This window comes from Dromiciops gliroides, chromosome 6 (genome assembly GCF_019393635.1).
Source record: "Dromiciops gliroides isolate mDroGli1 chromosome 6, mDroGli1.pri, whole genome shotgun sequence".
Lineage (NCBI taxonomy): Eukaryota > Metazoa > Chordata > Mammalia > Microbiotheria > Microbiotheriidae > Dromiciops > Dromiciops gliroides.
The window spans coordinates 1,332,400-1,402,775 of NC_057866.1; the positions used below are offsets into that span (position 1 = coordinate 1,332,400).

General features: G+C 53.6%; 1 protein-coding gene across 1 annotated transcript; it reads left to right on the forward strand.

Annotated features, from left to right (window-relative positions):
• The first annotated feature begins 7,255 nt into the window (after nt 1-7,255).
• On the forward strand, nt 7,256-55,851 carry MUC2 (mucin 2, oligomeric mucus/gel-forming). Its single transcript, XM_043971448.1, has 50 exons — nt 7,256-7,331; nt 9,317-9,581; nt 11,757-11,871; nt 12,240-12,330; nt 12,443-12,552; nt 13,315-13,525; nt 16,571-16,696; nt 17,266-17,383; nt 17,524-17,662; nt 19,402-19,512; nt 20,202-20,271; nt 20,723-20,860; nt 20,967-21,131; nt 21,914-22,008; nt 23,381-23,507; nt 24,179-24,434; nt 24,857-24,909; nt 25,867-25,967; nt 26,763-26,914; nt 27,553-27,691; nt 27,913-28,023; nt 28,256-28,435; nt 29,447-29,686; nt 30,889-31,045; nt 31,330-31,461; nt 31,865-32,018; nt 33,404-33,450; nt 34,102-34,293; nt 34,607-34,631; nt 35,196-35,910; nt 36,196-41,698; nt 42,080-42,343; nt 42,600-42,832; nt 43,817-43,991; nt 44,386-44,633; nt 45,935-46,118; nt 46,677-46,899; nt 48,079-48,257; nt 48,758-48,827; nt 49,176-49,276; nt 49,375-49,406; nt 50,175-50,352; nt 51,092-51,196; nt 51,840-51,880; nt 52,241-52,363; nt 53,001-53,096; nt 53,295-53,423; nt 53,981-54,020; nt 55,070-55,196; nt 55,560-55,851. Exons 1-50 carry the CDS (start codon nt 7,256-7,258, stop codon nt 55,789-55,791), a joined length of 12,894 nt encoding a protein of 4,297 aa, XP_043827383.1. The 3' UTR covers nt 55,792-55,851.
• The last annotated feature ends 14,525 nt before the right edge of the window (nt 55,852-70,376 follow it).

Sequence of the window (70,376 nt, forward strand, 5' to 3'; positions counted from 1 at the left end):
TTGTGCCACCTAACTGCCTCCAAAGGGCTGCTAGTGATCTCTCAGAGGATGAGCTCCCAAACCTTAGAAGACGCTCCGAAGGATGTGCTGTGAAGGAACCTCCTTCCCAGGAGGTGTTGAGTACTAACCAATATGAACCAGCCCATGTCCTTAGGGACTATGCATTCTACTTAGGGAAGCAGCAGGTACACAGACAATTAGATCCCAGGGACAATCGGAGTAAGCATAAAGTCACTTGAGGGGATGGGGAGAGCAGGAAGGGGGATTGGGCTTGGCCGGACAGGCCTTGTGTAGGAAGTAGCCCTTGAGCTGGGTCTTTGTTGTTGTTGTTGTTTTGCAGGGCAATGAGGGTTAAGTGACTTGCCCAGGGTCACACAGCTAGCTGGTATGTATCAAGTGTCTGAAAACTGGATTTGAACTCAGGTCCTCCTGAATCCAGGGCTGGTGCTTTATTCACTGTGCCACCTAGCTGCCCCCTTTGAGCTGTGTCTTGAAGAAAGCCAGAGATTCCAGGGAGCAGAGGTGAGGAGGGAGGGCATGCTGGCAGTGGATAGCCAGTGCAAAGACACAGAGACCAGAGACAGAGGAATAGGAAGGATGCAGGTTGGATTGAAATGCAGAGTGACCGAGGTACCAGTTGTCAAAGTAGGTGGGAGCCAACCTGTGCAGAGCTCAAAAGAGCCGCCCAAAAAATCTGTTTTCCTTCATGGTAATCGGCAATAGAGAGACACTAGAGCGGGGCAGGGGAGGGCTGATGGTGGCTGGGAGGGGAGGCTGACTCAGAGATGGCCAAGCTGGGAGCCAGGAAGAATGATGGCCTCCCACCTCTGCCCCACCAGGACAGAGCTAGGGAAAGTCTAAAGGCAGAAAGGGCTTTGGTGGGAGCAGATAATGAATAGTTTTAGGCTGGTGGTGTTTGGGATGCTCATAGGACTGACAGGTGGAGATGACCAGCTCATGGCTGAGTAGGTAGATAGGGGAGTCATCAGGCCAGAGATGATGCATGAAGCCATGGAAGCTTGTGAGGTCACTGAGGGGTGGAGAGGGAAGGAGGGAAGGAGGGAGGGAGGGAGGGAGGGAGAGAGAGAGAGAGAGAGAGAGAGAGAGAGAGAGAGAGAGAGAGAGAGAGAGAGAGGGAGGAGTGAAGAGAGAAGAGAGCCCTGGACTATGTGTGGGGGGGGTCCCTAGGTAAAAGACGCAGGACTTGGAAGATCAGCCAGCAAAGGAATTTGAGGATCAGGCAGCTGGGAGTAGCCCCATCAGAGGAGTATCAAGACCCTCTGACTTGGGGGTCCTCCTCCATGGAAGTCTGATGGAGGAGAGGTGATACAGAAGAAAAAACTGCTCCACCAAATGCTTGTTGACTGACTGGCTGAGTGGGCTGCAGGGATCGAGTCCAGAAGGACAAGGAATCATGAAAGGCCATGGGACTTAACCACTAGGAGACTCCTTGGGGAGAGCACTTCCAACTGGGGTCAAAAGTTGGCAGCTGAGAAGTGAATGGTGTGTATGTGAGAAATGGTGTGTATGTGAGAGACAGCGAGTGTACACAACTTTACCCCAGAAATCTGGCAGCAAAGGGGAGGAGAGATAAGGAATAATAGCTTGAAGGATGTTAGGGTCAAGTGAATGTTTTTTTAAAGCCTGTGATAGAGATATATTTGTGGGCAGTGGGGAAGAAGCCAGGAGAAAGATTCTGCATTTGGAGTCCTGATGATGCCAACATTTATTAACTGGGTGACCCTGGGTAAGTCACTTCCCCCCTTGTTTGTAAAATCACAATACCAAAGGGTACACTAGGTACCTCATAGGGTCATAGTAAGGAAAGTGCTCTTGAAACCTTAATGTGCCTGTGCAAGGTGATCTGATGTTGGGAGCACCGTCATAAGGAAGAGGATTAGCCTTGTTTTGTTGAGCCCTGCAGAACAGAGCTGGAAGTAATTGGGGGTGGGGTGGGGGGACAGAGGGAGCCACAGAAAGTCAAATTTTAGCATGACATAAGGAAAACCCTACCAGATGAATTGGGATGGGAAGCCCTACCTGCCTTCCACTCCAAGGTCTGCAGCCAAGGTACTGTTTGCCCATTTTCCAGCTCAGACTAGGATCAATCGAATTCTGTACACATTCATTTAAGCACCTACTGTATACTGTGTTCCAACAGGAAGCAGGCCCAGGCCGTCAAAGGGCTTAAGAGTGGAGGTGTACAACAGACATCCATATACGACTCTACAAGACAATTGGAAGGAGAAGAGAGCACGAATACCTGGGAGCTGGAGGTAGGGGAAGAGCCTGAAGAGTCTTGCTTAGAAGGGAGCAACTGAACTGTGCTTGAAGTAATAACTGGATTCTAAGAAGTGGAGGACATTCCAAGTCTGGGTGACAGTCTGGACAAAGACACAGAGACCAGACATGGAACGCTAAGTTTACGTAGGGGATTTGGTTGCATGTCTGCAACAAGGCTGTTTCTAAGACTGTGAAGGAATTTAAATGTCAAGCTGAACAGTAAGGTACTGGGGCACTAGGGAGTTGCAGAAGATTCTTGAGGGGAGGAAGTGACTTGGCATGATCTATGCTCTAATAAGCTTATTTTTGGATCTATGTGGACGATGGATTGGAGAGAGGTAAGACTGGAAGCTGGGAAGTCTCCAGGCCTGTATTTGAATCTCTCCCACTGGGCCACCCCATGATGGCATTAACATCAGATCTGCCTTGCATGCAGGTGGCCTCCAGATGGACAGGTCAGGAGGCCCCTTCTCTTCACAGCCCCTCTCAGAGATTGGGAAGCGTTTCTCTACATTGGCATATTTGGAGCCAGTGCCCAGCCACAGGCTACACAGGGCTGGGAGATCAGAGCACAGAGTAGGGAGGGGCTTGGACAGCTGGTGAAAAGAGGACAGAGCCCTCTCTCCATGAGGCTGGCGCTCTGGGCTGCTGGGGCACTTATCTGACCATTTCCTGATGAGTCAAGGCTCTAGTAGTTATCAGTAGAGGTTTCCAGGCAGTTCTTTCTGCTGATCGTTTGTGATTCCTCTTTCGTCCCCTCCCTCCTGAAATGACTGTCCACAGATACCGTGTCTTCTGAGCAGACACAGCTGGGAGATTCCTCCAGATAAGGAGGAAGCTCATGCCTAGGCCTAGGTCAGTCTGTGATTAGCCTTTCCAGGAGAGCTCAACACCCTTACATCTCCATGCTTTCAAAGCCCTATACACAGATGAGCTCACTTGTGAACCATTGCAACCCTCTGAGGTATTTATCACTCCCATATTGCAGATTAGAAAACTGAGGCTCAGGCACATGAAGTGACTTGCTCAGGGTCACACAGTAAGTATCAGAAGCAGGATTCAAACTCAGTACTCTATCCACTGTGACTTTCTGTCACATTAGGCAAAGGACTTTTTCTGACAAAGGGAAGTATCCCAGAAATCTGACTTTGTTTTGTCCCAGAAGGTCCCTCAGCTTGGAGTTGGCAATGAGGCTGTGGGAGGGTGGGTGAGGACTTGAGAGGCCATCTGTCCTTGGAAGGTGGGAGGTCTGGAGGAGGACTGTATTCCAACTGCTTCTCATGCTGGGGAGCTGAGGAGCTAGCTTCCTTCCCTGGGAGCTTCTTAGATTGAGTGTCTTCTGCTCTGCTCACACTTGCTATTATTTGAAGCAGCTGGGGGTGCCACAGTGCACAGAGAGCTGAGTCTGGAGTTAGGAAGACCTGAATGAAATTCTGCATCAGGTACTTACTAGCACTGTGGCCCTGGGCAAGTCACTTAACTTCTGTCTACCTCAATTTCCTCATCTGTAAAACAGATATTAATAGCATTTAACTCCCACAGTTGTTAGGATCACATGAAATATTTATAAAATGCTTAGCACAAGACCTATCACATAGTAGGCACTTAAGAAATCCTTCCTTCCTTCCTTCCTTCCTTCCTTCCTTCCTTCCTTCCTTCCTTCCTTCCTTCCTTCCTTCCTTCCTTCCTTCCTTCCTTCCTTCCTTCCTTCCTTCCTTCCTTCCTTCCTTCCTTCCTTCTCTGTACCACAGTTTCCCCCTCTGTAAAAAGAGGGTTGGACTGGGCAGTATCTAGGACCTCTTCCAGACCCATATCCATGATTCTTTGATGCAGCCCTCCTATTCAGAAGCACCGTCATTTTGAGCTCACCTGGGTGATGTGGACAGCACCCATACAAAGGCTAACACTTTCAGGGCTGAGGAGGAAATTGGGATGTAAATTCCAGGCAGTAATATGAGGAGGGCTCCTGCCCTATTGTGTCTTTTCCCCCTCCTTCCCCCCTTCGGAGGCACCATGGGAAACCTGAGGATGCCACCTCCTTGGGCTCTCCCAGGGCCCCTAAAGGGCTGGGATTTTCCACAGGTGAAGGGTCACCAGCTACACGAACTTCCCTGTCCTTGTCCTGGGTCCCTGATTCCTCGACTTGATCCTGCCTGGGAACGTTCCTTCCAGGTGGCCCCCTCTGCCCTTCTTATCAGCCAAATAAGTAGATCCACATGGAGTTCTCAGCCTCATCATGGAGAGAGGTTAATACTGTGTCCACAAAGGGCAAAGCCTCACCCAAGGGGAATGACCTAACCAAAGTCTCATGGGGAGTATGTGGTGAAAGTGGGAGCCAAACCCAGGTCCTTTTAAAGCAAATGCTGCATCCTTCCTCCCACTTCAGGTCACGAGGCTGCATTGTCTCTTCTGGGCTCCTGGGGTTCCCCTTGGTAGATGAAGCCTTTACTGTCCTAACTGGTGTTTGCTACATAGAATTTCCCCTGGAGAGAAAGTTGTGTCCCAGGAAGGTCCGTCTCGTGGTCTCACTTATCCTCCGACACTTGGGGACCTCCTTGAGGTGAGCAGCTTCTCCCAAAGTACAGATAGACACCCTTCTGGAGCTTCTCATGCTCTGTGCCTCTTCCTGGGGCACTGCCATCCTCTCAACTCTGTCCTCCGCCCCCGGGATTCCCTCCTTCCTTTCTCGGAGAAGGCCACCCAGGCAGCCCAGGGTAGGAGCATCACAAGGCCCTCAGCTGGCCTCCTTTCCTGGTTATGAGGAGCTCTATGGGGACTTTTTATGTTGACTTTTATTGGACACAGCAACTTGTGAACCGCAACCTCTGCCTGTGCAGGGAAATCAGAAGGGTCCAGGCTCCTCCTCCCCATTTGCCCAGAAGAGATGCTGAATCCCAATGCTCGGGAAAGTTGAGCATAGAGGTCAGAAGCCAGCTGTGGGCTTCTTACAGCATGGCTCTGCTTTGGGGGCACCCACTCTGACCTTGACAGGGAGGAAATGCCATCTGGCCTCCTTGGCCACCTGCCTCCAGGTGAGGCCTGTGGCAGCCATGATGGAGGAGGATAACACTGAGAGCCAAGAGAAGGGAAGATGAGGGGCCCCAGAAGACCCAGCAGAGAACACTTCTCGGCTGAGGCATCAGCAACTTCAATGGAACCATTTCTATAGTCATCACTGTTCTCTGTTATTTCATCCTCCCAACATCCCTGGGAAGAAGACTGGGGGGGGGGGACAGGGAAGGAAACTGAGGCCCAGAAAGGGGAGCTTGCTTGTCCAAAGCCTTGTGGCTGGTCAGCAGGAGATCTAGTGCTTTTGGTTCCCTAGTCAGTCTAGGACTGTTCAAGCCTCCACTGTTCTGAGGATCCTGAGCAAGTCACTTGGCTTCTGTGGCCTCAGTTTCCTTCACTGTAAAATGGGGTGAAGCCAGTGGCAGACTAGGTCTCTCTATGGGCTTTCCAGTTCTATAATCTGTGAGTTAGAGGGGCAGTGCAGCCCAGTGGAAGGAGACTGGGGTTGAAGGCTCTCCTTGATGTTGATCATCTGTGTGACCCGGGCCAAAGTCACGTGACTCCTCAGGGCTCCGGGCAGTTCTCTGAGATGACGGACCTGAGGGAAGGCACCAGGCTGCTTGAATTCCCTGGGAATGCTGAAGAACTCACAGGATCAGTCTTTGAACTTGCCCCCAAAGGCAAAGGGGCACAGCCCAGGGAAAGAGCTGCTGGAGGAGCTGAACACAGGGTGGGGCCAGCAAGGCTCAGACCCCAGGATAGGGGGCCACAGCCTGGCTCCCTGTGGACAGCTGGGGACAGGTCCTGGTTGGGGGACATCCAGCTCTTTGCAAGCTCACTCCAAGAAGCTCCTTGTCTGCAGGGCTGAGGGGCAGTCTGGGGGAAGCCTGGCCAGGGGCTCACATTGTTGGGGGGCACCCGGACCAGATCCGGATGCACTGCTTTCTAAAGGAGAGCCAGGATTACAGGCCCCTGGAAGGAAAGTCCTTGAGGTGCATGGGAATTCTGTGGCCCAGTGGGCGGCTGCAGCCCTAAGCTGGGTTCCCTGCCCATTTCAGACAAGTTTTGATTACATGTAATTCTGGAGGGGATTAGGGCAGCCAGAGAGGATTGAAGGCCCTCTGCATGCCAACACAGAAACCTGTGGGTCTGCAGGAGGGCCCTGCCCGCTTCCTCTTCACCCACATCGCCCGGGCACACCCAGAGCTGGTGGCCCAGAGAAGGTCCGAGAGGATTGTCAGTCAGACTGATGAGAGGGGTGGGCAAACACCAGGGTCCTCCCCAGGGAGAAAAGGAGGCAGCAGAGGGTTCAAAAGGCCCCCAGAGTCTGGGGCCAGGAGGGTCCTGGGCATATCACAGTTTGGACCATTGATTAGGGGAAGCCTAGGCCAGAGTCTGCCCCTTTGGGGTCTCAAGCAGCAGAACTGACCTAGGAACTGACGAGGGATGGCGTGTGGAAAAGGTTCCTCAGGCTTGCAGTTAGAGGAACATTTGAGGGGGGTCAAAGGGAGATGCTTCTGCTTAGCCCACTGTGGTCCAGGCAGGGCCAAGGTTCCTGAACTCCAGGGGCCCTGCCAATGTCATTGTGGCACCAGCTGTGTGCCCGCTAGTTGCTGGGAGGAAAGGGGCAGCTTCTCCTTGGGTGTGTGCTGGAATTGGAGCAATTGGGCCCGGGGCACCCTGCAGAATTACTTGGTTTACCCAGAGAGCTATAAAAGATGATTGCCTGATAACTGAATCAATATTTCCCCACCACTGCCCAAGGCAGCCAAGCTGGGCACCTGAGCCTGGGAGCCCCCACCGATGTTTGCTCATTAATCTGGCAAATGTTACACCCATTCCTGACCCCTCCTCTTCCCCTTCCCCTCCCTCTGAGGGCAACACCTGGCCGCCCAGCAGCCTGCATATAAAGCCACGGCCCCATCACAGTCATTCTCCAGCCAGCCCATCCAGCTGAGCCAACATGGGGTTGAGCCCAGCCAGCCTCCTGGTGGTCTGGCTGGCTCTCACCTCGGTAGGGACGGCGGACCTTCAGAAAGGTAAGACATGCAGAGCTACTGGATGGTCCCGTGGCTCTAAGTGGATAGCCCCCTTCCCTCAAGGGTCTCAGGCCCATTACTCACCTTCTTGTGACCTGTCAGCTTCTTCATTAGAAATGGGCAGCTGGACATGGGCAGCAGCTCTGCTTGGGCTGACCAACAGTCCCTGGCTCTGGGACTCTTGGAGTCCTGGGCAACTGGTCCTCTTGGCAGCCAAGTCATGAGGGTTCCTCAGCCTGGGAAGATGAAGGCTAGGGCAAGAACAGCAGAGACATTAAAATCATGTGGAGACCAAGTGTGTGTGTGGCTTCCTTTCTGGGCTTGTTGAGTAGACCTCAGGGGATCCCCATCTGAGGCTCCAAAGAGGCACCCCAGAACCACAGGACTGACAAAAGAAAGTACTGCTTATGTGGTGGGGAGAGAGCAGACAGGAGGTTTCCCCTCCACCACGAGGGGGAAGCCACAGGTTCAGTAAAAGCTCTGAGAAAACTCCAAATGACAGGACCATGGGGAGCTCCTCCGGAGGTGAGCAGACTTATCCTTTCCCTCTTTTTCAGTTGTCCCACCTGTTGAAGGAGGGGGTTGGACCAGGTCTCCATTAAGGCACTCCTTGACTGTAAATCCTAGCGTCCCAAGACCCCAGTCAGTATGGGGATGGGATGGGGTTGTCCAAACCTCCCAGAGTTCAACCCATGGTGGTGTACTTGTGCCCAGCACCCAGTGACTGACAGCGGCTAGTGCAGAGTCCTGGCCTGGACCCTGGAGAGGCTGAGAGACATTCCCTTCCTGGGACTTTGGGAATAAGATGCAGTGCCCATCAAGAAGAGAAAGTAGCCTCTTCTGAGGTGGTGAAGGTGCCCTGGTGCCATTCTTGCCTTGTCCTGCCCGATCTGAGGCACTGTTGTCTCTCCCCTGGCCCTGGCATGCCTGACCAAGAATCAAGACCCATATGTGGCTCTGGGCTGGGTTGAGGACCCCACAAACGTGACTGGGGCCTGGCTCCTGGTGAACCTGCCTCTAAGTCCTGGTCCTTCACTGACCTCAGGAAAATCCCTTTTCTGTGAGCTCCCATCTTCACTGTAAAATGAAGGAATTTGGTGGGCCAGACCAGACAATCTTGAAATTCTCTTAGAGCTCTAACTGCTGACTCAGGCCCCTCATGGCCTTTTCCAGTCCAGTGAGAAAGGAAGTGGAATGGAGTGGGGGCAGCCTGAGGGGAGAGGAGAGACCACTAACGACAGGAGTGGTGGGGACCCTGCAGGAGTGGGCTGGGTGGCTGGCAGTTAGCAAGGCAGTGAATCTGGCAGGAGGGCTGTTCAAGGCTTCACCCAACTGGCTGGGGGCAGCACCAGTCCATGGACTCTTGCTTCTTTCCAAGGAAGTGTGACACTGGGGTGGTTGAGGGGGGGGGGGCTGACAGATGCTGGAAGCCCAGCAGAAGTCTCTTGTATCTGGAGCCAGGCTGGGTGGTGGATGCATTTTCATCCTCATTTAGAAGGCATTTGCCAGAACAGGGGCCCCCAGCAAAGACCCCAATGCAAGGCAGTTCTGAGGGCCTCAAATCGCTATTGGCTTTGCAGCCTGATAGAAGGGGATCCTCCCCACTGGCTGGGGAAGGGAGGGAGCAGGAACTGGAGGGACCTTAGGTCCCTAATTGGAATGCTCCCTTCCTGGTACTCTGGGAAGCCATGAAAGATGCCCTGTGCCTGCCGATGCTGCAGCCTGACAGATGGAGGGGAATCCTGGCTGCCAGGTTCAGGAGCAAAGGAGGGACCTCAGACTATTTCTTGGAATCCCCCTCTTGACTTTGAGGAGCCCCTGTATTCATCATAGGCCCCTTGGTGGGTTCATCAGGCTTTGGCCTTCAGGGTTCCTATGGATGCACCTGCGGGAGGCCAGAGACTGCCCCAAACCCCAGGCCATCTGAGGGACACACCAGCCCCGCAAACTGTGATTTCAAGCTTCTCTCTGTGTTCCTGCCACAGGCAGGAGTCTCAACCATGGCCATGATGTCTGCAGCACCTGGGGCAACAATCATTACAAGACGTTTGATGGGGATGTCTACCAGTTCCCTGGCCTCTGCGACTATAACTTTGCTTCGGACTGCCGGGACATGTACAAGGAGTTTGCTGTCCACATCCAGCGTGGCCTGAGCCAGGCTGGCCATCCCCAGATCACCTACATCCTGGTCGCAATCAAGGATGTCACTGTCTACCTCACCCACCAGCTTGTGGTGGTGAATGGGGCCATGTGAGTCATGGGAGGGAGAGGGTGGAAAAGCGAGTGCGGCTGCCCTCTTGGCATGCCCACTTCCTGTTGCCCCACCCAATATCCTAGCAAAGAGGTCTCCACCAGCCACATGCATCACAGAAATAGCACCAACAGCTGGTGCCCATGAGCAGGAAGACCTGTGCCTAGCCCTGGGGCTCATGGACATAGGCTTGAGTTCCTGGTTAGGAGATACTGGAGGGCATCTCATCCAAGCCTCTCCCTTTACAGAGGAGGAATCTGAGGCCCAGAGAAGGGAGGGACTTGTCCAAGGTCTCCCAGCTAATCCATGGCAGCATCTCCAACTCCCAAATCAGGGCCATTAAAACAGAATCTCTAGAAAGAATGGGGAGGAGACTTGACCAAGGTCACACAGCACCAGTGGGTAGCTGATCTGTGTGTGTGTGTGTGTGTGTGTGTGTGAGAGAGAGAGAGAGAGAGAGAGAGAGAGAGAGAGAGAGAGAGAGAGAGAGAGAGAGACTGTTCTCATCAATTCCCTTCTCCAAGTCTAGGGTAAGGGTATCAGCTCAAACACAAAGCTGAATCCAATCAATGTTGCTGGAAATTACTGCTGTTCCACAGCGTGGGGCAGGGTTGGGGGGTGCCCGAGTGATGAGGAAGAGGGACAGGGGTTAAGCTGAGTCTTGCCACTCCATTTTTGCTCTGTGGCCTGTACTGCTTACAGACAAGGCTATTTTCAAAGGACAAAGTTCTGTGTGTAATTCCCACCCAGAGGTTAAAGTTACTGAGGAAGTGTCTTGTTTAAAGGGACAAAGGAACCAAGGACAGCTCCCCGCCTTCTCCTGGGCTAGGGATTGTTCCTATTCCATTGTTCCTAAAACAAAGACTTGAATGTGGACCCGTTGGGCTGGTTGGCTGGAGTAGGAGGAGTGTCTCAGATTTCATTGCTTGCCTTTCCTTGCATCCCATCGAGGGCGCCTGGCCCCTGGTGGGGTCATGGGCACCCATTGTCATGCCCTGAAAGCTGTCAACCCCAGCTCGCCATGCCCCCTTTAAATCTCCAGCCAAGGGGCATTGCTCCTGAGTTGGGGAGCAGAGTGGGGACTAGATGAATCTATAAGGTCTGTGTTGGAAAGATTCAGCTGTGTAGCCTTGGGCAAGTCACTTCCCTTGTGTCAGCGTCTTCTTCCTCATCTGTGAAATAGAGATAATCACACATGCACCATCTGTCTCCAGGACTGTGGTGAAGAAAATGTGTTGTCAGCCTTAAAATGCTCTAGCAACACCAGCAACTTCTGGTCTGATGATTGACATGTGGCTTATGGAAAGCCAGCGAGACTTAGGAGGTCATCTCTGCCCCACCAGCACAAGGCCTGCAGCTCAGGCAACTGCCACTGGGCAGGGCGAGTCTGGCTGCAGTGTCATAGATCCCAGCTTCTTAAACTGTGGATGGAGACCCCGTATGGGGTCATGTAACTGAATGTGGGGTCACATCACAACAGCAAAAGGTTCTGTACACCTCCTTTTGTACATATATACCTGGGGTAGCATGCCATTTTCTAGGGTGAAAAGGGGTCATGAATAGAAAAAGTTTAAGCAGCCCTGTCACAGACCTTTGTTCTCCAAAGACCTTGGGGTATCCTGGCTGAGTTTCCCCAAGTCCTGGGCTTGGTGCTGGAGTGGGGAGAAGAGAAAACAAGAGACAGACAGAGAAACAGAGAGAGCCCGAGATGGTTGGGGAGCAGGGAACAACAGGCAGAAGGCTGGGAGCAGACTGATGCTTTCCAAGGGAGTGGGGAGGAGGCTGTGGTGTTCTTGTGGCCCAGATGTGTGAGATCAGTAGAGACCCGCTGGGGAGGACAGAGAAGCCCTCCTGGCAGGGCGATCGGAGAGCAGCATCTTGCCCACGGTGGTAACTGATCACCCAAACTACATGACTGCCCCCCCCCCTGCTGCTTTCATGCTGATGAGTCTCCAAACTGAAGCTTTGGTGGCAGAGAGCACAGGCCCCTGGCTTTAGGGCCCTAGGCTGCCTCCAGGTGCCCCAACCCCTTATCCTCTCTGCCCCACCTCTCCACATCTCCTTGCAGGCACCAGGGGCCTTGGCCAATTGCTGGGCTCCAGGAGTCTCTGGGAGTTCCTTGGTGAGGCTCAGCCCAGATGCAATGTGGTGCCTTCTTGTCTACTTTCTTGTAGAGTCCGTGTCCCTTACTACAACTCTGGGCTCCTCATTGAGAAGAATGATGTCTACACCAAGATTTATGCCCGAGGGGGCTTGGCTCTCATGTGGAACCTCCAGGACTCCCTCATGGTAAATTCACTCCCTCTGAGTGTGCAGAGGGTCCAATGGCCTCTGGTCTCTTCCACCCTCCCCCCCTCCGGCCCCCGTCTCCAGAGTGCCATGGGCAAGAAGAGGGAAAGGGGAAGCCTGCTCCAGGCTAGTGCCTAAGTACACTACAGGAGAGCAGGAGGGGGCCTGAAAGACTGAAGCTGAGGCCCGGAGAGGGGAAGGTCCCCTTGGGCTTGGGGATGGGGCAACACGTAGGAGTATGTGGGGGGCCCCTGGGAGCCCCTTGTGCCCCAGCCCTGTTGCAGTCAGATGTGCCTGTGGGGAGCTGGCTGTCCCTACTTCGTCGGCTGCCAGGCTCAATGCCTCTCCCTTCTTTTTCCTCTTCTCAGTTGGAGCTGGATGGCAAGTTCCGCAACCACACCTGTGGCCTGTGTGGGGACTACAATGGCAGGCAGACGTACTCTGAGTTCAGTGATGAGGGTAGGCAGCTCCCCTCCCCCACCCGGGGGGCTTGGCAGGGGCAGGAGAGGGAGGAAGGGTCTGTTCTGGAGCTATGGACCCAGATACATGCAGCTCTGTGCTCTCCTTCCAGGAATTACCTTCAGCCCCATTGAATTTGGGAACATGCAGAAGATTAACCAGCCCAATGCTGTGTGTGAGGACCCAGAAGAGAAGGAATACCCCCAATCCTGCTCTGAACATGTAAGTGATTCCTGACAGAAGAGCATGAGGGCTGGCCTGGGTGTGGGTGGTTGTGACTCCCAGAAGGATGATAAGGGAAAGCTATTGAAGGGACATACAGAAGTGTACTTGTGAACATTTAACAATGGGCTCTCCAAAAACAAACTATGGATGAAACACTTTTAATTTTAGTCCATCATTAACATTCTTTCCATCACTTCCTGAAATCTAGATGATTAACAGAACACCAAATTGAGTCCTATTTAGAACCTTTGTTAATTTCTGATCTGTAAATACTCACATTGAAAATTTAACAATTGGCTCTTGTGAGCTCATTGGCTATGGCTCCAGCACACCTCTGCATGTTCCCTTCCATCTTTCCCTCAACCTCCCTTCCTCCCTCTCTCCCTCCCTCCCTCCCTCCCTTCCTTCCTTCCTTCCTTCCTTCCTCCCTCCCTCCCACCTTCCCTACCTTTCTTCCTTCCTCCCTCTCTCCCACCTTCCCATCCTTCCTTCCTTCCTTCCTTCCTTCCTTCCTTCCTTCCTTCCTTCCTTCCTTCCTTCCTTCCTTCCTTCCTTCCTTCCTTCCTTCCTTCCTTCCTTCCTTCCTTCCTTCCTTCCTCATCCTCTCCAAAATTCCCAAGGAGGAACAGCTGAGAGCTTACACCCTGACGTGGTACAGGTCTGCTGATGGCTCTGCTAAGGTAGGAGCCAGAGAGAAGCCTGGGGTAGCTGGGGGCCAGTGTAGACTCATGGGCGTGGTCTTCACCCCTTTCTCACCAGCGAGCCCAGTGTGAGGATCTCCTGATGTCATCGGCCTTTGAGGACTGCCAGGCCATCGTGCCAGTGGAACTGTATATCCAGGCCTGCATGCAGGATCTGTGTCAGTGTGAAGACTCCTCCTTCTGTCTGTGCAGTACAGTCTCAGAGTTTTCCCGCCAGTGCTCACATGCTGGAGGCCGGCCCCACACTTGGAGGACTGATTCATTCTGCCGTAAGTGTCCATGGAGGGCCAGGGCTGGGGAGGAGAGAGAATGTGTGGCTAGGGTGGAAGAGGTGGGACAGCTATCCTTTCTCTGGCCAGTGTCTCCAGGTCTTGGAACTCACTCTTCCTGGCCCATAATTCCTCTTTGGGTCCTGAAGGGCCCACACCAAGATGATGGAAATATGGGGTAGTAAAGGGGATCTCTGGGGATGAAAGACCACTGTATGATATCCCAGTTATCCCGGGTCTGGTTCAGGCACCCAGGGCCCCCGGAGGTCTCCCCTTGCTCTCCCGGATCCTTCCTTGCTCCTGGTACTGCTGCCTCTCCCTAAATAGCAATTTTCTTCCTTCCCAGTGGAATAACGAGAACCACACTAGTGGCCTCCCTCTCCTTTGTCTCTGGAGGGCAGCTTACAGTGATGAGCTGGGTCTGCAGTGGGAGGGACCTGAAGCTGCGCTAGAGAGAAGCTGATATCTTTGGTGGAGGGAGAAGAGAGGGACTCATTCGATGGGAATTGTAGCCCTGACTTTGGTCTCTTTGGAGGGAACATTCCTTGGTTTTCCTTTGTTTGGGGCTGAGTAAATCTGCAGGATCATTTCCTTAAGCACTCAGGTTTTCCTGGAGTGGGCTTTGAATGAGTAAACTGTGGGGCATTTGGAGGGAATTCCCAGTGTGGTAGGGAGGGCTGGGGCAGAGGCTTAGTGCTGTCCATGGTCCTTCCTCCAAGACCCTTGAGGGTGGGCTTTCAATGGGCCAGCCTTGGGGGTGAGTTTCCAGGACTGCAGGAGGGTTTGACAAAAGCCTTAGAGGACCAGCAGGGAAGGTTTCTGGGGAAGAGGTGTGACCTGTGACCTGAGAGCATCTTTCCAAGTCTGGGAGTTAACAGCCTTGTATGGAGATGATCCCCCGAACTTTTTTTTGTAAGGATTTTTGTTTTTTTTCTTGTAATAAACATTTCTAATTATAGTTTTGAGTTCTAATTTTTATCCCTCCTTCCCACCCTCCTTTCCCCCCTCCCTGTGTGGTAAGCAATGAGATATGGATTATACATGTATGATTATGTCAAACATGACCCTATTAACCATTTTGTATAAGAAAACTTGGATAAGTGAAAAAATGAAAGCAAAAAATAGCATGCTTCAGTCTGTTCCATCAATACCAGTTCTTTCTTTGGAGGTGGATAGCATCTTTCATCAATAGTTCTTTGGGATTTTCTTGATCATTGTATTTTTGAGAATAGTTAAGTCTTTCACAGTTCTTCATCAAACAATATGTTGTCTTTGTGCATAATGTTCTCTTGGTTCTGCTCAATTTATTATACATCAGTTCAGACAAGTCTTTGCAGGACTTTCTGAAATCATCCTATTTGTCATTTCTGATAGCACAATGATATTCCATCACCATCCTATACCATAACTTGTTTAGCCATTCCCCAACTGATGGATGTTCCTTTGATTTCCAATTCTTAGCTACCACAAAAAGAGCTGCTATAAATATTTTGTACAAGTAGATATTTTTCTCTTTTTTGGGGATGTCTTTGGGATATAAACCTAGCAGTGGTATTGCTGGATCAAAGGGCATGAATAGTTTTATAGCCCTTTGGGCATAGTTCCAAATTGCTTTCCAGAATCGTTGGATCTTTTTACAATTCCACCCATAGTGGATTAGCATCCCAGATTTCCCAAATCCCCTCCAAAATCCAATATTTTCTGTTTTTGTTATGTTTGCCACTCTGTTGGTGTGAGGTGATACCTCAGGGTTGTTTTAATTTGCGTTTCTCTGGTCAGTAGTGATCTAGAGCATTTTTCATATGACTACAAATAGCTTTGATTTATTTGTCTGAAAACTGCCTGTTCATATCCTTTGACCATTTATCTGTTGGGGAATGACTTGTATTTTGATACATTTGACTCCGTTTTCTATATAATTGAGAAATGAGGCCTTTCTCAGAGTTTTTTTGTCAAAAATTCTTTACCACTTTTTTGTTTCCCTTGTGATCTTGGTTACATTAGTTTTGTTTGTGCAAAACTCTTTAATTTTATATAATCAAAATTATCTATTTTATATTTTGTTTTGCTCTCTATATTTCCTTTGGTCCTTCCTAAATCTTTCCTCTTCGCATAAATGTGACATAACCGATTCCATGCTCTCTTAATTTGCTTATGGTATCATCCTTTGTATGTAAATCATGTACCCATTATGACCTTATTTTAGTATACAGTATGAGATGTTGATCTATACCCAGTTTCTGCCATACTGTTTTCCAGTTTTTCCAGAAGTATTTGTCAAATAATGAGTTTTTGTTCCAAAAGCTTGGGTCTTTGGGTTTATCATATACTAGTATACTACTATATTACTATAGTCACTTACTATAGTGTGATTTGTGCCTATCCTATTCCACTGATCCACTTTTCTATTTCTTGGCCAGTACCAGATTGTTTTGATCATTACTGCTTTATAATACAGTTTGAGATCTGATACTGCTAGGCCACCTTCTTTTGTATTTTTTTTTCATTTATTTCCATGATATCCTTGAGTTTTTTTTTTCTAGATGAATTTTGCTATTACTTTTTTCTAGATCTATAAAATATTTTTGATAGTTTGGTATAGTACTAAGTAAATAAATTAACTTAGGTAGGGTTGTAATTTTTATTATATTGGTTCAGCCTACTCATGAGCAATTCATATTTTTCAATTGTTTAGATATGACTTTGTGTGAAAAGTGTTTTGTAGTTCTGGTCATATAGTTCCTGGGTTTGTCTTATGCCCCTTACTTTGGCCTCATCAGCAACACCCCACCTGGCTGAGCTGGCCATCTTGGGCCAGCCTGGAGTCTCAGAAGAGACATTGAATTCACAGGCCCCAACTTCTGCCTGAAGCTTGTGCCCCAGTTGTGGGAACCTATGCACCACGGCAGCTTCTTCTTTTGACAGTTCATTCCTGGCTCTTGTGCTTCCATGGTCAGCCTAGGGAGCCTGTCATATAGGCACAGGCCCCAAAATGTGTCCACTGAGTTTCCCAAAATCATTAGTGCTTGTCTCTGTGCATTCCAGCCAAGACCTGCCCTGGTAACATGGTCTACCTGGAAAGTGGCTCACCCTGCATGGACACCTGCTCCCACTTGGAGGTCAGCAACCTCTGCGAGGAACACTACATGGATGGCTGCTTCTGCCCTGAAGGTAAGCAGCCCCAAGGGGGTGTGGCTCCTGGTACCCAGCCTCAACTCCTGGCTGTTCCTGCCTGGAGGAGGCTGCCACCGGAAGAGCTGTTTGCTAGGAGTGTCCCTTCCAGGACCATCCATACAGCTCCAGAGAGGCAGAGCCCAAATCCAGAGAACTGGTGGGAGGGACACTAAACATCTCCTTCCTCTATCCTTGTGTGCCCACTTCCTATAAAGAGAGAAAACTGCCCAACCTGCAAACAGCAAGTACTTAGCCCCTTCCATCTTGGCACCTGACTTTCCCCATCATGGACAATCAGATAAAGGAGAGAGGTTCCTTTGGCCTTCCAGCCAGGAAGCATCAGCACCATTCCCTGAGTGGTTGGTGTGCATAAAGCCCTAGCCTGGGCACTAGGGATGATGGTGGAACAGTGTGGGACAAAGCTCTGTGATACTTGGCCCTCTCTCAGCAGCCCCCTGAGGCTCCCCTGAGCCCCCCAGGGCCAGGGCCCCCAGCAGAGGGACCTCAGCTGCTTCATGCCTGCTGGAGGCCTCAGGCTCAGCTCAGTCTTCTTCTCTCCTGCCCAGGCACCGTGTATGATGACATCACCAGCAAAGGCTGTATTCAGGTGAGCCAGTGCAGCTGTAAACTGCATGGACACCTCTATGCCCCTGGGAAGCAGATCACCGGTGACTGTGAGGAGTGGTGAGTACAATGTGGGGCTGCTCTTCTGAGGGCTTGCTCACTGGCCTCCAAGGGGAAGGTAGGGGAGCAGAGACAGAGGAGGCCCAAAGGGACAGGACCCATGGGCAGCTGACTCTCCCTTATGCTGTCTGTCTCCACAGTGTCTGCAATGCTGGCCGGTGGGTGTGCAAAGACCTGCCCTGTCCTGGCACATGTGCCTTGGAAGGTGGATCCCACATAACCACTTTTGATGGGAAGAAATACACCTTTCATGGAGACTGCTACTATGTTCTGGCCAAGGTACTGAGGGAGCCTTATGGGCTTGGGATGGTCTTGTGACAAGTGGTGGCTTAAAGGAGTACCCTCAGCACTGTGTTCTTGCTTGGGGGCTTTAGAAGTCCTTTAGCATATGGCTGCCCACTTCCCAGTCGAACAGACCCTTGGGTGCCCACTCTGGGAATACTGCAAACTCACAGCTCCAGGCCACCTCCTGGAGCCACGGGAGGGTCCAGGGAGGGGTCCTGAGACTTGGGGCTCTGGGGGCATAGCCACTGGCTTACTTCTTCAACTCCTATGGGTAGGAGTTTGGGCCACATTCATGCAGTCTAACAATGTGACCTGGGTCCATGCAAGCACTTTGCAAACCATACAGTGCTCTATAAGGGCTACCTGCCACTCTCATTTTTATCCTTTCATCCCTCCCTCCATCCCTCCATTTGTCCATCCCCCCATCCCTCCATCCTTCCATCCCTTCATCCCTCCATCCTTCCATCCCTCCATCCCTCCATCCTTCCATCCTTCAATCCCTCCATCCCTTTACCCCTCCATCCTTCCACCTGTCTTTTGATCCATCTGTCCATGCATGCATCCAGTGAAATGTTGATGAAGGACCCACTGAGTCCAAAGCCCTATCGGGCATGGAAGCATTGCAGAATTTAGAGAAGCCTGCTGTGCTCACCTTGTAGGCTCTTCTGCTTAAACACAACAGGAGACAGTTAGAGGGTGCCACAGTGCACAGAGTGCTGGAGTCAGGAAGATCTGAGTTCAAATCCAGTCTCAGACACTTACTAGTTTTATGACCTTGGGCAAGTCACTTAGCTTCTGTCTGCCTCAGCTTCTTCAACTGCAAAATGAGGATAATAATAGCATCAACCTCCCAGGGTTGTTGCAAGGATCCAATGAGATCCTATTTGTACCAAGTCCTTACACAGTGCTTGCTACATCGCAGGTGTGGTTTACATGCTTGTTACTTCTCCCCTTCTGTTGCCTACAAGAGAGCTGTTGGGAAGCAAGTGTGTCTTGGGCATAGGGTTTCCCTTCCCATCACCCCTCATCTCACATACCATGGACACATGGCCCATTTCAATACCCTCTGGCAACTCCTGTGTTGAGGGTCAAGGTGGCTTTGACTGACCCAGAAAGTTCTGGTGACCAAAAGTCTCAGAGAGAACAGCACTTCATTGACAGAACTATGACATTTTCCCTTTTGAGTCAGATGCCCCTTTGACTGGAAGGGCTTTTTAGAGGCCAGATGCCTTCACTGGCTCCCAATTATTCTCGTTACTTTCTGAGATTTGTGCATCTCCTGCCCACCATGCCTGGCCCCAGACTTCTTTACAACACTCCCTTCCACATACACTAGATTCCAGCTGAGCAGGAGGATAATTTGCCTCCCAAATATGCCTTGATTTGCCCCTCCTCTATACCTTTGCTCAAACCACTCCCCCTCCCTGTGATGTGCTCCTTCTCCCTTCTTTGCCTGGTGAATTCTTCCCCACCCTTTAAGGATTTTATCCTTGGCCCTGCACAGAGGATTGTGATCACTCCTCTTGGAGGCTCTGATCATGGGTCAGTGTGTTTGTGTCTTCTCCCTACATGACCAAGAGCTCCATTAGGGCAAGGACCGAGCCTTAGCCAACCTTTGGATCTCTAGGTGGGCCTGAAGGACTTCTTGGGGCAGCCATGGGGGTGCATTTGGGCCCATGCAGGGATTCTTGTGGGCCCAGCTTTAGACTCACCTCTACTCACCTCCACTGCAGAGTGAGAACAACAACTCCTATGCCCTCCTGGGAGAGCTAGCGCCTTGTGGTTCCACAGAGAAGCAGACCTGTTTGAAGACGGTTGTGTTGTTTACTGACAAGAAGAAGGATGTGAGTATCCCTCTGTGCCTGCAGGTGGCTCCATCCTGCCCACCTTCATGGCTTCTCCACAGTTAGCTCCCCGGGGCTGAGGTTCCCAAACCTTGCCCAGCCATTCAGTGATGAGTACAGGAGCTTTGTGGGGCCACAGGATATAGAGGGCAGGTACCTCCTCAGACTTCTCTTATCAGAGGCTGTGTGGCCTAAAAAACCTCTGGAGGTGTTTAATTAGGGTGACACTCACCCTGGAGGAGATAGGACCATCCAGGTGGCTGTCTAATCTAACATATATTCCTCCATCCCTCCATCCCTCCATCCTTCCATCCCTCCATCCCAAGGGGCTCTGCTGGGCTGATGTGGCAGGCTTTCACATGGCCAGGATCTTGCCTGAACTCAGTATCTAGGATCCCCATGTGCCAGACTGCCCGGGGCACTGCCTGGTGGTGAACTATGTCTACTCGGCGCTCTGAATGCCTTAGAACCAGAGGACTCAACTCAGTGGAGTTTCCCCAATGCAAGGCTGTCCTCTTTCCACCAATCACCTCCTCATATCCCTTTCCTCCTCCAAAGCAGATGGACCTGAAGCAGGCCTGAGACTGGCTACCTCTCCCACATTTCCCTGGGGCTGCCTATGACAATGGCACAGGGGGCAGGGTCCCAGGAACCTTAGGACTTTCTTGCCTTCTCTGTTCTTCCTGCAGATTGTGGCATTCAAGTCTGACGGCAGTGTGCTCTTGAACGAGTTGGAAGTCCACCTACCCCACGTCACTGGTGAGCTTGGCTACTGAAGGCAGGGGGAGAGTCTATGTTCCCCCTGCCAAGCAGAGCCCAGCAGCAGGGCAGGCAGGCAGGCAGGGCAGGGCAGGGGAGCCCCACATCGGGGAGGGAGGGAAGGACTTGTGGGACTCCCTGAGGACACGTCTCTGACATCCCAGCTTTAGTCTGGAGCTGTCCACCAGGCTGCTCCTGAAGCAGGTGTTCCCAGCTGCTGCTTGGGGGAGGGAGGAGCAACAGCAATTGTTGGGCTGGGTGAGGGAGGGTGAATTAGCCCCACTTTGCAGGCGGAGAAGCTGAGGCCAGGGGAGAGGGCGCAGCTTGCCCAAGGTCCCAGAGTCAGGACTCGGTTCGAGCTCCCACTCCGAGGTCGCTGCCTTCTTCTCTCCCCTGGTTCATGGCCTCTCAGAGAGTGACTCCTCTCTCCCTCTGTTGCTTTGACTTGCAGCGAGCTTCTCCATCTTCCAACCTTCCTCCTACCACCTGATCGTGCACACAGCCTATGGCCTCAAGCTGCAGATCCAGCTGGTTCCAGTCATGCAGCTGTTTATGACCATGGACCAGACTGTCCAGGGCAAAGTTCAAGGTGGGGGCTCACAGTGCACTCTCTGTAGTCTGCCCCAGACCTGGGCCTGGGGTCTTCCCTCCAGGATTGCCTGCTTCCCATTGGCTTCCTTTCCCTTCTGCTCCAGGTCTTTGTGGGAATTTCAATGGTATGGAAAGTGATGACTTCAAGACGGCAGGAGGCCTCATAGAGGCCACTGGCTCAGGCTTTGCTAACACGTGGAAGGCCCAATCCAGCTGCCATGACAAACTGGACTGGCTGGATGACCCTTGCTCTCTCAGCATTGAAAACGGTAAGTTCGGCTCCACCTTCTCAGCCCCATCTTCCCCTCTTCACATCCGGGGCCTTTCTCTCCAGCCAGCTGCCAGGCACATGGATGCCCACGTGGGTCAGCAGGCGATGGACACCAGGGGACTTTATCCAGGAGAGGCGGGTGGTGGCCTGCATGTGCATCCTGTCCAACGGCCTCCTTCGCACACAAGCTGAGAGGATGCTCTGCCAAGGGACAGCAGCTGGGTGGCTAGGACCCAGGCCAATCACAGCCCAGCATGCCTCCCTGGCTGCAGATACAGTGTGAACAGAAGAGCAGGATGGTCCCAGGTCCTCCTCCTTCTCTTGCAGTAGAGCGGACTGAAACAGTCTCTCCCCTGCTTTCTGCCCTTCCCCCATACACATGTACTCTCACCCACTCATACATGCTTTCATACTTACTTTCACATGTGCTTTCTGCCTCCCTCCCCCTTCCCTTTGTCTCTTCCCCCTCTCCCCGCTTCCTCCCTCTTTCTCTCTTTCTCCCTCCCCCATCTTGGAAGATGAGTGCGTAGTGACAGCAGGATGGGATTCCTTGAATTAAGCTGTCAGGGCTCTCCGAGGCCAGTTGGGAATGGAGATCCAGGGTGGGTTGGTCTCTCCACTTGCTATGTTCTAGTTTTTGTACTATCCTTGTGGCGTCAGTGTCTGAGCAGCCATGCTGGCCTGGCCACAGTACTCCTGGGCCGTCAGGGAAGGAGAGATGTCTCTCTGTGGTACTGAGGAACTGAACCACCCTTTCCCTCTACTCCTCTCTCTCCTCAGCCAATTATGCGGAGCACTGGTGCTCTCTGCTCAAGAAGACAGAGACTCCCTTTGCCAAGTGTCACTCAGTTGTGGATCCTGTGGAATATTACAAGGTGAGAGATTTGGGACTCAGTTCATGTCATTTCACTTCAGGCTGGGCCAGGCTAGTCTGACCCAATCTAGTACCAAACACATTTATTGATACTTATTATATGGAAGGCAGGCCTCACAGAGTGGGGCTGCAGTCAGGAGTGGGGAAGGACCATCCTGAAAAGTGGGAACAAACGTGGTCCTGGGCCCCATCACATCTCCATCCTTCAGAGTTTCACTAGTCCAAGGTGCCTGGCATAAGGGGATCATAGGTTACAGGAGCTGGAAGTGATGAGAGAACAATCCTTTATTAAGCAGGCTCTGTGCTGAGTGGTACCAAGTGTTATCTGGTTTGATTTTTTACCACTACCCTGGGAGGTAGGTGCTATTATAACCCCCATTTTATAGTTGAGGAAACTGAGGTAGACAGAAGTGAAGTGACTTGCCCAGGATCATATAGATAGTAAATATCTGAGGTCAGATTTGAACTCAGATCTCCCTGACTTCAGGTCTGGTCCTCTATCAACTACATCACTCAAGAAGCCACAGGTGTTAGTCATTTTCAAAGTAAATTTGAATTTTATTATATAGATGCCAAGTATTTTTCTTTCTTTTTACATATTATCAGAATAAATTTATAGCAATTAAATCACCCAGGGGAAAAATCAATGTTAAAAATTGTTTTTACATGTAATTGGGGAAAAAAACAAAATGTTATTTAAAAAAAAGAAACCAAGAAGCCACAGGTGCAGAAACAGGCTGAGAAGGGTTAAATGGTTCCGGGGCTCAGCGGAGGAGTGATCACGGAAGATGGAATCTGGGAAGCTTCATGGAAGAAGTGGCGTTTGAGATGGGTCATGAGAGAAGGGGCAGAGAAATGGGCGTGGCACAAAGGGAAGAGGGAGAGACATTTCAGACTGTGCAAAGACTATGGACAAAAGCTCCGCCCACAAGGGGCACTTACAGCCTCCTGAGGAGCCGAGCATCGTGCGAGGTGTCAGCATCACCCTCTGTTCAAGGAGGGGATCAGAAGTGTTGCTCTTGGGAGCTCCCTGGGGATTGCCTCTCTGTGGAGGAAGGCCAAGGCTGATGCTTGAGCTGACATTCGTGCTCTGTCCAAGGTGCTGGCCGGGGCAGGCAGTCTCAGAGAGGCGGGCCTGTTTCCCCCCCTCCCTTTCCCCCCCCCCCCCCAGCAGGGAAGACAACCTGCTTGTGTCTTGGTCTGCTCATTCTCTCCAGGGGGATCAGTAGCCTCAGGAAAACCGAGCCCAGCAGGGAGGGAAAAGGGGAGAAAGACTCTTGGGGGTCATCACAATTCTTCCCAGCCCAGGGCTCTTCTACCCTTCGTCTCCCAGGGAGTCCTTAACCCTTGCTTTTCTTGGGTTGTGATCCTAGAGGTGCAAATATGACACCTGCAACTGTCAGAACAACGAGGACTGCATGTGTGCTGCTCTTTCTTCCTACGTCAGAGCCTGCTCTGTCAAAGGGGTCATGCTGTGGGGCTGGCGGGAGCAAGTCTGCAGTAAGTGCTGAGCACCATCCACCATTGGCCAGACTGCTGGGGGAGGGGAGAGGACTCCTCAGGAATCCAGGCTCCTTCATGGCCACTGCCACTAGCCTGAGGCCCTGAGGACCGGGTGGAGGAGGGGAATGATCCACCGGAAAGCTCCGCAGGAAGCCCAATGCTGTTTGCTTATGTGCAGACCTTCACGGAGCCTTCGGGGATTTCTAAAGATGCCAGTGGGCTCAAGTGGGGTTAAGGCAGCTTTGCAGATATGATGTCTAAAGTAGCAGCCAACAGGCTGTTTCAGCACTGCTCTGGGGAAAGCGGTGAGGCAGCCAAGCGGAGGTACTTGTAGTGTGGACAGAAAGATGCCAATGAGGGTTAAGCTTCTGTCCTCAATCTGGGACCTGAGTGTTGGCTCGAGGCCCCCCAGCATGATGCTCTGACCATGAGGCTTGTGGAGAAGGGAGACAGAGCAGGCGGCCCCCGGAACAAGCAGGGAAGGGATAAGACTCTGCTCTCTGATTCTTGCCCCCTGTGGGGACGAGATGCAGAAAAGTCTGCAGGTCCCCTAACCAGGCCTCTTCCTGTGGCTCTGCCAGATTCAGAGATCAGAGCAATGTAGGCTACTGGCTGCTTGGCTCGGCTCAGTCTGGATTCCTCACTGTTTTTCAAATTTCCTCACCCAGACAAGGATGTTGAATCTTGTCCGAACTCCCAAATTTTCCTGTACAACCTGACCACATGCCAGCAGACCTGCCGCTCACTCTCAGAGGCTGACAAGCATTGTCTCCGGGGCTTTGCCCCTGTGGATGGCTGCGGCTGTCCTGACCACACCTACATGGATGAGAAAGGGCGCTGTGTGCCCCTCTCGAAATGTTCCTGCTACCACCGAGGCTTGTACCTGGAAGCCGGGGAAGTGGTCCTGAAGCAGGACGAGCGCTGGTGGGTGCCCTGCTGGGCTTGGCTCCGTCACCATGCACCGGGGTGGGAGGGGCTCTATGTGGAGGGAAGGCAAAGGAGGAGGGAGAAGGGCTCCCTCTTGGCTGCCATTTGGACAGAGGTTTGGCTGTTTGGGGGGAGGGGGAAGGGAGGAGCCCCTTATCTTTGCCCTAACATGTCTTGGTTCAGAGCTGGGAGGTGATGGGAGCAGGCAGAGGACGGGAACTCAAGCGGGGCCGGCCGGCTTCTTTCTGCCATTGCCTCTGGGGGCGGGGGTGGGCCTGAGTGGCCGTGCTGGGGACACTGGCCCCACTGGGGGAATGGCTGAAACAGCCACTGTCTCCTCCTCTCTGCCACTGGGTGGGGAGTGCGGAACGAGAGGCTGCTCCTCCTCTGGTCCACTCATGGCCCCCTTTTCTTCCCAGTGTCTGTCGGAATGGAAGGCTGCACTGCATCCAAGTGAAGCTGATTGGTCAGAGTATGTAGGCCCCTCAACTTAGGGAAGCGATTGATTGGCTTCCTCTGGCTTCTCATGCCCCTCATGCCCACATGCCCACATCCCCTCTTCTCTGGCTCTCCCTCTGCTCCTCTCTGGGACCCTGGGAGGTGGCCCTTCTCATGCCCACATGCCCACATCCCCTCTTCTCTGGCTCTCCCTCTGCTCCTCTCTGGGACCCTGGGAGGTGGCCCTTCTCATGCCCACATGCCCACATCCCCTCTTCTCTGGCTCTCCCTCTGCTCCTCTCTGGGACCCTGGGAGGTGGCCCTTCTCATGCCCACATGCCCACATCCCCTCTTCTCTGGCTCTCCCTCTGCTCCTCTCTGGGACCCTGGGAGGTGGCCCTTCTCATGCCCTCATGCCCACATGCCCACATCCCCTCTTCTCTGGCTCTCCCTCTGCTCCTCTCTGGGACCCTGGGAGGTGGCCCTTCTCATGCCCCTCATGCCCACATGCCCACATTCCCTCTTCTCTGGCTCTCCCTCTGCTCCTCTCTGGGACCCTGGGGGGGTGGTCCTTCTCATGCCCTCATGCCCACATGCCCACATCCCCTCTTCTCTGGCTCTCCCTCTGCTCCTCTCTGGGACCCTGGGAGGTGGCCCTTCTCATGCCCACATGCCCACATGCCCACATTCCCTCTTCTCTGGCTCTCCCTCTGCTCCTCTCTGGGACCCTGGGAGGTGGCCCTTCTCATGCCCACATGCCCACATCCCCTCTTCTCTGGCTCTCCCTCTGCTCCTCTCTGGGACCCTGGGGGGGGTCCTTCTCATGCCCACATGCCCACATTCCCTCTTCTCTGGCTCTCCCTCTGCTCCTCTCTGGGACCCTGGGAGGTGGCCCTTCTCATGTGTACATCCCCCACTTCCCTGTGTCCTCTGGCTCCCAAGGCCTAACCTGAAGGCCTGGCTCCATCTGATGAGTGTTCTCCCATGACAGGTTGTGTTGCCCCCAAGATCCATGTGGATTGTGACAATGTCACAGCCTTGGCCATCCAGAGGCCCCACCCCATCAGTTGCCAGAGCCTGGGGAGTGGCTACGTGAGTTGGGAGAGAACCCTCTGCTTGGCCCCCTGAACAGGCCAGGCCTGGGCTCCTCAGGGAGCCAGGCCTTCTCCTACTTGGCCCTCCTTGGGCCCAGTTCTTGTGTGTTCTTGCTGGTCTTGGTGGAGGCTCAAGATCCAGACCAGGGTGGAGGGAGGGAGCAACTTTTGTCAGTCTTGGACTCCCACTAGTCTCAGTTGGTTTTGGGAGGGGCAAGGCAATGAGGGTTAAGTGACTTGCCCAGGGTTACACAGCTAGTGAGTATCAGGTGTCTGAGACCAGATTTGAACTCAGGTCCTCCTGAATCCAGGGCCAGTGCTTTATCCACTGCATCCCCAGCTTCCCCTTTGTTGTTTTTTAAAAAACACATTTTTGTTTAAAGTTTTGAGCTCCAAATTCTATCCCTTTCTCCCTCCCTCCCCTCCCCCTCCCTGAACTAGCCTCAGTTTTGACATCTGGAACGTGGGGCTGATGGGGGTTACACGGGGTGTCCCACATGCCTCCTAACCCCATGGTCAAGTGCTCCTTAGTCTAGTCCATTTAGCTTCCTGCAGAGCCAGCTCTGATTGGCTAGTCCTCCTGAGAGGCCCCTCAGGCCACCTGCAGGCCTGAGGGCAGAGGGAGCTTAGTCCAGGAAAGGACCAGATGTGTGGTGATGCTCGTTAGGCCCAAAGCCTCTGCCTAGAAGCTGGTTGTTCTGTGGGGGTGCCCCTGTGGGAGTTGCCCTCTCCCGGTGACATGGTGGCCCCCCAAAGGGGGCTGTAACTCAGACCCCCTTTGCTTATCCCCTAGTATCAAACTGAATGTGTCGGTGGCTGCATGTGCCCCTCTGGGCTGATCGACGATGGCCAGGGTGGCTGTGTTGTGGAGGAAGAGTGCCCTTGTGTCCACAACAAGGAGCTCTATTCACCAGGACAGGAGATAACTGTGGACTGCAATACTTGGTGAGAAAGCTGGGTGATGCCCCCAGATCTCCCTGCCCTGACTGTGAGTCCCTGTGCAGGAGCACGTCTGAGCCAGGTCCCTCCCATCGGGAGGAGAGAGCAGCTCCCTGGCTGCTGTTTTCTGCTCTTTCGGCCTCTCCTGCCTCCCCTCCTCCCAGGCCAGGATCTAGCCTCATCTCCGCTGCCTTTCTCCAGGGAGCTCAGTGGACTGGTGGACAAGGCAGGGTCCCAGAAGTGGCTGTCCTGGCCAGGCACTTCTGGGCCAGGGTGTAAGGGCCTTTGCCCTCCTGGCTTCTGGTAGAGTGAGCCTGGCAAGCAGCCTGTGAGATGAGGGATGCTTCCATGCCTTGCTGTCCATGGGAAGGTCTCGGGAGCTGCCTACAGGCTTCCTGCAGAGGCCACAGAGCACAGGGTTTGAATCCTAGCTCGGTCAGTTGCCGACTGTGTGACTTTGGACGAGTCCTCAGTTTCCCCCTGCCTAAGACAGTCCTGACCTCAGAGGGCTGTTGTATCCATCTTGGTGCACCCTTGAAATGGGGGCCCTCGGGGCTGAAGCCAAAGGCTGCACTTCTCTCCAACTGGGAAGAGCCGGCGCCTCCCTCCGAGCCGACCCCTAAAGCCTTCTTCTCCCTTCTCAGCACGTGCCAGGGAGGAAGTTGGGTGTGCACCAAATCTGTGTGCCACGGCACGTGTGCTATCTACGGGAGTGGTCATTATATCACCTTCGATGGGAAGTACTATGACTTCGATGGACATTGCTCCTATGTGGCAGCCCAGGTGAGGCCAGCAGGCAGGACGAGTCCAAGCCAGGCCAACAAGTATCTCTTAAGGCCCATTCTGTGGTGGTGAAATACACGAGAGCTTGTCCCTTGCCCCCAAAGAGTACGGCCTTCTTCAGGCGTGCTGAGAGCCACAGAGCCTGGCAGTGCCCACGTCCCTCTGTCCAGCTGTGTCCCCCTCCTTGCCCTCCAGCACGTCCCAACTTCCTTCCTCTCCAGGACTACTGCGGCCAGGAAAACTCCCAGGGCTCTTTCAGCATCATTACAGAAAATGTACCCTGTGGAACTACGGGTGTGACCTGCTCCAAAGCCATTAAGATCTTCCTGGGAGTGAGTACTGCAGCGCCGTGGTTCAGACATGGGTGGCCACAGCAAAGGATGAAGACACGGGTCTTTGGGTTCAGTCCACTAGGGAGCGCGAGAGGGAAGGGGGAGCCTGCTGAGAGTCACTAATGAAGCCGTTCTCCTTTCGGCTCCGCCCACCAGAGGGCGCGCGAGGGAAGGGGGCGGGGCAGGCCTGCTGAGAGCCTCTAATGAAGCCGGTCCCTTTTGTGCGCTGCAGAGAACGGAGCTGAAGCTGGAGGAGAAGCACAGCTGGGTGATTCACCGGGACGTCGGGGAGCACGTGTCTTACACCACCCGGGAGGTGGGCCAGTACTTGGTTATTGAGGCCAGCAATGGCATCATCGTCATCTGGGACAAGAGGACCACCATCTTCATCAAGCTCGCCCCGACCTTCAAGGTGAGGGTCTCAGCGGAGCCTCCTTTGCGGCTGAGCCTCCCCGAGGGGGAGAGGCCCCCAGGCCCGGCCACAGAGTCCGACCTCCTCAGCTTATAGGTCCCAAGAGCCAGTTCAGAGGCAGAATTGGCACCCAGGTCTTTCTGCCTTCAAGTTCAGTGACCCGTCCATCCCGCGGTGCTTCTTTGGGAATTTAACTTTATCCTCTGTCACTGCTCGTTCTGGTCTTGCCTCGGGATTTAGAGCTGGAGGGACCTCTGCCCCCACTGGGTCCCCCCCCCCCCATTTACAGAGGAGAACACCAAGACCTGAAGAAGGAGGTGACTTGGCCAAGGTCACATAGGAAGTGAGCAGCCAGGCGCTCTGACTCCAAATGCAAGCACTCCTTTAACTTTGGCATGTCCTGGCAGAGGACTAACTCCGGAGACATGACCCACCTCATGGTGTGCGGTCAGGGGAGCCTTGCTGCTTGCACTACCAAGATGAAGGGAGAGTGCAGTGTTCTAGCAGGCAGTGGGGGGGGGCAGGGGTTGGGGAAGAAAGGGTCTGCCCCCTGAGAAGCAGCCTGATCCGTGTCTACAGCAGCCCCAGTTTGGGGCATTGGGCACTTTTTGTGACCCTGTCCTCTCTGCCATCATGGACTGAGCCTACCATCCAGCTTTCTTGATCCGGCTTGAAACATGTTGCAGGAGACCACGTTGGGCCCTTGGGAGGGAGGGGCCTGGAGGAGGAAAACCTACTAGAAGAGCAAGAGGCAATGGACGGCTGGGGTCTGGTCACATGACTGTCCAGACAATGAGATGGCTGAGCTGTGCAGGGTAGAGGCTGAATCTGTGAGAAGGGACAGAACTCGTCCCCTGCCCCCCCTCCACTTCCCTCCTAGCTTCTGATGCATGAGCACACACGTACACACACACACACACACACACACACACACACACACACACACGTGCATGCTCCTGAGGTGGGCTGAGGTGTCTCAGGTTACAAACAGACCCTGGATTTCCTCCTTAGGGGACCGTGTGTGGCCTGTGTGGCAACTTCGATGACCGCTCCAGCAACGACTTCACCACGAGGGATCATATGATCGTCACCAGTGCCCTGGACTTTGGGAACAGCTGGAAGGAGGCCCACACTTGCCCAGATGTGGACAAGACCTTTGAACCATGCACTGTGAACCCTCATCGCCAGTCCTGGGCAGAGAAACAGTGCAGTATCCTAAAGAGCCAAGTGTTCAGTGTCTGTCACAGCAAGGTTGGTGGGGCAGTCCTGGAGGGAAGACAGGCAGGATGGGAGGGCCAGGCTGCTGCCCCCTTTTAGGGGGTTACTGAAGGAAATTCATGAATGCAGATGGCCAAGGGAGAAATGGCTCGCCAGCTGCCCCCTAACCTCTATACCTTGGGTATGGCTTAGTCTCCCTGAGCCTGAGTTAGAGAGTCAGAGGGAGAGCTCAGTCAGGGCCCAGCCGTCATCACATAGTTACCACATGTCCTAGTGAGCAGGGGGCCTTCTGGGAGAGACTAAAGGCTCCTGGATTAGAAGGACTGTTCTCAAGAGCAGGTACCACGAGATTCCTGCGTCTCCTTCACTGCACACCACAAGCAGACCTTTAATGCTGAATTGATGAATGAGTGGCTGGATGGATAGGTGGTCACGCTGCTATGATCCTGGAGGCTGTGCTTGGGCCTGTCTGCAGAGAAGAGAAGATGTGTGTCTGAGAAATGTTCTTGCCAGCCCCTTTGGCAGTTATCCTGGCTGTGGAGACTTTGGGGTGATCTGGAGGCAGCTTCCCATTCTTTCAATTCAAGGAAAAACAACACAGTCCTTTCCTTTTTTAAAAAAAATTTTTTTTAAGTGAGGCAATTGGGGTTAAGTGACTTGCCCAGAGTCACACAGCTAGTAAGTGTTAAGTGTCTGAGGCCGGATTTGAACTCAGGTCCTCCTGACTCCAGGGCTGGTGCTCTATCCACTGCGCCACCTAGCTTCCCCCCACAGTTCTTTCCTTCAAGCTTACTATTTCGTGCATGTGTGTGTGTGTGTATGTGTGACAGCGACAGAGAAAGCAACAGAATGGGGTGGGGGAAGAAGCGAGAGAGAGAAGAGAGAGGAGAGAAGAGAGGGTGAGGGAAGGAAGGATGGAGAGAGAAGAGAGGAGAGGGGAGGGAAGGAGGGAGGGAGAGAGAGAAGAGAGGAGAGGGGAGGGAAGGAGGGAGGGAGAGAGAGAAGAGAGGAGAGGGGAGGGAAGGAGGGAGGGAGAGAGAGGAGAGGAGAGGGGAGGGAAGACGGAGGGAGAGAGGGGAGGGGAGTCTAACATGAGTAAGAATCTGAGTGAGTGGATTGGCTCAGAATTGGGGCTGGGGCAGTCACACCCTGGGACTTCTGAGCATCCAGTGAGGGCAGTCAGAATCCCCGGGTTTCTCAGCTCTGGAGGGCGCTTAGACATGTTTCACTGACAGGTGGACCCCACTCCTTTCTATGATGCCTGTGTCCATGACTCCTGCTCCTGTGACACAGGGGGTGACTGTGAATGCTTCTGCTCGGCTGTGGCCTCCTACGCCCAAGAGTGCACTAAGGAGGGGGCTTGTGTCTTTTGGAGGAGCCCTGATTTGTGCCGTAAGTGCCGGCTTCCGTGCACTGGGGACCCCTCCTCCCCGGGGCTTGGGGGTGGGGGTGGGGATGTGCTGCTTTGCCCATTGTGGGTGCAGAGTTTGGCTGGTCCCTTTGCTTTTGAATGTAAGTTCACCCCTAGAGGAAGGTGAGAGGGGGGCAGGGTATGCCTCGACTTCTTCCTGCTTTCCCTGGGGTCCATGGGAGGGCTGCTCCCTTTCCTACGACTCCCAATTCAGTCTGAGCAGCAGACCGGTGACCAGCTCCTCTCTCCCTCTGCTCCCTCCCAGCAATCTTCTGTGACTACTACAACCCCCCCAATGAGTGTGAATGGCACTATGAACCCTGTGGGAACCGCAGCTTTGAGACCTGCCGCACCATCAACAACATTCACTCCAACATCTCTGTGTCCTACCTGGAAGGTAGATCCCTCCCCTGCCCTCCCCTCCCCTGAGGACCTTGCTGGGGATGAGGCCTGGATTCTGGCACTGGAGGGCGCTGCCCACCCACACCCTTCTTAGCATCCGGGATGGTGGCTGTTGAGCCTGTGCTGGGAGGGTAGAAAGCCAAGGTGGAACCCTCCTCAGTAAGAGTGCAAAGCCTCTGTGGGTCGAGCAGAGAGAGCCCCTCCGCGTCCCCAGGGGCAGTGTCTAGCATCGGCAAGTCTCGAGAGGACACAGTGGCCAGAACTCACGTGCAGGGTGGTCTGCAGTCACTGCCTTTTCAGGAATGGGTGGATGAGGGGCTCCAGATGGTCCGATGAGGCCCTTGCCCTCCCTTCACTGAACTACAAACCTGGCTCCTTCTGCCCTCTGCCACCCGCAGGCTGCTATCCCCGGTGCCCGCCAGAGAGGCCCATCTTTGATGAAGACAAGAAGAAGTGTGTGCCGGCTGACGAGTGCGGCTGCTATGTGGGTGACGACCGATATGAAGTCGGTGAAGAGATCCCCAACTATAACAACAGTGTCTGCCAGTCTTGGTAAGGAAGCTTCCTGGCCCTGCTGGGCCCCTGCTCCCTCCTGGGAGGGCAGCCCACCTCCCCTGCCCCCACAATCATTCCCTCCCCACACGCCCCTCCTGGAACCGGAGAACGGGGCTGTTAGTCCACAGGGGCAGACGGACTGAGGACTGTCACTTCCTTGGCCCCTCTTTGCTAAACTCAATTCCCAGTGCAGAGCTTTGTGGGGGGGAGGGGGTGCTGGCAGCGAGGGAGAATCCATTAACCAAAGCTCAGGATGGGCAATAGAGATGGCCTGGAAGGAGGGGCCCATCCTGCCAGATAAGCTCTTGCCCACTCACAATGACTCCATCATTCCATCCCATCCCATTCTATTCCAATCAATATTTATTAATCACCTACTATGTGCCCACACTATGCTAAGCAGTGAGGATACAATTAATAAACAGAAAGGCCATCCCTGCCCTCCAAGAGTTTACAATCCATTGAAGGGAGGGGCACCACACACAAGGATGTCGGGGTGGGGTGGGGTTGGGGGGGGGTGTTGGGGAATGACATCAGGAGATCCAGTGTGGGAGACTAATTCTGTGGAGTTGAGACCAGGCAGAGCAACAGACACTAATTGGGGTGAGCTGACAGACCAGCTTCTTTCCTCTGTAAAGGAAGACATTGGGGAGAGTTTGCTCTGCCTCCCTCCGGTTCTCCACTCAGAAGGTAGCTGGGCTGAGAGGTGGTGTCAATCCAAGCTAGATTTAGCAGCTGGTGGTGTGTTTAGAGATGATGAGCTTAATGTGGGAGGGGCATCTTGTTCCATGCAGTTGAAACCAGCAGATGCTAAGTGGAGCTTGAGAGCAATGGGGAAGGACTGTGTGATTACAGTCTGAGACCAAGGGTTGATCACCCTTTAGAAGTGGTATGCCAAGATACAAACACCTCTTTTCGGTTCAGTCATTTCATTTTAGCTATTCAAAAAGAAGATCTCCTCTTCTTCTCTTACCAATTTAAGAGACACTTGTCAACACCTTCTGGAAGTGGGGTCTTAAGTTTATCAGTTATGAACACTTTAGCATGATTAAACTAATCAAGTTACCAGATTTGTGAAATGAGAGTTTTGGGAGTGTGGAGAGAAGGATAATGTTGGAACTTTGGGCATTTGAGGGAGGACAGGTCTGGGTAGAGAGCTGCGATGGGGGCTTTGGGTAGCCAGAGGAAAGAATGAGTATCTTGGGTGGGAATGGAAAGAGGATCCCAGGAGGTGGGTGAGGAGTGAGAAAGCCAGGGACAGTGGGTGGGAAACTCTCCCACTGTGCCCCAGAGGAATCCCAGCCTTTGGCATTAACCCCAGGCAGCTGGCAGACTGGAGTCCCTGACTCTGGGCTCTCTGAAACTTTTTGCTTTCTTTGCAGTGTTTGCACGTCATCTTCTGAGGTCTCTTGTGAGGAGGAGGAGATAGGTAATGAGTTTTATCATCTTTCCTTGTGGACCTTACTGACTGTAGGCTGAATGAATGAATGGGCTACCTGAGGAGGGACTCTACCTGGCCCCATAGCACTGGCACAAAATTGAGTAATTAAGCACAAAGCAATGAGAGAATGGGAGGTGCCCTGCTGAGAGTTATCTGGGTTTCTGAGCAGCCCCTGGAGCAGCCTCTAGGATCAGAGGTGCTCCATCTCTGTCAGCATCTTCCTCCCGAGTCGTCATAGGACCTGGGCTCAGTCCTGGCCTGGCCACTTAGACTACCTTGATGTGCATTGGGGAATCAAGGGGATTGACCCTGGAGGCACCCTCCTCTCCTTCAAGCCTCTGTTCCTATGAACAGGGCCTTTCTCCCAGCCTCAGGATTCTTCTTCACTTCAGTTGCTTCCTTGGGTATTCCTGTATAGTCCCATTCATGTCCTGAAGCATCAATCTATGTCGGGCTCTTCTTCTATTAATATGCAAACCAATACACAATGGGGAGGAGGAGGGAGAGAAGGAGGGACTGTGAGTGAGCACGAGAAGAACTTGATGTGAGGGCTTCTGGCTTTGCCAGTGCTTGACTGAAGGCCATCCTGTGGGTAGCATCCTTTGAGCTGGCTCCTTTTGTGCATTTTGTTTCTCTCAGGGACGATAATTAACCAGACTCAGAATGGCTCCTTCTGCTTTTGGGAGTTGTGTGGTCCCAATGGTACTGTGATCCCTCATTTCAACATCTGTGTGACGACCATACCTCCTCCCGTCTCGACAGTGTCAACCACCTCAGTGACCACCAGCTCTACCCCACCTACTCTCCCTACCACCACCACCACCAGCACAGGTAGAGTCCCCATCTCCTGCCACCTGACAGATGGGTCAGTGCCCTCACTGGACAGAGCCATGTTCAGTAGCTTCAAGTGGCAGAGAAGGGCCTGGGGCCAGCCTTGAAGGAGGTTGGGGGGGCAAGGTCAGGGTCTGGGCATCTCTTCGTCCCTAGCCTAGTGGCAGTGATTCCTCTAGTGCCAGGGTTCCAGGCCCCCTCCCATCAGAGAGGGGTTTCCATGGGAGCTGCTCCAGGGAGCTAAGAGCTCCGGGGGACTCAGAGCAGTGGGCCTCTCTCTGTGAGAGCTGAAGGGTCATGTGTTGGGTAGGAGTTTCAGCTCCCACTGACAAAGTCCCCTGGGTGGAGAGGGGATGACCTGGGCCCCCTGGGGAGCTCTGGCCCCTGTGTAATACTGTTTTATTTCTTTTCCTTTTTTATTTTTGGCTGCAGTTTCTACTTCATTAACTCCTTCAAGTAAGTCACATTTAAGATAGCTTTTGATGACATAACATACAAGGAAGGGGCAGGTAGCCAAGAATCCCCCCCCCCACTTTAGCCCCCATTGAGAACCAAACCTCTGTGCCCAGGACTTAGGGGCTACAGCTAACTCCTGTCTTAGAGCAGACCAGATGACACTGGAGCTGTGGGTTTGTCAGGACAGGCTCAGCTCCATGAAATAGAAGTTGGGTTTTAATGGAAGCCTTAAGTGGGAATTTTGGAATGGGCCTCAGTTTCCCTATTTGTCTGAGGAAAGGCTTTCCCTAGAGGAGGGTGATGTTACTAGATGTGGCAAAGGCCCCTGAAGTATATATGCTAAAGGCACCAGCTACCCTCTTTTGGGGGCCTCTTCCCTTCCCCCCCCCACACCCCCAGCCAGGTGCAAATACCAAATAATGACTTGGATTTTCTTTCCTAGAAGTTTGCTGTTTTTGGTCGGATTGGATTAATGAGGATCATCCCACTACTGGCAGTAATGGTGGTGACTGGGAAAGATTTGATGGGGTGTGTAGTGCACCTGAAAACATTGAGTGCAGATCAGCTGAGGAACCCCATCTCAGCTGGGACCAGCTTGGCCAGAAGGTGCAGTGTAACACCTCTTTTGGACTCATTTGCAAAAATGAAGACCAGTTTGGCAATGGGCCATTTGGCCTCTGTTATGACTATGAAATCCGGGTCAACTGTTGCCTGCCCATGGACCACTGCCCACAAACACCACCAAGCACCACGACAACCTTGGGCCCAACAAGCACTCCTACAACTGAGGCAACGCCTGGTACACCGACTCCTGCAGCCCCAAGCACTGTCCCAGTTATTTTACCAACCTCCAGCACCACCAGGACCCCCACCACTCCAACCACCACCGTGACTCCTACCACAACCACCGAGACCCCTACTACCACCACCAGCACCACCACTGAGACCCCTGCCCCTCCAACCACCACCGTGACTCCTACCACAACCACCGAGACCCCTACTACCACCACCAGCACCACCACTGAGACCCCCGCCCCTCCAACCACCACTGTGACTCCTACCACAACCACCACCAGCACCACCACTGAGACCCCTGCCCCTCCAACCACCACCCCCACCACCATCCAGACACCAACCCCTACAGAATGTCAACATGAGACTGTCTGTGACTGGACTGATTGGGTTGATTCAGGGAAGCCAGAATTTGGCAAACCAGGTGGTGGTGACTTTGAACTGGTTACAGACATTTGCAAGGAGGGCTGGGCAACCAACATCACATGCAGAGCCACAATGTATCCAGACCAGCCAATTGAAGTACTGGGACAACATATAGTGTGTCATCCCTCAGTGGGATTGGTATGTAAAAATGAAGACCAGAAGCCAGGAGCTATACCAATGCCTTACTGTCTCAACTATGAAGTCAAGGTTTATTGCTGTAGGAACCAGTCCATCTGTAACACAACAACCACAACTAGCACAACAACTACCACCAAGACCCCAACTCCAACACCCAGACCCACCACCATCATCATCACAGAGACTCGAACACCAACAACAAGACCTCCAGCCACAACGACTACCCTCCCAGGGACTCCAACTCCAACACCATACACAACTACCCGAGAGACTGGAACTCCACCACCACACACAACCACTCTAGGCACTCCAACACCTCCACTGACTACCACCTCCCCCCCAGTGACTCCCACACCCTCCACCATCACCACTACTACCACCACCACAGAGACTACAAGACCAGGGACCACAACCACAGAAACTCCAACATCTATACCCACTACCAGGACCACTGAGACCCCAACACCCACATCTATCACCACTCCCACCCCAGAGACACCAACACGATACACAACCACCCCAGAGACTCCACCAACCTACTCTTCCTCCACCACAACCACTACAACTGAGACCCCAACACCTACACCTACCATAACCACTTCTCCAGGGACTCCAACTCCAACACCATATACAACTACCCCAGAGACTGGAACTCTACCACCACAAACAACCAGCCCAGTCACTCCAACATCCCCCACAACTACCACCACCACAGAGACTCCAAGTCCAACACCTCCACCCACTTCCACCTCCCCCCCAGGGACTCCCCCACCCTCCACCATCACCACTACCACAACCACCACAGAGACTACAACACCAGCGACCACAGCCACAGAAACTCCAACAGCTACACCCACCACCACCACCACCACCGAGACCCCAACACCCACATCTACCACCACCACAGAGACTCCAAGTCCAACACCTCCACCCACTTCCACCTCCCCCCCAGGGACTCCCCCACCCTCCACCATCACCACTACTACCACCACCACAGAGACTACAACACCAGGGACCACAGCCACAGAAACTCCAACAGCTACACCCACCACCACCACCACAGAGACCCCAACACCCACATCTACCACCACTTCCACCCCAGAGACACCAACACCATACACAACCACCCCAGAGACTCTACCACCCTATTCCTCCTCCTCCGCCACCACTACAACTGAGAGGTCATCACCTACACCCACCACAACCACTTCTCCAGGGACTCCAACTCCAACACCATATACAACTACCCCAGAGACTGGAACTCTACCACCACACACAACCAGCCCAGTCACTCCAACATCCCCCACAACTACCACCACCACAGAGACTCCAAGTCCAACACCTCCACTCACTACCACCTCCCCGCCAGTGACTCCAACACCTTCCACCATCACCACTACCACAACCACCACAGAGACTACAAGACCAGGGACCACAGCCACAGAAACTCCAACAGCTACACCCACCACCACCACCACAGAGACCCCAACACCCACAACTACCACCACCACAGAGACTCCAAGTCCAACACCTCCACCCACTTCCACCTCCCCCCCAGGGACTCCCCCACCCTCCACCATCACCACTACCACCACCACCACCACCACAGAGACCCCAACACCCACAACTACCACCACCACAGAGACTCCAAGTCCAACACCTCCACCCACTTCCACCTCCCCCCCAGGGACTCCCCCACCCTCCACCATCACCACTACTACAACCACCACAGAGACTACAACACCAGCGACCACAGCCACAGAAACTCCAACAGCTACACCCACCACCACCACCACAGAGACCCCAACACCCACAACTACCACCACCACAGAGACTCCAAGTCCAGCACCTCCACCCACTTCCACCTCCCCCCCAGGGACTCCCCCACCCTCCACCATCACCACTACTACCACCACCACAGAGACAACAACACCCACAACTACCACCACCACAGAGACTCCAAGTCCAACACCTCCACCCACTTCCACATCCCCCCCAGGGACTCCCCCACCCTCCACCATCACCACTACTACCACCACCACAGAGACTACCACACCAGGGACCACAGCCACAGAAACTCCAACAGCTACACCCACCACCACCACCACAGAGACCCCAACACCCACAACTACCACCACCACAGAGACTCCAAGTCCAGCACCTCCACCCACTTCCACCTCCCCCCCAGGGACTCCCCCACCCTCCACCATCACCACTACTACCACCACCACAGAGACAACAACACCCACAACTACCACCACTACAGAGACTCCAAGTCCAACACCTCCACCCACTTCCACCTCCCCCCCAGGGACTCCCCCACCCTCAACCATCACCACTACTACCACCACCACAGAGACTACAACTCCAGGGACCACAGCCACAGAAACTCCAACAGCTACACCCACCACCACCACCACAGAGACCCCAACACCCACAACTACCACCACCACAGAGACTCCAAGTCCAACACCTCCACCCACTTCCACCTCCCCCCCAGGGACTCCCCCACCCTCCACCATCACCACTACCACCACCACCACCACCACAGAGACCCCAACACCCACAACTACCACCACCACAGAGACTCCAAGTCCAGCACCTCCACCCACTTCCACCTCCCCCCCAGGGACTCCCCCACCCTCCACCATCACCACTACCACCACCATCACAGGGACCCCAACACCCACAACTACCACCACCACAGAGACTCCAAGTCCAACACCTCCACCCACTTCCACCTCCCCCCCAGGGACTCCCCCACCCTCCACCATCACCACTACCACCACCACCACCACCACAGAGACCCCAACACCCACAACTACCACCACCACAGAGACTCCAAGTCCAGCACCTCCACCCACTTCCACCTCCCCCCCAGGGACTCCCCCACCCTCCACCATCACCACTACCACCACCATCACAGGGACCCCAACACCCACAACTACCACCACCACAGAGACTCCAAGTCCAACACCTCCACCCACTTCCACCTCCCCCCCAGGGACTCCCCCACCCTCCACCATCACCACTACTACCACCACCACAGAGACTACCACACCAGGGACCACAGCCACAGAAACTCCAACAGCTACACCCACCACCACTACCACAGAGACCCCAACACCCACAACTACCACCACCACAGAGACTCCAAGTCCAACACCTCCACCCACTTCCACCTCCCCCCCAGGGACTCCCCCACCCTCCACCATCACCACTACTACCACCACCACAGAGACAACAACACCCACAACTATCACCACCACAGAGACTCCAAGTCCAACACCTCCACCCACTTCCACATCCCCCCCAGGGACTCCCCCACCCTCAACCATCACCACTACTACCACCACCACAGAGACTACAACTCCAGGGACCACAGCCACAGAAACTCCAACAGCTACACCCACCACCACCACCACAGAGACCCCAACACCCACAACTACCACCACCACAGAGACTCCAAGTCCAACACCTCCACCCACTTCCACCTCCCCCCCAGGGACTCCCCCACCCTCCACCATCACCACTACCACCACCACCACCACCACAGAGACCCCAACACCCACAACTACCACCACCACAGAGACTCCAAGTCCAACACCTCCACCCACTTCCACCTCCCCCCCAGGGACTCCCCCACCCTCCACCATCACCACTACTACAACCACCACAGAGACTACAACACCAGCGACCACAGCCACAGAAACTCCAACAGCTACACCCACCACCACCACCACAGAGACCCCAACACCCACAACTACCACCACCACAGAGACTCCAAGTCCAACACCTCCACCCACTTCCACCTCCCCCCCAGGGACTCCCCCACCCTCCACCATCACCACTACTACCACCACCACAGAGACAACAACACCCACAACTACCACCACCACAGAGACTCCAAGTCCAACACCTCCACCCACTTCCACCTCCCCCCCAGGGACTCCCCCACCCTCCACCATCACCACTACCACCACCACCACCACCACAGAGACCCCAACACCCACAACTACCACCACCACAGAGACTCCAAGTCCAACACCTCCACCCACTTCCACCTCCCCCCCAGGGACTCCCCCATCCTCCGCCATCACCACTACTACAACCACCACAGAGACTACAACACCAGCGACCACAGCCACAGAAACTCCAACAGCTACACCCACCACCACCACCACAGAGACCCCAACACCCACAACTACCACCACCACAGAGACTCCAAGTCCAACACCTCCACCCACTTCCACCTCCCCCCCAGGGACTCCCCCACCCTCCACCATCACCACTACTACCACCACCACAGAGACAACAACACCCACAACTACCACCACCACAGAGACTCCAAGTCCAACACCTCCACCCACTTCCACCTCCCCCCCAGGGACTCCCCCACCCTCCACCATCACCACTACTACCACCACCACAGAGACTACCACACCAGGGACCACAGCCACAGAAACTCCAACAGCTACACCCACCACCACCACCACAGAGACCCCAACACCCACAACTACCACCACCACAGAGACTCCAAGTCCAGCACCTCCACCCACTTCCACCTCCCCCCCAGGGACTCCCCCACCCTCCACCATCACCACTACTACCACCACCACAGAGACTACAACACCAGGGACCACAGCCACAGAAACTCCAACAGCTACACCCACCACCACCACCACAGAGACCCCAACACCCACAACTACCACCACCACAGAGACTCCAAGTCCAGCACCTCCACCCACTTCCACCTCCCCCCCAGGGACTCCCCCACCCTCCACCATCACCACTACTACCACCACCACAGAGACCCCAACACCCACAACTACCACCACCACAGAGACTCCAAGTCCAGCACCTCCACCCACTTCCACCTCCCCCCCAGGGACTCCCCCACCCTCCACCATCACCACTACCACCACCACCACAGAGACTACAACACCCACAACTACCACCACCACAGAGACTCCAAGTCCAACACCTCCACCCACTTCCACCTCCCCCCCAGGGACTCCCCCACCCTCCACCATCACCACTACTACAACCACCACAGAGACTACCACACCAGGGACCACAGCCACAGAAACTCCAACAGCTACACCCACCACCACCACCACAGAGACCCCAACACCCACATCTACCACCACTCCTACCCCAGAGACACCAACACCATACACAACCACCCCAGAGACTCTACCACCCTATTCCTCCTCCTCCTCCACCACTACTACAACTGAGAGGCCATCACCTACACCCACCACAACCACTTCTCCAGGGACTCCAACTCCAACACCTCCACTCACTACCACCACCCCAACACCTACATCTACCACCACTCCCACGCCAGAGACACCAACACCATTCACATCTACCCCAGAGACTCAGACACCTACTAGCCCTACCACAGAGATACCCACTAAAACCCCAACCACCATAACCACAAAGAATCCAACTCCAACTCTTTCTACAACCACAAAAGGGATACCAACTACAGTCATTACTTTAGAGACTCCAACTGCAACTGTGAGCACCCCTGAGACACCACCAACAGCTACAACAGAGACTTCAACTCCACCAGGAACAATTACAGGTGAGACAGGCCCCCCCCCCTTTCCCTTTTCCCTGAATCAAAGTTCAAACCTAATGCTAAGTGTTCTAGCTTCTCTTCCTATTGACTTCTTTCCCATTCCAGGTAAAAATGAGTCAAGAAGACTCCCCTTTTGTGTGTGTGTGAGGTAGATAGAGACATTTGGACAGACCCAAGATCAAGCTCTCAACTTGATTCCTTGGGCAGCCAGTTGCCCAGGATGCAGCCTGCCTGGGCTGACTGGAGGAACCATCAGAGCCTCCATTCATTTCCTGATTCTTCCCAGCTCCTGGGCAGACTCACCAGCCAGCCCAACTCTGCCCTACCTTGCCTCGACTTTAGCGGGTGGAATCAATGAATGCCCTTTGAACCTTCTATTTCTAGGCACAGGCCCCACCCCTCCAACCCTGCCAGCAGAGACCACAACATCTTCCACTTCCCCTGAGACCACGACACCTATCCGGCCTTCCTTCAGCACTCCCAGTGTGAGCAATCCAACCACAGTACGAACAACCCCCGCCCCTGGGATCACCATGGAAACCACTTCCAGCCCACTCCCACCTCCCACCACCATCATCACCACCAGCACCCTTACATCGGACTCCCAGCGTTACTGCTGTAACGTGACTGACGTGTATTATGCACCAGGTGAGAAGCAATGACAGTGGCTTGATTCCCCAAGGCTTCCTGGGAAGATGCTAAGCATGATGCCACTCCCAGGGCATTAGCTTGGCCTCCTTGCAGACTCAGGCCCTGGTAGCTGTTCCCCAAGAGCCAGCCTGTCATAGCATGTTAGCACCCTGCTCCCTGGGGTGGGGGAGGGAGCAGCCGACAATGCCCTTGAGCGGTTGGTCCTCTGCCTTTTGGTCACATGCTTACTGGGAAGGGTTCTCTTGCTCGGCAGGTGAGGTGGTGTACAATGGGACACACGGAGGCTACTGTTACTATGTCAACTGCTCCCTGGACTGCAAACTTGAGTTCTTCAACTGGTCCTGCCCTTCAACACCCCAGCCCACACCGACCCCCACAACAACGCCCACACCGACCCCCACGACGACCCCCACACTGACCCCCACGACGACCCCCACGATGACCACACCCTCTCCGGGCTGCCCTGACTTAGTGCCACCACGGCAGGTTTGTGGCTCCTCATGCTAAGGACAGGGCCAGTGCCCATACCACACACCCATCCCAGACCTTGATGAGTTCATAGGAATTGATCATTTTAGTATCTGAAGATGAGCCTCTTGCTTTGCCACCTGCTCTGAGTCTGTTTTCCCCTGGGCGTGGGAATAGATCTGCACGATCCAGTCATACTCTCCTGGCCCCCTTGTGAGCAAGCTCCACTAGTTCCTTCCCTCCCTGGCCTTCAGTTTGCCCATCTGTAACATAAGTGAGCGGGACTAGGTGGCCACCAAGACCTTTCCAGCTCTGTTCCCATGAGCCTAAGGGATGGATAGTAATTTGTTTTTTAGAAGAGTGCTCGGGGTTTGGGCACATCTTGTGACCAAATCACTCCCAAGCTAACTGGCCCAGAAAGGGCTCAAGCTCAGGATTCGGGCTCATTTACCTGCTGAAAGAGACTGTGAGCTGCAGCCTGGTGAAAGGCTCTCTCCCCTCCTCCCCTCCAACTATGGGGATGAGCATGGTATCCATCTTCCTCCTTCCAAGGCTCCCAAAGCCATTTTGGTTTTCTTTCTATCTTGTGAGTGAGACTGCTGGGTCAAGAGCCCCGGGCTACCAGGCCTGCCTGAGGTGTGGCTAGCTGGACCCTCCTAGAGTCCATGACCTGCTAATGGGGGGGTCAAGGCTGACAATCATGGGAGGCCATACAAACTGTTCTCCCACCACATCCCCAGGGATTAGTCCTGGCTCTTATTAGTCCCACTGGACAGATGGGGAAGGGACTGGATTCCAGCTCAGTACAGATCTAGGGGTCAGGGATCTTTCTTCTACATTGTATTGTTTCCCCACAGGAGCCCAGAGAGGAGAAGGGATTGGCCCAAGGTCCCATGGGGTGACAGGGAAAGAGCTAGGCTGGGGTCCTGAATCTCTGGGTCTCAGGCCTATAATTTGGATCCTGGCCAACCATTTCTTTCCTTGCTACTCCCATGGCTATAGGAGAACGAGACTTGGTGGTTGTGTGACTGCATCATGGCCGTGTGCAAGTACAATAACACAGTAGAGATTTTCGAGAAGGTGTGTGACCCGCCACCCAAGCCTGTGTGTAGCAATGGTCTCTCCCCTGTGTGGGTCCTGGACCCTGATGGCTGCTGTGGCCACTGGGAGTGTGACTGTAAGTAGCTGGTCCCTTCCTGGATCAACTGTCCCCTGTGTCGATTCTGGTAGTTGGGAAAGATAGAATGACAGGTGTTACGGCGGCAGGTGGGTCTCATTCAATTCGACAGGAATTGGGAAGTAAGTACCAACTGTGTGCCATGAGTAAGTACCTACTATGTGCCAGAAGTAAGCCCCAGGAACTGTCTTAGGTGCTGGACCTCCAAAGATAAAAAAAGAGGTATGCAATGTGCCGCAGGAACTTAGTCAATTTGGGGAGTTTGCGAAGCGGAATTCTCAGTCCAGGAACCTAAGGCAGCTGCCTTATATGCAAACAGTCCCTGGAATGAGGATTTGGGGGCTCCCAGGAAACCCCCTAGGACAGCAGCTCAGGGCAAATGCTACTTTTGCAGGTTACTGCACGGGCTGGGGAGACCCCCATTACACCACCTTTGATGGGCTCTACTACAGTTACCAAGGAAACTGTACCTATATCCTTGTGGAAGAGATCTCTCCCACCGTGGACAACTTTGGTGTTTACATCGACAACTACCACTGTGACGTCAATGACAAGGTGTCCTGCCCACGTACCCTCATTGTGAAGCACGAGACCCAGGAAACTCTCATCAAGACCATCCAGATGGCACCCATGAAGGTCCAGGTGCGCTGTGGGTTCGTTTAGCTTGCCCATGTCCGGTTCTCTGGACCACAGGGCACTGGCCAGGGCATGGGGCACAGAGAACTCCACTGGACAAAGGACTCTCAATCACTCAATTGGCAAACATTTAGGAAGGACTTACTGTGTGCTAGGCGCTGTGCTGGGCACTGGAGATATTAAGAGAAAACCAGAATAATCCCTGCTTTCAAAAGCGTCCGAAGTGGAACTTAGATCCACAGGGTGGATACAAAGTGTCCTGGGGGAGAGGACTCTTGGAGCTGGAGGGGACCAGACAAAGAGCCCTGCAGAAGCTGGGGTTTGGGACCGTTTCAGAGGAATTCAGGGGGTCGAAGAAGGGAGGCGAGATGTGGGGGACAGCTGGTGCAAAGGCATAGAGAAGGACGATCATCATCCTGCGTGAGGAGCAGCACGGAGACCAGTGTGTCTGCAGCGCAGGGCGGTTTGGGAAAGGAGTGCTGTGGAAGAAGACTGAGAAGGGAAAGGCCAAGGTTCTAAGCAGCTTAGTGACCAACAGAAGGAAGCTTCTTAAGCAAGAGGGGTTTCCCAACTTGTGCTTTAGGAAAGGATGGCCAGGAGGAGGACCCAGGAGGAAGCAACAGTCCAGGGGCAGTGAATGAGGAGATGGGGGGAGTGGAGTGGAGAGCCCGCCCAGCAGCTGCTATGAAGGCAGACTTGTCTAGCTGGGTCATGGCTTAGACTTCTGGAGAGGGGGAGAGGAAGGAATGCAAGATGCCCCCTCCGAGGCATGGCACCTGGGCACACTGGCCTTCAGCTTCGCTCGTCAAAGAGGGGGTGTGTCCACTGAGGTGGGGAAGAAATGGGGAGGGCGACATCTGGGCCCTGGGCAGCCCTGCAGCCCTGCCTAGCGGTGGGGCTCCAGATGAGAGATCTCCTGGGGACTGGGAAGCGCTGGCTTTCCCACAGGCTGGCTCTCAGAACCAGGAGGGCCTGTCCTGTTCTCACTGTTGGCCCCACGCCTCAGAGTCAGGCTGTGGAGCTGCCTGCCCGCCCCCCGCCCCCAGGGGTCTGCCCTCATCACCCAACGATAAACAGCCAGGTCAACAGAGCCGGCCCCACCCCACTGCCCTGCTGCTTCCTTCATCTGCTGCGGGCAGAATCTGAGGCCCAGCATGGGAGGGGCCTGCTCAAGCCTCTTCCCTGCCCAGAGGCAGAGGTGCCATTCAAAGCCAGGCCGCCTGATTCATTTTGTCTGCCCTCCAAACCCCTGCCCCCAGCTGCTCGGGGAGCCCCGGGCCCCTTCCTGACCTCTCTCTGTGCTGCAGGTGTTGGTGAACAAGCAGGAGGTGGCACTGCCCTATAAGAAGTACGGCCTCCAAGTCTATGAGACTGGCATCAACTATGTGGTGGAAATCCCCGAGCTCGGAGTTCTGGTGTCTTACAACGGCCTCTCCTTCGCCATCAAGATGCCTTACAACAAATTCGGCAACAACACCAAAGGCCAGTGTGGTAAGGGATCCATCCTGAGCCTTACGGGCCCCCTCCCTCAGGGTTGGACTAGACCCAGCCTTGAGAGTGCAGCGTGTGCACGTGTGTGTGTGTGTGTGTGTGTGTGTGTGTGTGTTGGGTCAGCCTCGTTTGCTGTCTACCCTTTGGCACAAGCCTGCTGGGATCATGGTCTCTGAGGCAGGGCCAGGACAAATGACTGCCAGTGGAGAGTAGCCGCATTAGGTGCCAAGGGGGCTGAGAGGTGGCCTCTTGCCTAATGGAGGTGTTCTGCCCCAGCCTGAAGGGCTGGGATCCCATCCGGCTGCCATCGGAAGCCCCGAGCTCTTCTCCCATCCTCTGGTCCCTTTTCTTCAGGATCCTTCCAGGTTCATGGGGATGTACCCAGTGGTGTAGGCGGGCCTTAGGCTGGGGTCCCCAATGGCAGCCCCAGCCCCACTGGGACCGCTGGCAAACCCCAAGGATCAGCAGGCAGCCCAGTGCATCCTGGCCACCTGGGGCAGAGCTGCCGGCTCTGGGCCTTGTCTTCTGAAGTCCCAGAGGCCTTTTCTCCTCATCCAGGCACCTGCACCAACAATACAGCCGATGACTGCATGCTGCCCAGTGGAGAGGTCATCTCTGACTGTGAAGTCATGGCCGACGAGTGGGTGGTGAATGACCCCTCGAAGCCTCACTGCCCTCAGAACAGCTTCACGACCAAATCCCCCTCTGTTACCAAGCCTGGAGTGCCACAACCCCCCGCGGGCTGTGTCCCATCACCGCTCTGTGAGCTCATCAAGGGCAGGTAACCCTGGGCTCTTGACCCCCCAGGGACCTCCTCCAGCCCCCCCCCCCAGTTATAATGAGATCTCAGGCAATCTCCTGACTGAGATGAGCCTCAGTTTTCTCCTTTGTAAATGGGCACAGTTGCAGCTGCCTACAGCATTCCTGCCTCCCAGGGATGTGGAATGGCAGGAGGAGGCAGGGTCTGTGACATTGATGGCTCCCAGTCCAAGAGCTCTGTCTCCTGAAGGCCTCCTGGGGGTTCTGAGGGACCCTGCCAACCTACCATCCCCATGACATAAAGAATTGAATGTCAGGACTCCCAGCACATATGGGAGGTTAGTGACCTGTGGCCCAGGGCTCCCAGCCTCCACTAAACCTGGGATTAATTGGGTGGAGGTGCCTGGATGAGGAGAAAAGGCCTCTGGGACTTCAGAAGACAAGGCCCAGAGCTGGCAGCTCTGCCCCAGGCCTGAGGCTGCCTCTGAAAAACTTATTAGGTCAGAGATTCAGAGCTGGGAGGGACACGAGAGGTCATTCCATCAGATCCCATCCAGCTGAGAAGGAGGCAAGGGAGGGAGCCCTTTATTCTTCTGGAATTACCACATGGGAAGGATTTTCCTGCCAGGATTGGGGATGGCTCGGCCTGGAGGCCGTGGGAGGAATTTGGGGACCACAGGGAAGGCAGCGGTAGGTGGCGAGTGAGTCTGTGCTGACCAGCTGTAAGGAAGGACTTTCTGACAATGAAGTGGGGGGTGAAGCAGTGAGCTCCCCATCAGGGGAAGCATCCAAGTGTTGGCTTGCTCTCAGTCAGGGAGCCAGCATGGGGGCTGCTGGCATAGGACTGAATGCTTTGGGGGCCCCATTCAGCTGCTCAATAGCCTCAATGGGGAAGAATTCAGGGTTGGAAGTTTGGGGGCCCTCACTTTGTCCTGCCTTTTGTGCCAGGGTCTCCTTTTTCCAGATTTATCTCATTTGCCTGAGGTTTCCCAAAGGCCCCTCACTCCTTGGGGGAAACAAGTCTGCCAGGCACGTCTGCTGGCCTCCCCAGAACTCCTGGGATGGTGTGCCTGGCATGGCCGAGGTGATGCCCACTTGGAGGGCCTGGGCCCATGTTCAGGAGCAAGCTTGGGGGGCTGACGGGCAGCGTCTGAGGCAGACACTGGGCATACAGACAAGGTGCTTCTGTTTTTCCTTTCAGCCTCTTTGCCAAGTGCCACAAATATGTCCCGCCCCAGCACTACTATGACGCCTGTGTCTTTGATAACTGCTTTGTGCCCGACTCTGGCATGGAGTGTGCCAGCCTGCAGACCTATGCAGCCCTCTGTGCACACGAGGGCATCTGCATTAGCTGGCGAGAACACACCCACGGTGCCTGTGGTGAGTGGGGTTGGCCACTCGGCGGCAGCTGGGGCTGAGCTTGGGGATAGCTTGCTCCCCTGCCCACTGCTGTGGCTGGGCTTCGCTCCACTGCTGGGCATCCCAGCCTTGTGCCCAGCCCATCAGAGGCTGGTATGTCCTATCAGGCCCAAGGTCCGGGTAGGGAAGAAGGCTTTGGGGCAAGGGGAAGGTGAGAGCAGGAAAGATCTTGGAAGGGAGTGGGAGGTGGCTCAGGGTTCACCTTCCTCTCTCCCACCCTTGTCTGAGCTCAGGCTGGCTCTGGACAGGGCCATGTGTCATTGTTTACCCAGCCTCTCCTTTCCTATGGGCAAGGGTAGAGAGGGAGGGGTGGATGCAGAGATTGTTGGGTGATGCTGGGCTGGCTGCTTTGGTCAGAAATCAGAGGTACCTCACTCCCAAGGGTGGGAAGCTGGACCAGGCTTGTCGGCTTGCCAGCCTGCTTACCATCGGTATTGGTGGGTTTGTCTTCTGTCCCCCAGAGCTGACGTGCCCACCTCACAAGGAGTACAAGGCCTGCGGTCCCGCTGAAGAGCCAACCTGCAAATCCAGGTAAGGGGCCAGGCCTGCAGCCCTGTCCTCTGTCCCATCTCCCTGCCCACTGACTCCTTCTGCCCCCTTCATTTCACAGTGGTGGCTTTCGGTTCTGTTGGGGCTTGCCCAGGGCTGCTGACTCTGGGCCTTGGTCAACGTCCCATGCCTCACCCAAAGCCTATGGAAAACATCTGACTGCTCCGTGTCCTGACAGAGCTCGTGTTTGTCCCCAAAGCTGTTGATTTGATGCCCTCTCAGGGCACTCACCTGAAAGACAGGAAGTCTCTGGAGAGACACCATCAGGCCCTGTGCCTGAAGCCAGGGGAGCCTGGCCTGGCCTCACCCTCTCCATCCCTCCTCTTCCAGCCCAGAGGTGCCCAAGGACAACAGGACAGTGGAAGGTTGCTTCTGCCCCAGTGGCACCATCGGCTTTGCCCCCGGCGTCGATGTCTGTGTGCAGACCTGTGGTAGGTTGGGCTGACCTTTGAGTGGGAGCCTGGCATGAGGCCCAGGGCCGGGAATTGTTTCCCCTGCTCTAAACGGATTCCTTTTTCTTTCTCTCTAGGCTGTGTGGGACCGGACAATGTGCCCAGAGAGGTCTGACCTGGCTCCATTACCTTGTGCAAGGGTTGGGATGTGGGCACAGAGTGGGAGCTGGGACTCCCACAGAAGGATCCAGGAAAGGCTGCATCAACCAGCCATGTTGTGTGGAGGCTGCTTTAGGGACCGGGACTCGGTCTCCCTGGGGTTAACCTGACATCATTCCCTCTTCAAGGGGAAGAGATATCTCTTTTCTGAGGGGGTGCTGAGCCTCAGCTGGATCCCATGGCCTGCTTGTCAGGTCTTGGGGTCTGCAGGCAGAGTGGGCAGGCCGGTGACTTTCTCCAGGTCCTCCCTTCACTCTGGCCTTATCCCTTTCAATCACACTGAGGGCTCTGGGGAGAGCAAAGCCACCACATCTTTTAATTTGGCAGCAGCCTCCTGCTGGGCACTGGGGGATCAGGAGGCTCTGCATCTGTCCAAGCAGGAATGCTGTCCTCTTGCCCATGGTGGTCAGTTAGCCTGTGGGACCCAGCCTCCTGACTGTGGGGGACTGAGCAGCAGGCTCTGTACCCCAGTGCTGTGGGCAGAGCCCAGGGAAGCTGATGTCCCTGGCAGGACTTCCCCTCCCCTCACTCCCAGGTCCCAGGGAAGCCTCCCTGCCTCCTCCCTGCCTCCCTCCCTCCCTCCTGCCTCCCTACCTCCTCCCTGCCTCCTCCCTCCCCTCATCTTTCCTTGCCTCCCTTCCTCCCCTCCTCCCTCCTGCCTCCCTGCCTCCCTGTCTCCCTCCCTCCCTCCCTCACTGTGTTCTTTTTGCCCTGCTAGTTTGGGGAACGCTTTGAGTTTGACTGCAAGAACTGTATCTGCCTGGAGGGAGGCAATGGCATTGTGTGTGAGGACAAGCAGTGTAAGCAGATGAAGATTGAGTCATGCCCAGAGGAGGGCACGTACCCTGTCATTGAGGTGGATGCCCTCGACACTTGCTGCAACGTGACCTACTGCAGTAAGAGTGGGCTGGGCGTGGGCCGGGCAGGGGCTGTCTGCGGGCCAGGCAGGGTCCCTCTCTCGGGTGCTGGGGAGCTTGCCACGTGCATGTCGCCCTGGGGATGTGCTCAGCTTGTGGCGCAGATGGCCAGAGCGCACCGACCCAGATACAAAGCGTGTTCTGCCAACCAGCCCTCAGAGATCGCTAGAACACATGTCCTCACCCCCATTTGGTAGATCCCTGCCCCGCCCACGCCTTCTGGGGCTCTCGGCAGCAGGCTGGCCCCTTCCCCATGACGCGCTAACAAGCGCAGGGTCCTGTGAACATGCCCATGATTTCCCTCCGGGGGCCATTTCCCAAAGCCCTGCCCTCGTGGGACACGACCTCTAGAGACGCCCAGCTGAGCCGAGGGCAGGAAGGAGCTGCTGAAAGGACCAGTGACTCTCTGGGGTTGAGCCTCATTCAGACCCAAATGAGGTGATACCTTCTCCCTCTCAGGATCCTTGGCTCCATGCCCATCAGACCCCCAATGTCAGGCATCTCCTTCTGACCCTGGAGTGAGCCTGAGCTCCACTCGGGACTGGTCCAGCCTCAGTGGCTCTGTATGGGCATCCGTGTTCTGTGGCAATGATGGGCACTGAGCTGGAGAGAGCTGGCGCCCTGACAGGGAGGTGCCCCGGGCAGGGCTCCCTCATCCTCCCCCCCCCCCACCCCAGGGCCGTATCCATCTCTCTCCTGAATCTTTTTGCCCTCACAGAATGCAACACAAGCCTGTGCGAAACCAAGCCACCTGTGTGCTCTGTGGGATTTGAGCTCAAGACGAAGCTTGTGCCTGGCAAGTGCTGCCCTGTCCACACCTGCGGTAAGTCTCCCTCTTCAGGACCCGCTGTGGAGGCAGGACAGGGGAGAGAGGGCGTCCCTCTCTGCTATGTCCCTGCTGTGTTGGGAGGGGTGCTGAGGCAGGGCAGCATGGGTCAGGCTCCCGGGCAAGCTTTGGGGATGGTCAGGGCCCAGGGGCTTGGACCCCCCGCCAGAGGTCTGACGAATGACAGAAGGTGCTGAGGTCCCACAGAGTTGGTGGGCCTGGAAGCGGTCAGGCCCGGTGACCCAGCTTCCTTCCCATCTTGCAACGATGTAATGTGCACCGTACAGAGAGCGATGATGGACAGCAGGGAGGATCGAGGGCTGGCCTGGCCACACGCTCCGGGGAGAGAGCTGGGGCATCTGAGGCCTCAGAGCCAACAGGCCTTCCTCGTCAAATGCTTTGGACACGGAAGGAACCGGAAGCCCTTTGGCTGCCAGTCTCCTTCAGGCCCCAGTAACTATCACTATGTTGGGAGGTGCTAGAGGGCATCATCAAATGCCCACAGGTGGGAAGCTCGGAAAACAGAAATTTGGCATCGGTTCCTTCTAGGCTTGGAGTAGCTATTAGCTAAGAGTAGGGGCAATGACAAAGCACTTGCAAACAATGTGTCCTAATGCCTCTTTTCCTTCCTTCTTTCTAGAGCCCAAGGGTGTTTGTGTCCTGGGTCAGGCTGAATACAAGGTGAGCTCTCCAAGTCTCCCAGAACGTAGATAGGGGCAGACCCCCTCAGGACGGGGAGCAGAGTGGAGAGGGGGTGGGGCTGGGAGCCCTAGTCCTGCTGCTGATCTTATTGAACATCAGAGGCAGGTTCCCCTGCAGCCGTTCCCATGGGCCTGAGTGGGCCAGATGTGCTGCCAGTGGATGTGGGGCTTCTGACCACGTCCAGCCCCCTAAATAGATGCTGAGTGCCCTGCCTCCTCCCAGGCACTCACGGCCTTCTCTCTGTGTTGCTCTCTGTCTGTCTCTCTCTCTCTCCACACCTCCTTCCCTCCTTATCCCTCTCCCTCTCTCCCTCCCTCTTTTTCCTTTTTGCCCTCACAGCCTGGATCTCCAGTGTACTCTGACAAATGCCAAGAATGTTTTTGTACTGAGAAGGTCAATGTTTCCACTGAGCTAAACATCATTTCCTGCAACCACGTGCCTTGCAATGTCTCCTGCAAACCTGTGAGTGCCAGCAGCTGGGTGGTTCTCCTGCCTTGCCCCAGTGCCCCTCTCAAGCCCCTGGGCCTTGACTGCCAGGAAAGCAGAGCTTTCCTGGGGCCCCAGGTTTTCCTGGGAACGACTTCTGTATTTGATTTGGGACCTCCAGCCTTGAGCCAGGGGAGAGCCCACTGGGCCATCCGTGAATGTCCAGTCCGTTTCTCCTCTTGGACGTCGTTTCCTGATCAGTTTTCTCCCCTCTCCTCCGCTCGGCTCTTCACGTATGAAAGCCCCTGTGCTCCGAATCTCACTTTGACTCTGGGTCCCCTGCCCCGCAGCCTGGGCTGTCAGTACAGTAGAAAGACTGTGGGATTCAGCTTTCATCCTGAGATCAGATGTCAGTCTTCATTCTGATGCTTTCTGCCTGTGAAGGTCCAGGCGAGCTGTTCCATCTCTCTGAGCCTTGGTGTCTTCATCTGTAAGATGGGAGGATAGCACCTGCCCCTCTCATCTCACAGACCTGACTGGAGGGGTTGGAGTTCTCCTTTGCTCATGCCTGGGAAAGCGATAGATCAGAGTGGCTGGACTTAGGGCTTCCTGCGCCTTTTTGCCCTCGGGCTGTGGGCCAGACCCCCCAAGCTCTGTGTTGGGCTGTTCCTAGGGGTTTGAACCTGTGAAAGTGCCAGACCAATGCTGTCCCAAGTGCCAGCAGACCCACTGTGTGATGCAACAGACTGGCAGCCTCATGCTTCTCCAGGTGAGTATGCCCCACCCCCCAGGACCCTTTATCACAGGCTTGGCAAAAGCTCAGAAAAGCTCTGGGTGGAAGGAAATGTGAGGAGACAAAGCTTTCAGTCCTCTGACTGGATCTCTTCTCTATTCTCCTCCCCTCCCCTCCCCTCTACCCCTCCCTTCTCCCCTGCCCCTTCCCCTCCCCTCCTTTCTGCCCATACAGCCTGGTGAGATGAAGAACGACCCTCAGGACAACTGCACCGTCTACAGCTGTATGAAGTTTCAAGACCAGCTCATCTCATCCGTCTCAGAAATCACTTGTCCTGACCTGGACTTGGCCTCTTGCCAGCCTGTGAGTGGCTCCCAAGGCTAGCCGGCTCACTTCCCTAGAGCGTCCTTCCCAAGTGCTAAGGCAGGAAGGCAGGGAGAACATGGGGTGCTGCCTGCCTTGGCTGGGGGTGCTCAGGGGAGAACCCGTCTAGCCCCTGACCACCAGGCTGTTCTGGCCACTTCCTTGGGGAACCGTCACAGGATCTTGGCATTAGAAGGGACTTGAGTGCAACCAGCACCTGCCCCCCATCAATGGTCCTCCAGTCTCATCTGAACACCTCCATTGAGGGGAAGCCCAGCACTGTCTGAGGCAGCCCCTTCAATATCGAGCTGGCTGTCAGTGTTAGGATGTTCATCCCAACGTTCAGACTAGACCTGAGCCCCCATTGCTCCTGCTCTGTCCTCTGGAGCCAATCAGGAGAGTCATCCTTTTCAACATGACATGGCTCCCACATTCCCCTCTGGGCTAAAGACTCCAGCTCCTCCAGGGACCCTTCAGCTCCCTTGAGACATCGAAATGGGAACTCTTCTTGGCACTTCGGGGGCCTCATGTATCTTTTTCTTACTCTTTGTTCCTAGGGCACAGTAAAGCTCATGAATAATGGTTGTTGTAAGACATGTGAGTATCCAGCTCCTGTTTGTCTGGGGGAGCCCGCCTGCTGGTCAGTCTGGCTGGCCAGCTTGGATTTAGGCACAAGCGGGGAAAGATTCCTCTCTGGGAGGGGTGGGGGAGCAGGGGAAAGAGCTGCCTTCTCATTTGCTAGACTGAGACAGGGGGGCCCTGGGCCCCCTTTACTCTTGAGCCAAGTATCAGTGGGAAAAGTTGTGGAGTTGGTGATCTGAGGACAGGAGGGGTTGTTACCCCTATCTCCTTCTTCTGTGGGGCAGATGAGTCTTCACCCTTCATCCCTTCCTTGCTTCCTTGCTTCCTTCTTTCCTTCCTTCCCTCCCTTCCTCCTTTCCTTCCTTCCTTCTCTTCCTTCTTTCCTTTCCTCCCTCCTTTCCTTCCTTCCTTCCCTCCCTTCCTCCTTTCCTTCCTTCCCTCTCTTCCTTCTTTCCTTCCCTCCCTCCTTTCCTTCCCTCTCTCCTTTTCTTCCTTCCCTCCCTTCCTCCTTTCCTTCCTTCCTTCTCTTCCTTCTTTCCTTTCCTCCCTCCTTTCCTTCCTTCCTTCCCTCCCTTCCTCCTTTCCTTCCTTCCTTCCTTCCTTCCTTCCTTCCTTCCTTCCTTCCTTCCTTCCTTCCTTCCTTCCTTCCTTCCTTCCTTCCTTCCTTCCTTCCTTCCTTCCTTCCTTCCTTCCTTCCCTCTCTTCCTTCTTTCCTTCCCTCCCTCCTTTCCTTCCCTCTCTCCTTTTCTTCCTTCCCTCCCTTCCTCCTTTCCTTCCTTCCTCAAATATTACAGTCATTTCTGTGTGTGCAGGGCACTGTGCTAGGTGTGTAAAGGGGCACTGCCCAGTTTGGCTGAGATGTGGACCTCTGAGTCAATGTTTAGATGGGAAGCTTAGGACAAGGACTCCTAACCTGAAGAGAGGACAGAGGAGGGAAGGGTGACTGGGTGATGCTGCTGACTGGAGGTCCTGGAGAAGCTGGGGGGATTCTCCTTCTGTCACATCTCCAACTCTCCAACGTTTCTGAGGATTCTGTTCCTCCCTCCTCGTCCCTCCCTTCAAAGGCACGTTCCGAAATGAGACCAGGAGACCTTGTTCAACTGTGCCAAGCAAGGAGGTGATTTCTGTGGGTAACTGCAAGAAGGAATTGCTGATCAATCACTGCTCGGGAGCCTGTGGGACGTTTGCCAAGTAAGTGGAGGAAGTGAAGGCAGGCAGGGCAGGAGGGACCCCTGGCCTTGGGCTGGACCATCGATACAGCTGAAGGCTCCCTTCCTCCTCCTTCTCCTGTGAGCCCCTTTGGTAGGCTGGCCAGACCCGGGAAGCCCCAGGGAAGCAGGGCTGAAGGCAGCACTAGAACTCAGTTCCTGTGACTGCCTCTTCCATCTCCCCTGGTGACAGAGAGCCTGGGGTTGGGACAAAGCTTTGGATTTCATTGGGATTTGGTGGGAGGCTGGAGAGCAAGGAGAGGAACTTTGCCGCTACATGGAAGAGGCTGCCAGGGCCTGCTCTGCCCAGAAGTAATGGCCCAGCCATTCACGTCCCTCCCTGCAGGTACTCAGAGGAGGCCCAGAGCATAGACCATGGATGCTCTTGCTGCAAGGAGGTGAAGACCAGCAGCAAGGTGGTGGATCTGGAGTGTGAGGGAGGAGGAACGCTTGCCCACGAGTACATCTACATCGAGAGCTGTGGGTGCCAGGACACCGTCTGCCAACTCCCTCTGGCGGAAGCCACAAAGGGCTCCCAGAGTCGCTCCCGCCGGGCCCTGCTGAGGTCCAGAGGCTGAGTGCCTGTCTACACCCACGGTCTCCTGCTTGAGCCGCCTGTCTGCTTTCATCGCAGAGTCCTCAGGACTTTCTCATCTCTTTTTATTACATTTAAGAAAATATTTATTTTCTGATCTTTTCATTTTACTCTTAACCAATAAAACTATGCAGAGAGATGTGTGAGAATATTTTGTGTTGGGGTAAGGGGGTACCAGGCATCGCCTGCCCTGTGTGCCAAATGGGAGGTAGGAGTGGGGAGGCTGCGAGCCAGGTCCTGCTGTGCTGAGCAACAGGGACAGGATGGCCCACAGGAGCCCGGGGTACCCCACCAAGCAAGCAGACCTGCCAAGGAGCTCCTCCCCAAGTTCCATTGGCTCTCACTGGCCACCCCTCTCTCTTTGGGAGCTCCCCGGGGGGGGGGCAGGGCAGCTGGCTGAAATCCTCCCACGGGGCTTGTCCTTGGTCTGGCTGTCCGTGGTATCTGTTGCCCTTTCCTGGGTCTGTGTGATTGGTGTCCCAATCAGGGTCTGAGCTTCTTAAGGGAAGGGGCATGAGGCCTTCTGCACCTTTCAGGCCCTAGGCCTCAGGGAATGTCTCATGGTGCTGAGGTGCTCCCAGAATCCTGAGGGGCCATGGTGGAGTACAGCATCAGCCTCTCGAGGAGAGGAGACGGGGCTCCAGCGTCTGAGGGGCCAGGCTCCCCTCCCTCCTGTTCTGACTCACTTTCTAGACTTCTCTGCTCATTGCCAGATGCCTTTTAGGCTGCACCTCCCCTTCCAGCTTCCTGTACTTGTCTTTCCTCATGAGTGTCAGCTGCTCATCTTGTTTGCTTCTGATGTCTCCAGAGATTCGTAGGCAATACCTGGTGCATGGCAATCACTTCATCAATGCTCCGCCTGGCCATGCCCACCATGTGTAGATAACCCTACAGTCAGTCCACCAAACACTTTTTAGGTGCCCATTTGATGCCAGCCCAGGCTTACACCCTACTGGGGGAGGGCCATAGATGGACAAGCTCTCCACAAACCAGATGCCATGCTACTTCCCAGGTGGGCGGGGCCTGGCTCAGGGGTTGGCTCAGGGAGCTCACACTTAATAGCATGAGGCATCTGTGCCTCAAGACAGACTCAGGGCCTGTTTGGCAGAGGTGGGTGAGGATTGACTTTGTCCCTGGGTGGCTCAGCAGGTGATGGAGGGCACGGCATCGCCAAATGTTAGAAGACAATCTGCTTTCTGTGGCTCTAAATCTTGTGAGGAAAGAGCCCGAGACTTGAGGAGTCTCTGTCCTATCTCCTTGGGGGACCACAGGCTGGGTTATGGATCTCAGTTTACCCATCTGGGAGATGAGACCCCAAAAGTCCTTGTAGAATTAATTCTGGTCCCAGAATTTGAGTTGGAAAAGACTTCATGGAGATAAATTTTCTGGGTGAAGCCAAGATGGCAGAGGAAGAGACTTCATGGCTGGAACAGCCTTCGACAGTCATTGTCCAGCAGCTTCTGACTGCGTTGGGGCGGGCTCCGCTTTGAAGGCGGTAAGATCGCTCTGGGGAAGCTCTTACCACAACAGGTCTTTCCTGGCATGCGGCCTCAATTTGGCTCTCTCTTCAGCTGGCGTCTGGGTCTGCCCTCCAGGGCTGAGCAGGACAAGGCTAATGGCCCCTCCACAGGACCGCCTTTCAGGTCCTGGGAGAAAGCCCTGAACCTTCCCTTCTCGGGTTCTCTATCAGTCCCCTCTGCCGTGTCGCTGACGCCCACAACTATGTCCAGTGCTTCCAGTTTGGTCCGACCGGGCTCTCGGACCAGAAGGTCCTCAGACTGTTTGTCTCATCTCACTCGGTCAAAGGGAGAGCGGTTTGGGGGATAGGCGCTGAGCGGGCGAGTTGGCACGACCCCCAGCGGGGGCAAAGGAAAAACGGGCTGAGTGGATGGTGAGGGGATGTCTCCTTGCGGCCACTAGATGTCACCCTTAGGACTCGGGAATCCAGACTCTGGAGCCCCAAAGGGCCTCGGAGGCATCATGCTCAGTGAGCTTAGGGGCTCCCGCGTTTGTCTTACTCGTCAGGCACTCGATCAGCTCTCAGTGGTGCTGGCACCCAGATCACACTGCCACGCCTTTCCCCCCACAACGATGATGTGAGAGACCCTCAAATACAGCGCTGCCCCTGGGGGCAGGGGTGGGGGTGGGGAGGTCCTGCCTGAAGCCTCTCGCGATCCCTCCGGAAATGACCTGAGCTTGGCGCGCCCCGCTCTGGAGCAAGCCCGGCTGGCTCTGCTGGAGCGCAGCTTCTGTCTCTGCGTTCGCACTAACCAGCCCTCGGATAATGAGCTCGAGAATTTTGCCGGGAATCCGAGTCAAGCTTGCTCCATTTTATTCTCTTTTGAAGATCCTGGGCTAGGTCCTGGGGAGAAAGAAAAAACTGGAAAGAGGCCCTGGCCTCCGGGAGCTTACATTCAAAGGGAGAGACAAGATGTAGGTGCATAGCTGGAGGGAAGAGAAAGATGGATGTGAGTGAGGGTTGAGGTCCAGCTCATTCTGATCAACACAGAAAGTTCAGCCTTCTCAAAAAACCAGCCAACAATCCAATGTGTCAGCCGACTACCCGTCATTCTGAGGCGCCTCTCCTGAATGAGAAAAAGGTGATTTTGCCAGGTGCAAAAATTAGGTTGAGAGAGGCGGCAAACACCCAGCCCCAGCCCTCTGCTTTCCGGTTTGTCTCCAACTTCTGTCTCTGTTTTGTGGTATCCAGTGTTCTCCACATTTACTCCATCAGAATGTGAGGGCATTGGAGGGCAGGGATTGTCTTATACCTTGCTTTGTATTTCCAGAGCTTGGTGCCTGGCACACAGTAGGCACTTTATCAAATGTTTGTTGGCTGACTCTGTGCAGATTTTCTATGCCTTTGGATTCCTTGCTTTTTTTTTCCTTTTCAGATTTGAGTAACACCTCAATTTCCACTCATTCCATCTACTCTGAGCTTAAGACTTGGATATTTCATAATTCCAGGAGTCCCACTGAGTGGTAGCAGGGAAGCCCACGGTGTAGCCCAGAGCAAGACTCAAAGCTATTGGTGCTCAGAGGTCTCTTGGGGACAGCATCATTGTGGGGGGCTTCCTGGAGGAGGTGTGGCTTGAGGTCAGCATTGAAGGATGAGTAGAATTTGGAGAAGTGGAAGGGAGGGGGGAGCCTGGCTGAGGTAGGACACTGGGGAAGTTGGTGTGGCTGGGTGGGTGGGTGGGGGTGAAGATAACTGTGGAGGGTCTTAAACACTAAGTGGAAAATGTGGGACTTTATTCTAGAAGTACTGGGGAATTATGGAGGGTTTCTGAGCAGGAGAATGGTATGCTCAGAGCTGGGCTTTAGGAAGATCCCACTGGTAGCTGAGGGAGGATTGGAGTGGAAAGAAACTCATTCATTGCTAAGCACGATGAAGCTAGATGAGGGATGCCAGAATTCAGAGGGCTCAGGAGAGGCTGGGCCCTGGTCCTAGTCACTGTCCTCTGCACTGCAGGCTTTGTGTTCGAGCCTTTCCCCATCTCTCATCTCTGTGCTTTCCCCAGACTGTGGCCCTCCTCACCTCTGTGCCCCAGACATTTGTTCATTCTTCAAGGCTCCGCTCAGGTGCCATGATACAGGAGAAGCTTCCTGGTCTCTCTCTCAGCACTTTCTCCTCCTCCTCCAAATAAGGAATATTTTCTCACTTGTGCATCTCAGAATAGAAGTTGCTGTGGGGCTTGTCTTTACATCCTTGGTGTCAAGCACTCCGTCTTGGACACACTTGGTACTTAATAACTGTTTTGGCCTGGCCTCTGACTTTCTTGGTGCAGGAAATGTGATGATAACCTGGAGTTCTTGGAGATGCCAGGAGTGCTGAGGTTAAGTGACTTGCCCAGGGCCACTCTGGCAACATGGATGGAAGGTCAGTCTTCCTTTCTTTGAGGCCTACCAGGGATGCCCTAGGCCCAGTTCTCTCTCCCACTCTCTCTCAATACTTACTAAATTGAGTGGAGGAAGGCATGGGGGTGGTATGGAATGATGGGGGGCAAAGGAGAAGTTTAGGTAACAGGCTCCAGAAAATCTGAGAAGGCAGAAACTATCAGGGGTAGGGGTGGTGGGTTCTGCCCCAAAGGGCAGGTCCCTGAGCTCAGCCCCAAGAGAGGCAGAGATGAGGTAGGGATGATGGAGCTGGGACCTCGATTGTTGGCTTCAAGACAGAAAGTTGGCTTATTCAGCTGGAACGTAGGGTGTGTGAAGGGACTGATATCTGCCCAGTAAGGCTCGAGAGCATGGTTGAGGCCAGCTTGGGAAGAGCCTCAGACAGTGGGTGGGGTTTTGTCTCAGAGGCAGCAGGGACTACTGGGGCTTTGGTGTAGGTTCTGAGAACTGATTGAGAGGGGAGCACTTGTGGCTGCTTCGATCTGGTGGGCATCTGGATTACTTTTGAATGGACCTGGTGGAGAGGACAGACGAGGCCAGGACTAGTTCAGACCCACCTCAGCCCGGGAGCACACAGCTGCCTACCCTCTTCCCTTTCTAGTCCTAGATGGGGTGCTCAGGTGGCACTAGCCCCTCTGGGAAGGGGGCCACCTTTGGTGTCCACCTGCCACCCGCCTCTCACCTGTGGATCAGGAAGTTGTAGCATGAGCAGTGGCTACACCCCAGTAAACTGCCCCTCTGTCTGTCTGTCTGTGTCTCCCTGCCTCTCTGTGACTGTGTGTCTTTCTGTCTTTCGGTATCTGTCTGGTTTTTTTTTTTTTTTTGTCCTTGTTTCTCTATCTTTCTGCATCTCTGTGTCTCTGTTTTGAAGTGTCTTTCTGTCTCTGTCTCTGTCTCTTTCTGTGTCTCCGCCTTTCTGTCTCCGTGTTTCTTTCTGTCACTGCCTTTCTCTGCCTCATGGTAGCTCCATGCAGTAGGTACTATGACTATAATTATCCCCATTTTATAGACTAAGAAACTCGCTGGTCACACAGAGAGGTGTCAGAGGTTGAATTTGAATCCAGGTCTTTCTGATTCCAAGTCCAGCATCTGATCAGCTGGTCTGCCCCTGTCCTTGGTGCTCAGAGGTCTCTTTCAGCCTCAGAGGCTACAAGGCTGGAGGCAGACATATGTGGGGTCAGGGGTTGGGCCTGGGAGCAGCTTGTTGGATCAGATGGTTGCTTCCGGGTCGAAGGGCTGGCCTGCTCTGGCCTCCTCTGGTCAGGCGTTCTGGTCTCCCTCTCCTGGCCCAGAAAGATGAATAGGTTGGACCAGACCCATCAGGGCCTTCAGGCCTTGCTTGACTGAAGCAGGAAGGTGAACGGAGAAGTAGACTGGGAGCCCCCAGCTCTTGCTCGAAGATGAGGGGCTGCCCTGGCCAACTGATCTCCACCAGGGCCCGCCCAGTGCACTGGGCCAGGAGTAAAGGATATCCTGGTCTCTCCCATCCCTTATGCACACTTGCCTCCTTGGGGGGATTTCTGGAAAACACCCACAAATCTCAAAGGTAAATAGTCCCTGTGCCAGGCCTGTGAGTCTTAGGGCAGCTGCTGCCTGTGTGCTGTTTGTCCTTCTGTGGAGAGGCACCAGCCTGGGCACTACAAGGGGAGAACAGCCCCTGGAGGCATTTGCATATTGGGCTTCTAACCGTGGCAACCCCGCTGCCCAGACACTGGGTTTCCTCTGAGGGGCCTGGAAATAGGGGCCAACCTGGAAAAGGGCCTGAGGGCACACAAGAACATCAGGGCTGGGGGTGGGGAGCCGAGGGGAGGGGGCCTGGGCCTCCCACTCAGGAGGAGCTGCTCTGTTTTGTGCAGGGCCCTGGGTGCCTTGTCAAAGTAACTGACCATCTATCACTGCCCCTCCCCCCAACATTAGGAATGCCAGAGACCACGGGAAAGCGGCCCTCCCTCCCCTGAAGTGTTCATCCTGGCAGCCCCTGAGCCCCCACCCTCCAGGGGAAAGGGCACTCTGAGCTCTTGGTCAGGTTGCCCCCTTCCACCCATCTCTTTATCAGAGTCACTGGCTTCCGTCCTTGCCTTAGATTGTCAGTTCCTGAGAGCACAGACTGTGAGGGTGGGTTGACTTTGGTACCCCCAGCCCCAGCATCAGGCCCTGAACACAGCATGGGCTTAATTAATGCTTGGCAAACAAAGAGTGAATTGTCCACTCGACATCTATCCCTCTCTCTCTCCCTCCCTCCTTCTATCCCTCCTTCTCTCTCTCCATTTACCCCCCCTCTCTCTCTCCCTCCCTCCTTCTCTCTCTCCATTTACCCCTCCCTCCCCCTCTCCCTCCCTCCTTCTCTCTCTCCATTTACCCCTCCCTCCCCTTCTCCCTCCTTGTTTCCCTCCCTCCTTCTCTCTCTCCATTTACCCCTCCCTCCCTCTCTCCCTCCCTCCTTCTATCCCTCCTTCTCTCTCTCCATTTACCCCTCCCTCCCCCTCTCCCTCCTTGTTTCCCTCCCTCCCTCCATCCCTCTATCCCTTAGTCATGCCCCTGAGCTGTCCCGGTTCTGGGCTGCCTCCGTGTCAAGCTGTCTGACAACAAGCACCAGGAGAGCTCAGCCAATGGTCTTATTCCTCCAGTCTCCACCCCAGCTGAATTCCCTCTTCATAGCACTGCTTCCTGGCCAACAGGCCCCATCTTCCCTCACTAGATTGTAGGCCAGCTAGGTGGTGCAATGTTGTCAGGAGGGCCTGAGTTCAAATCCACCCTTAGGCACTCTACTCTAGCTGCGTGACCCTGGGAAAGTCACTTAACCCCAATCGCCTCAAACATCTGGGGCCATCTCCAGTCATCCTGATGTCTATCTTGCCGCTGGCCCTAGCTGACTCTGGAGGAGAGAGTGAGGTTGGTGACCTTGCACAGCCCTCCCTCCCTTAAATCCAATTCAGTGCAAGTCATGACGTCACCCTGATGTCATGGAAGGACAAACAACAACATTAGAGCGTAAGCTCCTTGAGAACTGGGATTGTCTCGCTTCCTATGTTTCTATGGCCAGTCTGCAGCACCAGGCCCCTGCACACAGCAAACACGTCATAAGGGCCATTTATACATTCATTTGTTCATTCATTCATCATTCTATCCATCCCTCTCTTCCTCTCTCCATCCCTCTAGGGGCAGTTAGGGGGCACCACCATGCATAGTACACTGGATCTGGAGTAAGACCTGAGTTCAAATCCAGCCTGAGACAGTGGCTTGCCTCAGTTTCTTCTTATGTAAAATGGGCTACCTTGAAGAGTTGTTGTGAAGATCAAAGGAGAAGATAATCATGAAAAGCTCTGCAAATCCCAAGGCACCGTATCAGTGTCAGCAATTGTTAAAAGGCTGCTGGTTACTGCCTCCCTCTACCCTGTTCTACATTCAGGAGAAGGATCCCAGACTCCCCGGGGCTACCAGGGCCCCCAGGGGCCCCTCATCTGCAGCCTCCCCAAAAGGGAACAGTCCTTTCAAGCCTCTACTGTGAAGGACTGTGCCAGGTTTCAAGGTGGCTTGACTGACACAAGGACAGATGCCACTGGGAGGGCAGTGCCTGCGGCCAAGCTGAATGAGGCTCCTTCCCCTGGGACAAGGGGTTGGTGGCTCTTCACAGCCTTGTCACTTTGAGTAAAACCATCGGGCCGTGCTTGCTCTCGGTATGGTTGTGGGGCACAGGTGTGGTGTGTGGGTGTGGGGACTCTGTGGGAGCTGGGGAGGCAGCTCTCGAGCTCCAGCCCCTTCGAGGAGCCCTGTCCTGGAGCTCACAGTCTGGGGGAGTGGACCAAGGACCTCTTACAGTAACAGGCAGGGCAGAACACACAGGAGGGCATGTGACCGACTGGATGGCAGGTGTTGCTGGGACCAAGGCCTGTCTAGCCTGTGAGCTCAGTGCGGTAGTAGCAGTAACAACTGCCCACACTTACTTAGTGTCTTAAGATTTGGGAGTTTTACAAATAGCTCATTTGATCCTTTACAACCCTAGGAGGGAGGTGCTACTGTCCCCATTTCGCAGATGAGAAAACGGAGGCAGGAACAGGTTAAGTGACTTGCCCAGGGTCACACAGCTAATAAATGCCTGAGGCTGGATTGGAACTCAGGTGCTCTGCCCAGTGTTCCACTTAGCCTTAGCCTTCTCACTCAGGCACCTCCTTGCTCATGGTGGAGCTTGGATGAGAGAACAGGGAGGACTCTTGCAAAGCCTTGGCTGCTTCTCACTGGTGTGGTTGGGGGTGTCATCTGTCCTCCCCACAGGCCCCAGGAGTGAACCAGGCTGCCTACAGCATCAATCAATCAATGAAAGCATTGATTAAACACCCACTCCTGCCTAGCACTATGCTAGGTAGAGGAGATACAAAGAAAGGCAGAACCACAGCCCCCACCCTTCGGATCTTCTGGTCTAATGGGAGGGGGTCTTGTCTTGTTGGATCAGAGCTGGGAGGTCCCCGGCGGACAGAAGGAAAACTGAGGAAGGCTGAGGGGGGCGGGGCCTTGTTCCCGGGTCCCCTGGGGGCTAGTGGTGGAGCCGGAATTGGAAGCAGGGTCCTCGGTCCTCTCTGCTGGGCTCTGGAGGGACGGCACTACCCAGGGAAAGGACACCTGGTCTGGGCAACGGGAAGGTTGAGATCAGAAATCAGGGAGAGGCTGCCCTGCCCAGAGGCACTATCTGCTGATTCAAATCCATAAATCAGCCGGTTTGGGATGAGGGGAGGGGTGGGAATGAGGGTGGGGAGGAGGAGGGGGTTGGGGGAGGACTGACCAGACATGGACAATTCCCTGGTGGGTGGCGGGGAGCGGTTACTCAGGCCTGGCCCGTGGGTATCCCCTGACCCTCTCCCACTGCAAGCCCATGAGGAGCACTGCTTGGGAGGCCATGAACCTGGAGTGGAGCTCCCAGGCAAGCCCAGGAGATGTGCTTTCTTTGGGCTTGGCTCCGTTTTGTCTGAGCCTTGAGAGTAATAACAACGGCTACACTTGTTAGCATGGGGTTTGCGAAGCACCTTCCAGGCATTATCTCATTCAGGGCTTCTTAAACTTTTCCCACTCGTGACCCCTTTTCACCCGAGAAATTGTTACGTGACCCTGGGTCTATGGGTAGATAAAATAGGTAAGTAAATCAAACATTTACTGTGACCCCCACATTCAGTTACATGATCCCATATGGAGTCATGACCCACAGTTTAAGAAACTTTGGTCCAATTTAGTTCTTACAATAACCGTAAAGTAGGATAGGTGCTCTTTTTACCCTTATTTTGCAGGGGTTTTTGTTTTGTTTTGTTTTGTTTTTACAAACTGAAATGTTAAGTGACTTACTTAGGGTCACACTTGTAGTATCTGTTTGAGGCAGGATTTGAACTCAGGACCTCATTTTTAAAAAAATTAATTAATTATTTTAAGTTTTTGACATTTGTTTAGATAAGATTTCCAATTTCAAAATTTTCTCCCTCCCTCCCCCCTCCCCTAGATAGCAGGTAATCTGATATAGGTTATATATACATACATACATATATATATGTATATATATAATAACATTAAACATATTTCCGCATCAGTCATGTTATATGAGAAGAATCAGAGCTTAAAGGAAAACCTCAAAAAAGAAAAACAACAGCACCAAAAACAAAAGAAATAGTATGGTCCAATCAGCGTCCATATTCCACGGTTCCTTTTTTTTTTTTCTGGATTTGGAGAGCCTTTTCCATCATGAGTCCTTTGGAACTTTCTTGTACCGTTGGATTGGTGAGAAGAATTTAGTCTATCACAGTTGATCAACATACAATGTTGATGATACTGTGTACAATGTTCTTCTGGTTCTGCATCTCACTCATCATCAGCCCATGCAAGACCCTCCAGCTTTAACTGAACTCCTCCTGCTCATCGTTTCTTACAGTACAATAGTATTCCATTACATTCATATACCACAACTTGTTCAGCCATTCCCCAATTGATGGGCATCCCCTCAACTTCCAATTCCTTGCCACCACAAAAAGAGCTGCTATAAATATTTTTGTACATGTGAGTCCTTTTCTCTTTTCCATGATCTCTTTGGGAAAAAGACCCCAAAGTGGTATTACTGGGTCAAAGGGTATGCAAAGCTTTATATCCCTTTGGGCATAATTCCAAATTGCTCTCCATAATGGTTGGATCAGTTCACAGCTCCACCAACAATGCATTAATGTTCCAATTTTTCCATAGCTTCTCCAACATTTGTTGTTTTCTTTTCTTGTCATTTTAGCCAATCTGATAGGTGTCAGGTGGTACCTCAGAGTTGTTTTAATTCACATCTCTCTAATCAATAGTGGTTTAGAGCATTTTTTTCATATGGGAACAGATAGCTTTGATTTCTTCATCAGAAAACTGCCTGTTCATATCCTTTGAACTCAGGACTTCTTGACTCCAAGTCCAGCAATGTGTTTATTAAAAAAATTTATATATATATTTATTTAGAATTTTCCCCAAGTTACATGTAAAAAAAGACCCAATTTTTTCACATTGATTTTAAAAACTTTGTTCCAAATTTTTTGTCCCTCCCTCCTCACCCCACCCAAAAAAATCGAGCAATTCAATATAAGTTATACATGTGCAGTCATGCAAAAATCTTCATATTAGTCAGGTTGTGAAAGAAAATAGACAAAATATCTTTAGAAAGAGGAACTAACAAAATTATACTTCAATATGTATTCAGATACCATCAGTTCTTTCTCTGTTGATGGTTTGTATTTTTCATATGTCCTTCTGATAGCATCCTGCTCATCATTTCTTTCACAATTACTATTGCTAACTGTATTACCCTCCATCCTATTCCCACCCCTTGATATTTACTCTATTTTCTATTTTCTTTCACCCTTTCCCTCCTCAAAAGTGTTTTGCTTTTGACTGCCCCTCCTCCAATCTGCCCTCCCTTCCTTCACCTCTCCTCCCTTATCCCCTTCCTCTCCCACTTTCCCTCAGGGAAAAATATATTACTATACCCACTTGAATATGCATGCTATTCCCTCTTTGAGCCAATTTTGATGAGAATGAGGCTCACTCACTGACTCCCCTGCTCTTTCCCCATCTTCCCCTCCACTCCACAAGCTTTTCTTATTTCTTTTATGTGAACTACTTTACCACTTTCCCCCCCCACACACTTTTCCTTTCTTCCAGTGTATTCCTCTTACCCCTTAACTTTATTATAAAGATGTCACCATGGGTCAGCTAGGTGACACAGTAGACAAAGCACCAGCCCTGAACCCAGGAGGTCCCTTGACCAAATCAGGCCCCAGACATAAGCCACCCCACCCTGCCTACTCCACAAAAGACAAGGATAAGTAAAAAAATAAATGTTTTGCAGATATCATCCCTTCATATTCAATTCACACCTGTGCCCTCTGTCTAAGTAAATTCTTTTCAGCTGCCCTAATACTGAGAAAGTTCTTATGAGTTGGAAGTATTATCTTCTCATGTAGGAATGTAAACAGTTTACCCTTTTAATGTCCCTCATGGTTTCTTTTTCCTGTTTACCTTTTTATGCTTCTCTAGGGTCTTGTATTTGGAAGTCAAATTTTCTATTCGGTTCATGTCTTTTCATCGCAAATGCCTGAAAGTCCTCTTTTTTATTGAAGTCCCAATTTTTCCCCCTGAAAGATTACACTCAGTTTTGATGGGTAGGTAATTTTTAGTTGTAATCCCAGTTCCTTTACCCTCTGGAATATCATATTCCATGCCCTCCAGTCCTTTAATGTAGAAACTTCTAGATCCTGTGTTATCCTGACTGTAGCTCCACAGTATTTTAACTCCTTTTTTTTCTAGCTGCTTGCAATATTTTCTCCTTGACCTGGGAGCTCTGGAATTTGGCTATAATATCCCTGGAGGTTTTCCTTTTGGGGTCTCCTTCAGGAGGTGATCGGTGGGTTCTTTCAATTTCTATTTTACCTTCTGCTTCTAGAATATCCGGGCAGTTTTCCCTGATAATTTTTTGGAAGTTGATGTCTAAGCTCTTTTATTGGTCATGATTTTCAGGTAGCCCAATGATTTTCAAATGATCTCTCCTGGATCTATTTCTAGGTCAGCTGTTTTTCCAAGGAGATATTTCATTTTGCCCTCTTTTTCATTATTCATTTGGATTTGCTTTATTGTGTCTTGATTTCTCATAAAGTCATTAGCTTCCATTTGCTCTGTCCTAATTCTTTAACAATTATTTTCTTCAGAGAGTTTATATACCCCTTTTTCCATTTGGCCAATTTGCCCTTTCAAGCTGTTGACTATTTTTTCATGACCCTCTTGCATCACTCTCATTTCTGTTCCATTTTTTCTTCTACCTCTCTAACTTTTCCCTCTACCTCTCTTACCTTATCTTCAAAGTCCATAGAGGTGCTCACCTCTATGGCCTGAGACCAATTAATATTTTTCTTGGAACCTTTGGATGTAGGAGCTTTGACTTTGTTATTTTCTTCTGAGGGTGTATTTTGATTTACCTTGTCACCAAATAAACTTTCAATGGTCTGCAGCTTTCAATAGGTCTTGCCAACCTATTTTTTGGCTTTTAACTCCTTCTTAACATGTAGTGCTGCTTCCAGGATGCACTGTCCCCTACAGGTGGTTTCAGGGGTATGATTTAATGAGAGGCTCATTCTCAGCCCACCTGGCCTGTAAGTAACCATGGCCTGCTTACTCTTTAACCCGGAAGCAGAAATCTGATTTAAATGAGATTCTCTTTGGTCAGAAGCTTAGAGTGCCTGTGTCCTTCCTCCACTGGGCCACTGCTGCTTGAGTCTGCTAACTGGTTCAGAATATGGGCGCTCTGTCTTAGCTCCAGCAGAGACCACAGCTATTTCCCCCTGGCCAATCAGTGGACTCCCTCACTGGTCCATGAGCTGAGTTTCAGAAGTAGCTGCTGATGCTGATGATTCCGAGGCTCTGGAAGTGAGGCCTGCCTGGGGCTGGGTCTGGGCCACACTCTGCACTCCTCTCTCAGCCCATTTCCATAGACCTTCCCTGTCAACCTTTTAAGAAGTCTTTGGCTGTAAAATGGTTTCCCTCTGTTCTTTTGTGGGCTCTGTTGCTCCAAGAATTGTCTTATGGCATTATTTTGAAGGTATGTGGACAGTTCCTGTCAGGAGCATCAAGGGTCACAGTCTTTCCTCCACCATCTTGGCTCTCCCCCCCTCCCCCCTCCAGCAATGTATTTATGCATCATCTGCCTGCCAAGCCTTGTGTGCAGCTGTGCTTTGAGTCCCCTGAGGTCTCAGGCACAATTCTAATATTTCTGAGGATCCCTCTCCTATTGTTTCTGTTGAGTGTGGGTTACAGGGTTTGGGATGTCAGTTCCAATCTGAATTTGGAGGCAGTAGCCCTGGGTTCAAATCCTAGCTGTTATTTCCCATCCACTCAGGAGGCCTTGAGCAAGCGCCTTCCACATTGAGTGACTCCGTTTCCTCCTCTGAACAAGGGCTTTGTGCCTAGTAGTCTCTCAGGTATCTTGCCCCTCTAAGTCTTATGTCTCCAGTGGCTACTTCCTTCCCTGTCACTGTCATTTCTTTTGCTTATTTCCCACAGGACAGCTTATGGGAACTTCTTGTCTCCTGGTGAGGACAGACAGCTGCCTTGGTCCCTGGTTCACCCAGTTTCAGGCTTCATCAGTACAGGGATGAAGAAGAAAGCAGGAGATTACCTCTGGTTTGGACAGGAGAGAAGAATGCACCCCCGAGATGGTTGCTGATGGCCCGGGGACTCCCTCTTCATTCTCCATCAGGGATGTACTCAGTGCCTCCAAGGACATCTGTGCCTTTATGGATCAATGGGAGCCGGCAACCTGGCCCAGCCCCCTCCCCTCCCAGTGCCTCCTGGCAGGTGATGTCAATGGCCTGTGGTGAGTGGACAGAGGGAGTGGGACTGGGTAGTGATCTGGAGGCGGGATCTTCTTGTGCTGGGTTGCTCTGGTCTTTGTGCTTCCCAGGGCCCTAGGTTTCAGCCTGCAACCCCAAATCAACATTTCTCATCTCTAAGGGCTTCACTTCTGGCACTCAAACTTTTCTGATGAGTAAAGGGAGGCTATAAACGAGCTTCTTTTATCCCAGGAAAAGGCGGGGGCAGGGATCCAGAGACTTCTTTGTATTATTTTTCCTATGCCCAGTTGTGCATCTGAGAGCCACAAGGGCTGCCAACACACACAGTTTGTGAGTCTACCTGTAAGTCAGATCCTTACCTGGCACCAGGGGCTGCTGGGCACAGCAGAGGGATCCTGGACCAGAGCTGGCAGACCCACGGGGTGCTTTTGTCCTCTGTTTTGCCCCAACCTTCCCGGAATCGCTGGTTCAGGGAAGCCTGGAATTTAATCTTACAACAATGGGGATTAGGGCAGGGACCTGGGGCTGTCTTGGTGACAAACACTTGGCCTCTTGGGACTGGGTTTGGCCCTTCTTTTGTCTGTTCCTGAATAGTGTTTGACATCTGCACCCGTGGTCTCTCTGGGGACCCCCAAACCAAGAGACACTTAGACAGTGGCTCTTGTGAGATGATCAAGGCTCACACTTACATCCAGCTTTCATGCCCATGGCCAGCCTGGCAGGCAGACTGGGCAAGGGTTATTGCCTGCTACTGCCCAAAGTGTGGCTCATAGCCAGGAGGGCTAGAGGGCACCCTCAACATGAAAGGACCTCCTCTGTGTGAGGC

Coding starts and splice junctions, on each gene's coding strand:
- MUC2 (XM_043971448.1), top strand. CDS start 7,256: ATGGGGTTGAGCCCAGCCAGCCTCCTGGTGGTCTGGCTGGCTCTCACC. Junction 29,687..30,888: donor TCAGTGTCTGTCACAGCAAG/GTTGGTGGGGCA, acceptor TTTCACTGACAG/GTGGACCCCACTCCTTTCTA. Junction 50,353..51,091: donor CTGCAACGTGACCTACTGCA/GTAAGAGTGGGC, acceptor TTGCCCTCACAG/AATGCAACACAAGCCTGTGC.